At 35.4% G+C, this 58,127-nt stretch overlaps 1 protein-coding gene across 2 annotated transcripts; it reads right to left on the bottom strand.

Annotated features, from left to right (window-relative positions):
- Positions 1-11,863: 11,863 nt before the first annotated feature.
- LOC110025777 (malonyl CoA-acyl carrier protein transacylase) lies at positions 11,864-33,600 on the bottom strand. 2 transcript variants are annotated; one of them, XM_020726428.1, is made up of 10 exons: positions 33,164-33,598; positions 30,354-30,439; positions 30,180-30,246; positions 29,345-29,487; positions 29,068-29,116; positions 28,785-28,922; positions 28,618-28,698; positions 28,008-28,184; positions 27,812-27,898; positions 11,864-12,174 (listed from the first exon to the last, which is right to left on the bottom strand). In XM_020726428.1, the coding sequence occupies exons 1-10, from the start codon at positions 33,365-33,367 to the stop codon at positions 12,112-12,114; spliced, it is 1,095 nt and encodes a 364-aa protein (XP_020582087.1). In that variant the 5' UTR covers positions 33,368-33,598; the 3' UTR covers positions 11,864-12,111. The 2 variants fall into 2 exon arrangements, with proteins under 2 accessions (XP_020582087.1, XP_020582088.1); XM_020726429.1 differs by lacking the exon at positions 27,812-27,898 and having other exon boundaries at positions 33,164-33,600.
- Between the last annotated feature and the right edge of the window lie 24,527 nt (positions 33,601-58,127).

The raw sequence follows: 58,127 nt of genomic DNA, 5'->3' as shown, positions 1-58,127 counted from the left end.
ATCGACAAAATAAACAAAAGTTATCAAAGGTATAGTTTGAAAATTTTGGGTAAAATAACAAAATATCAATTCAAAAAATTTTAATTAGACATATTCTTCATGTAAATGAGTCTTAAAATTGAAAAGATCTTCGAAATTAGAAGAAATTTAGAGCTTTGTATGGCAATCAATACTAATAAACCCCACCCCCTCCCGCCTCCCCCCTTCCCATGGGTCAAACTTCCCCCCTATGGACCCCCTTGACACCTAAATTCACAATGAGGAGGGGTCTATTTGAATTGATCCCTAGTCTCACCTAAGGCCTCCCTAAACCCTAATAAACCCTAAAAACCACTTTGAAATTCCAACACATCCGTTTGACCTAAAACTTGATGACATCATGGGTGATCAAATCAAATTGGGCCCAACCCAATTTTTATTAATTCATGACCAACTGACCCCATTGTCATACAATTGGGCCTCACCCAAAGTGGTCAAGACATCAAACCACTTTGGGGGCAAAAAGTTAGCACCATGAGGTCAACCCTCATAATTCACCTAATCATTTAATTAGGTAAATTATGAGAAGCAATTAGGGCTTGAACCTTTGTACTAAACCCAAGCACATTAGGTGAGCCCAAAATTCCAAAACCTAAGCCTATGGCCCATCTTCCCCATAGCCCATCCTTCATGGGTTATCCATGACTCATCCATGACACACCAGGACATATGGATGACACAAAAGTCAAACTAAACCAATTCCAACCACTAAAGGACAAGGCATGTACAACTTATGATGGAAATATGCACATCACATTGATGTTAAATTCAAACCTTGGGGAGCCAAACCAGACCTTAGGGAGCCAATAACAAACCAAACCTGGTCATAGCTAACCACTAAAAGAGCTCCCAAATGAGCTCAAGCATTTCTCCATGCCACCCTCTTCAACATTGGCACTTTTATGACCAAGACATGAAAAAATGAAAAAGCTTCTCCCCAATGCCAAAAGCCCCAAATATCCCTCTGCAAATCCTTTGAGAAGCAGCCGAGCTTCCTCAAGCTGGCCAAGTGATACACCAAAAATATCTGCAAGAATGGCGAGACCATGAGAGTTTTGATGAGAGATGGCAAAGTAAGGGTTTTTGCAAGGGAGGGTGAGAACCCAATAACTTTTATAAGGTTGGGTTTTTCTGCAAAGGCAGGTGACTTCAAGAAAGCAAGTGCTTTTGTGAGCCAAGGCCCACGAGGAAGGGTGACATCGAGGAATCAAGCAAAACGCTGCGATCTCTTTCATGAGGCAATGGAGGGAGGGCTAAGCAAGGTTTTGAGAGGTACTGATAGGTGTGAGTTTTTGAGAAATGGTCGTGGGGGTAAATTATAAAATCCCATAAAAAGACAATTTTTGTTTTTTCGTAGGGGTGTGTGAAAAGGGAGGAGGTGAGGGAAAATGCCCTCTCTCATAGCAGCATGGGTCCATGATTGATCATCACTTAATCATCATTGCCCAATAGTTATCACCCGATTGCCATTAGTAACTGTCATCACCCAACTACCATCACATAATTGTCATTGTGTGATCACTGTAACCCAAAAATCATCTTGTAACCACCTCCATCAACTAAATAGATTAGCACCTACGAATTAATTTTTGTTTTTTGATTATTTTTTCACCAATTAGTGCTTTTGTATCATTATATATTATATTCATAAGAGGCTAAACTAGTGATACATACTTTATAATATCGTCTTCTTTGATTGGGAAGAAGAGTGGACTTCAATGGCCTTTATTTACATAAAGGATTGCTTCATAATTTTTTTTCTTGAGTATTTATATATAAAAAAATTTATATCCTGTATGAGCTTCTCTTATTTGTATGCGTAGATCTTTTTTAAATTCTAAAATAAGAAATTCACACTCTACAACCATAAATCTCTTAGACAGTAGTTTTCCATTGTATATAGAAAACATTCACATAATCATACAGACTTATCAATGCATGACAAAAGTAGATCCCATAATCACGAGCCTTCTTGATCTTATGCTCAATTTGAGAATCAAACCCTTAATAAAATAAGTCATAATATATAGTAGGTGAACATCCCCAATGCTTGGTCTTCAATAATCATATGTATTCGATTGACCACAATCAAGTTTAATTTAATTAACTCTTAGAAGATGTTGGCAGATAGAAAATGCCATCATAGTATGATGAAGTTTTCCTACCATAAAAAAAAAGCAATAGAAAAAAGATGAACATTTTTTAGGACACTCATGCGAGGCCCCTCATTCTTATGTTAATTTTTTTTCCTTACCATTACCTACACAAGATTTCCACTATTAAATTTGTTTCAACTCATTATTCATATGTTCTCTAATAATCTTATAATATACAATGGCCAAAGTGAAAAAGACTTAGCATTGCTTCATGGACTCTTGTGATGTCATATATGATGAGTTGTGATATTATATTCAGAAAGAGTTATCTTTGAGGGATTAAATTATCTTATTCTTTGTGACAATTTTATGGATTTTTTCCCCTCTAACATATACAATTCTTCAGCATTTGAGTATAATAAGATTTGTGATACTTGTTATTAATTTGTATGATGTGCCTACTAATTCTCATGAATGTTTTAATCATTATAAAATTATCATGCATATTTAATATTTTTTTGATGCACTCCATTTTGAAGTCTTTCCATCTAATCTTAAAGTTCAAGATCATAACTTGATTCACACCTTCTCTACTTAAAAAGACGATTTATAACTTCGCCTATCTTATCAAGATTTTGTTAAAAGTCTATTACAAAAAATATAGTTACTAATGACTTCCATTATTGCAAAGATTTTCTAAGGTAAGGGAGATAAAAGAAAAAATTACTTTCAAAAAATTCCATTCAAGGGTCATCAAATCCCAAGAGTAAACCATGAGCTATTGAAATGTATTTTTGACTCCTTATTACTCTTATATATTGATTTTATTCATAGATAAAAGGCATAGATTATAATTCATGAGGATATCAAAGTACATATAAAGTAATTAAAATAATTTCAAGCAAATGCATGAATGTTTAAGAAAGTGCTGCTACATATAATACTAAATAAGTCATGAATAGAAAAAAAATCATGGTGTTCCTCTTTGATCACGTAAACTACAATATGAATGAAGACAACATAAGAAGTACACACAATCAAAAATATATTGTGTGCATATTTTGATAGTTATCCAAGATGAGAAAATAGTTAAGTGACTTAATTCACTAAAAACACATACTAAAAATCAAAAGTAATAGTATTTTATTCAACAATGTTTGAAAAAAATTATAAAGACAAGTACATTGATAAAAGGAAAAAAATAATAAATTAATTTAACATAAGTATCTTTATTATTTTAATCAAAATTTGTTCATGAAGGGTTCAATCAAAATTTGTTCACTCATGATAAAATTGATCCTACTAAGGATAACATCAATAAAGGTTACAACACCATAAACAATAAATAGTTTGTGAAACTAAGATTGTTGTTGGAGATCCATTGATATCTGGTCAAGTTCTAATCACCACCCTTAAAGATATAAATATCATATTTATCCATTTATTACCTGTGATGATTTTAATTAGGAGAAAGCATAAAATTTACATGACGACTAGGGTTGTAAATGAACCAATGCATTCAATGAACAACTCGAACTCGGCTCGATTAAGACTTTATCATTTTCGTTCAAATTAGTAGATCAATAAACTTAAAAAATTTTTAAAAGCTCAAAGCTTAAATGAATTAAACATGAATATAGTCAAACTTGTTCATTTATGTTTATAAACACTCGTTTGTTATTGCTTAAATGAACTAAACATGAATATAGTCAAACTTGTTCATTTATGTTCATAAACAAACTCGTTTGTTGTTCAACAAGTAACTTGTTAAGTACTTAATATTAAGCGCGATGATAACTCGTATCATGTATTATATATATTTAAATAAAATTTAATTAACTAAAACATTAACTAGTTTATTGATAGCTCAATGATAGCTCATATCATATATGATATATAAATACTTAGATATTAAGTTTATGTACGTTTTAAAGTTGTCATTTTTAGTTGTTTGGTAGGATTTAGGTTAAAGCCTGCTTAAATGTTACACAAATCATTCTACTAAACAACCCATAAGTAAGGTATTTATGGCAAAATGGAGAAATGCAATTTAAGATACTATAGATTTAGAGTTCTTAATCAACAAATTAATAGTTGCGATCAAATTTGTAAAATTATTTATTAATTTTTTTATGAAAATCTTCATACTCGTTTAAATTTTTAGTTCATTTATTAGCTATTTTAAATATACATTCACTTCTCATAAACAAATCAAGTCAAATCAAGTTCAAACATTAAAAAATTTAAATAAGTCAAACTTGAACAATATATAAAAGCTCGACATAAGCTCAAGTCGAACATGAACAACTTATAATTATACCAAGCCAAGTTCGAACTATAATATACTTGACTCGACTCGACTCGATTACAACCTTAATGATGACTTATTAAGCATTCATTATCCATTTTGATAAAGAAATTTATTTTGATATTCTATGTTATTTCATACCCCATATACTAGGCCTAATCAAGGAAGTTCTCTAACCATATCTACAATCATTATATAGATTTGATAGTTAGCTAATAAGAGTAGAAGAAATTATCATTCATCTCATTCACATGGAGAAGTTTTATGTAGGTAAATCACTCAATTTACTTCATAGAAATCAAATAAAATGTTACCAATATTTATATAATCTTTGAGAGGTCTCTGTAATCAAAATTTAGTTCTAGTGCTTTCATAACATATTTATACATAAAGTTCACAACTTTAACTTGGGTTGATAAAGTATAAAAAAATTAATAGTTAGTATAATTATGTTATCTTAGATAAGCTCAACTATAATTTTCACTAACCCGAGGATGGAAAATTCAAACTGGAATTATCATTAACACTTTAAAAAGCCTTGCCTATGAAGAAATTTCTCTACATACCATGATTAGATGAATGTCCTTCAAGAATAGAGTAAGTTAATTATTTGCTTTCCCTTGAATAAAAGATGTAATATGTTGATATTCTATACCAGAGTCATGCATAAGCTTGTGGGCTTGTCAAACACCAAGTTAAACAGATTGTCATCAAGTTTGTAGGGCTCCACTTTTGTCGTGTTAATGAGATTGCTAACATTCTTGGAAATAACATGATATTTATGCCAAGGTCCTATGTTAAGCATCATCTAAATTATGTACAACAACAACAAGACTTTGTCCCGCGTAGTGCTTGGTTTATAATCCTATGTTGCACTTAAATGCCAAGAAAAGTATCATTCATGCCTTTCATATTTACAAGCCTTTCATATTTACATTTTTTATACTTATGTTTCATTCACACGCTTTTAAAAATTTTCATATATGAAAATGATAATTTTTTGAAATACTTTGTCATTAAAAAATATTATCAACATGTGAGTAGATCCTAATGAGAGTTATGTGAACATTAGATTGCCCAAAACTTGTATGCTTAGGAGGTAGGCTCATAAATCACATGTTCCTGAAAGGGAACATGTTCTTTTATGAGCCAAACCCATAAACATGTACAAGTCTTACCTAATCTAGTTATTAAAGAGAATTTACATGGTCACATAATTTTTGTGTGAGAATTTATTGTGTGAGAATTTATACAACTAATGAGCTCATGAGAGAATTTCTCTTTGAAAAAGTTGTACTTAAGGTTGAAAGGGTAGTTTAGACTCACTTCATCTAGACAAATGTTTGCTCAAGATTTAGTTTTGTTTAGGTCTTCTTTTTTAAGAAGTTTACTTTAGAGTTTGAAAAGAATTTACTTAGGTTCCACCTTAAAAGATTCAAATTTTGCACAAGTCTTGTTTTAAGTGTTTTAAGAAAGGTTTTATTTTGTTTTGCTAAAGTTTCCTTTGAAAATTTTACTTCTGTTGAATAAATATTCTAAGAAGTTTGACTTTTACATTGAAAAAGTTAAATTTGGGTTTAAAAAAAAAAAGGTTTTAGATTTTGTTTTAGAGAAAATTTTAACAAAAAAAAAAAAAAAAAAAAAAATTTTTAAGCTTTTCGCTAAGGCATATTTTAAAAGGCTTATGTTTGAAAAAAAAAATTAATCTATTGTTCAAAAAGTTACGTCTCGATAACATTTTACTTAAGTTATATTTTTGAGAAAAGATTTTATTTTGAAAAGTTAATATTCTAAAAATATTTTTGTTAAAAGATTTTGTTATGAAAATATTTTATCTAAATTATCTTTGAAATGGCTTTTGTTAACTTTTTGAAATGAATGTTTATATTTATTGAAGATTTTATTTTTAAAGACTTAACTTTAAAAAATTTATAAAAGTCATTAGAAATTAGAGCCTATATAAGCTTATTTTATTCCCTTATCCTTTAGAGCTCATTTTGAATTTTATTTAAAAAAATAATCAATTTGGAGCTCAGTAAAATTTATACAAGATGTTATAAAGGCCACCCATCTATAGCACCTTTCAATTTATATATATTTTTATAAAAATAGTTCATTTCAAGCACTTTTAAATGTATGTACATTTTATAAAAATAATTTATTTTGAGCACTTTAATTTATGTATATTTTAGAAAAATATTTCATTTGAAGATTTTGTTCCAATATATATAAACTAACTTCACTCAACAAAATAGACTTCTTAAATTGTTCCTGACATTATTTAACTTATGGAAACAATAATTTCCAAGCATATAAGTATGACTCATGTATATTTTGCTATGCTAAGCATTCTCTCTGTCAAATCCATAAAGTCGCAACTTGCATTGCTTTTTTGCATGAACATAAAGTCGCGAGCATGAGATGATTTTTCTAAACATAAAGCCACAAGCATGAACATCTAGCGCGAAAGATATGCTCACAGCATAGAAGCTTTCATGAGAGACTTATAGATAATTGGAATGAAAAACAGAAAGCCGCAAGCATAAATATTCGACATGAATATAGACTAATACATGAAGGTTTAGCATGAACCATAAACTACCACCATTTGACATAATGATTTAACATGCACATTAACTAACATATGAAAATTTTGCATGGTGTATAACATACAAGAACACAGGAATTTGCATGGAATGTAAACCACAATCTCTGTTTTCAAGCATGAGATATAAACCACCTAGCACGTAAGAATTTGTATGGAATATATACCTAGCACAAGGAAAATCTCCTATTATTATGATTATTATTACTATTATTATTACTATTTATGAGACTTATACACAATTATATAGAACACACATTTTCCCCCTTTTTTTATGGGGTTTATATTGTATAGGACATCTACCTAAGCACAAAGGAATAATTTTTTATTGCATGGAAACTAACTTAAGCTCATGGATTTTCTAACATAAACACAAACATAACACTTGGAAATTTGGCCTGCATATACACTACCACATGAACTTTGCATAAAATGCTATCACATAAAGTTTTTCATGAAATACATAGAATTACCGAAAGGATTTTGCATGGAAGAAAAACCTAAGCCACAAAAATAAATTTTCCATTGCATGGCACATAAGCATATGATTTTTTTTAGCATGAAGTACAAATCAAATAGTTCTCACATGCCATGGAAGGGCAATCCATTTTGATGTTTATATTGCATGAAATATATGCCTCTCACATTTATGCTTTTTTTTGATTTGTCATGGGTTTCGTGTAACGGAAGAGAGAGAGAGGAGATTTGGCAAGGTTTTCCAGGTAGGCTAGAGAGAGCGAGAGAGGGTGAGAATTAGAGTTAGGTTTTGGCTGGTCTAGCAAGGAAGAAAAGGTGAGGAAGGAGATTAGGATTTTAGGTAGGCTAGTGAGTGAGGAAGAATGTGAATTAGGGTGAGGTGTCGGCTAGGATTAGTGAGGGAACTAGGATCTGGTCTCGAGTAGGGTGAGTGAGTAATTAGGATGAGGGAGAATTAATGCCTGGGTTTGGCCAAGGCGGTAGGTAGTAGGAAGGGAAAATTGAGTGGGAAATGGTTGGTGGTTTTGAGAATGGAGTAAAGAGGGGAGAGAGAGTACGGTAATTAGGTTTTCGGGTATGGCGTAAAGAGAGTGAAAGAATGGGGTAATTAAGGTTTCAGGTATGGTATAATTGGAGGAAGAAATAAGTGGGTGGGGAAAGGTTGGTTGTTTTGGGTAAGAGGTAACGCAAGAGAGACAGTGAAGATAAAGGTTTCAGATAGAAGAAAAGAAGAGGAAGAAATGAGATGTGTTACATGGTTATTTGGGGGCCTCCATAAATATTTCTATATAAGTAATCGGATATGACATTTGAAGAATGATCGGAAAGAAAAAAAGAAGAGGAAGAAAGGAGATGTGTTACATGGTTGGTGGGTTTTTTTATTATTTGGGGGCCTCTATAAATATTTCTATATAAATAATCGGATATGAAATTCGAAGAATAACATACTATCCCAAAGAAATATATTACCTTAGAATGAATCGACTCATTCAGACGAGGAAAATATTTACAATTTAAGGATATATGGAACCAAAATCCTTTTCTTACCTTACGGATGAAAAATAAGGTTTATTTTATTTTGAGGTCTTGTATCTCTATGAGGGAGCTCCCTCTAGTTAAAGTCCATCTCAAGAATTACTCCTGAGAACACTCTCAATTAAAGTTATGTTGTACATCTCTCTATTTATCAATAAATGTCTGTGGAATGATAGAGTTTGAAAACATGGATAAAAGGGGTAGGCTTGGACAAAGGTTGACTTCACTGGAGCTTTTAAAAAATGTTTATCTCAGGGTTGAGCCCAACAGTTGACAATTAGAATGATGGCACAAAGGTTGAATCTGATTTGAGAAACAAATTTGGAGATGAATTGAATTTGATTGGGTTTGATTTAAATTGATTTATATTTGATTTTAATCAGTTTGGAACAAATTTTGATTGGACTTGAGTTTGATTGAAGTTGATTTGAAATTAAGTAGAGTCAGGTTGAAGGATTAAGTTATGTTGAGGTTGACTTTGATTTGAAAGTAATGAATTTAGAGACATTCTAGTCTAAGGGGGTAGGAAAGGGTAGATGATTTCTAGTGGAGGCGAAGCCCGAACCTAAACATCTCCAAACAAGAGGCTATAGGTGGACTAACCTAAATTTGGGAGTAACGCACCCGATCAAGATATCCATGACTTTCCATCGTCTCGGGTACATGATGTGTAGAAAATCATGCTTAATTTCTTTTATATTTTATACATTTTTATAGATGAAATTGCATTTTAAAGAAGAATATTTTATGTTTCTCTTGTAGGTACAACATGTAGTGGAAGTGGAACAAAGTGGAAAAGAAATTGAGCGAAGCGGAGGTGACATAGAGCAAAAAGGAACCTAAGGGACTGGCTCCTAAGCACCACTTTCGTGGGGGCCTAGGCGCCCATGCCCGAACCGGTCTGAAACTGCAGTTTTCAACAGTTACTCCTACACAATTTGAGGAGTTATGTAGATGATATAGGGGATTCTAAGGAGATGTTTTGAAAGGAGAACACTTCTGAAGCCCAAGGAGAAGTCTACGTAAAGTCTAGAGTTAGATTCTAAGTTAGATTTGCTTTTACATGGAGAGTTTGGTGAGATTAGTGAGTCGCATTGAAGAGAAGACATTCAGCACTATAGTGAGGATTGGGAGATCCTTTGGAGAGGAATTTCCAATATTTTGTAAAGGGAAAAAACTAAGTATTGTGTACACTTTTATATTATAATTTTTTTTAAGCACGGTTCTAGGGGATTTGCTTTTTCTCAAAGATGTGTTGTGGAGTTTTCTCCGTGCTTTATGAGTAACCTTTCTATCTTTTGTCCTGTGGTGAATAAACAGGTTGTGTAAGAATATTATAATGCTTTTAAAATTGATTTTCAATCTTTAATGTGATGAGTATTCTTCAAAACTTCATTTTATGGTCAAATGATTATTTAAAATGTGTTGTGATCCATAATGACTCGCGAGAGCAATGAAAGAACGATTAGAGTATTCACGTTGAACTATATGGTATGAGGCAAAAGTAAACTATAGAGAAATGCAAATAGATAGGGAAATAATATTTGATGGGTTCAAATTGGTGTTTAAGGAATTAAAACCAGTTTAATTAAATTTCTTTATGCACTCAGGAGAGGGTAAAGAAGAGAGCTACTACTATTTGTCACTGGCCATACTTACAATGTAAAATATTCATTTCCTACACATCACTTATATCTTTGCAAGGGAGGTAGCTTTATAATTTGATTATCACCTATCCAAATATATTTAGTTAGAATTTTTGTAGAGGAGTAAACCTTCAAGAGTAGTTTGTAATTCAGTAAAACTAATTAACACAACTTAAAACCAACTTCACTTCTAAGCTAAGACTGATTTTAGTAGGCTAGAACTTCTCTTAAGTTTAATTGTCTCACTCCATGTGGGATCAATATTCCGGGCTCAAAGTCTGATATTACTGATACGAAACGTACACTTGCATGAGGCCCTACACTTGGAATTAGATCCTGTTAAGATTTTGGCGTTGTTGTAGAGTGTATCGAGTATTTTGGCGCCATTATCAGGGAGTGATGGTGCAGTTAACTAAGGAAAATTTTAGTTGAACCAATTAGACTTAGACTTAGAAATTTGTATCGTTAGTCTTTGCATGTAATTATTTGTTTGTTTGAAAAAGATAAAAAATGTAAAAAATATTTTTGTTTGTTTGTGTAAATCATACATAAAAGAGTCTCCAGTTGTATATGCGTAGTTCAGCACCTACAAGACTTGTGCCCTACGACTTAGAACTAAAGAGAACTATTAGAAGAATTAGAAAACAAAGAAGACGAATCATACATAAAAGAGTCTCTAGTTGTATATGCGTAGTTCAGGACCTACAAGACTTGTGCCCTACGACTTAGAACTAGAGAGAACTATTAGAAGAATTAGAAAACAAAGAAGACTTCACGATCTTGTAAAAGAAATGACAAACAATTCACAAAACAATATAGAAACACATGAACCAAATTATAACGCACATAGACCATTAAGAGATTATGCTAATCCTATAGTAGATAAAATTCACTTAAATATTCAAACTCCTACCGTAGAAGCTAACACATTTGAACTTAAACTTGCAATTATCTAATAGACCCACACTCTAAGGGAAGGCAACCAACCTACAAACTAGTTAGCTTCTTTGGTTTGTTCCTTTCAAAGTTTTTATGTCTCAAATGTTATTCCTCAACTCTCTTTTATTGCATGGTGACACTTTAACCATGCCTTTTGTCATAAGGTGTAATCCTTCCTAATTCTATAATATATATATTTAGTTTTTTGTTTCATATATATATATATATATATATATATATATTGTATGTGAGCGGAGTGCGTCCAGTCAAGAAACAAGTTACAATACATCAATGATATCAGTTCGGAGCTCACAAGTTTTCTCATGTCAACTTAAGTCTATATCTAACGGACAAACAGCAAATTTTCCAAACCTTTGCCCATTCCTTCTCTTTTCTTCAGCACCTTAAATTACGTTTGAACTTATTATAAAAGTGGAAAGAAAGACAGTTGAATTAAACAAAACTTTCTAAACTAGAAAAAAATAATAATTAAAGGGCAATGTTATTGAACTAAAGCATTGGTACTACTTAACATTATATTTAGTTAAATTCAAGCTTGAATTCAGCTCAAGCTGGATTAAATTAAAATAAACAAGATCAAATTAGAATTTAAAGCAGAAGTCACGATTAAGTACAGGCAAAGCCTTTTTTCTATTTATATACTTCTACAGGGTAAAACTTGTTTGGAATCATTCTCTATTAATCAACCCCTCAAGCATATAATAGAGTGCATGATTTAATTTTATAGAATTCAACAAGAATGATAACACAAGATAATTATTCAATAGTTCTAACTGGCGGTTAGTAGTCTTATTCAGCTAGGCTACCAGGCACCCTCATCCTAACCAACCAAGGTCATAAAGAGGTCCCTTTACACTCGAAACAAAAAGAGGAAAGAAAAGCAATGACTTTTAAAGGAACTTTCTGCCCCAGACTCACCAGGCATTTGGTCTTCCTAAGCAGCTTTCAAGCACCTATATTCTCAATTTCAGCAGCCTTGTCCATCCTCTTCAGTATACCAGCAATGACCTGAATTGGCAAAATGGCAAGAAAAAGAATTAAACTTAACTACACACTAATTGTTGAAGAAGACAAAGAGGCGTGTAATGGAACACAGGTCATGAAACCTTTGGCAAGGGAAGACAGCACTAATTACAAATTAAATTGATAAATGACCATTTTAGCTAAAAGTTTATTTTAGCTATCAATGAAACTTTAAAAAAAAGGACAAGTTTGCAAAAGGGATACTTAATTTTAAAAAAATAACAATAAGATATTAAAAAAAAATATAAAGGAAGCTGGTCACCAAACATGAGCAATTTACCCCCAGCCCTATTAAACACATTAGCAACTTGTCCCCGGCCCCAAGTCCCCCATGGACTGGGCGACTAGGGCTTGGACAGCCTGCTCAACCTGTCGGGCTAATTTCTTTTTGTTTCCGGTTTTAAAACATTTAATACTATACCAACGACAACAAGCCTTCATCCCGCTACATGAATCCTTTTTTTCCATCCTGTCCTATTGAGTGTCATATTTTCATTTAAATCTAACTAAACACTTATGCTTTGGAATGCAAAAAATAGAAGTGTTTATTGTGTTTCAAACCTTTGTGACATATATTGAAACTCAGTTCTTCACTTGTATTAAAATCTTATGATCTAACAATGGTGGTGAATACATGTCTCATGAGTTTCAAGCATTTCTCTATAACAAGGGTCATGTTTGGCAACGTTCATGTCCTTATACACCTCAGCAAAATGGAGTTGTCAAACGAAAAAATCGACATCTGTTGGATATGGTGCGCACATTGTTGTTAAAATCTTCTATTTCAGCTAAGTTTTGGACTGAAGCTTTGTCTACCGCAATTTAGTTGATTAATCATTTAACATCTCAACAATTGAAGATAGATTCTCCCTATCAACGAATTTTTGGTAAACATCCTAATTATAATATGCTACATAATTTTGGATGTATTTGTTTCGTTCATTTACCTGCACATGAACGTCATAAGTTGGCACCCCATTCTATTCAATGTGCCTTCATGGTTTATAGTCCTAGTCATAAATGTTGTGTTATGATTCAATTAAAAATTAATGACGTATCTCACGAGTTGTGATTTTCTTTGAACAAAAATACGATTTTCAGCATCATCTTTCAACATCTAATAGTGTTGTACTTCCTCACTTTGATGATTCTTCATTTGATAAATAGTTCAAGCCTGACATTGTCTACACATAACGCCTTCCCTTCATCTCCATTCCTTCCCGACTCTGCTTCTGAAAATGCTCCAATGATTCTTCGACGATCAACTCGACACATTCGTCCTCCGGATATATATGGCTATTCTACAATTTTAACTAATACAACAGTTCCTATCACTTATTCTCAGGCTGCCAAACAGAATTATTGGATAAAATCCATGCAAGAGGAACTCCACACACTTCAAGACAATCACACTTGGGATATTGTTTCATATCCTAAAAGTGTTAAGCCCATTGGTTGTAAATGAGTTTATTCTCTCAAGCTCGGATCTGATGGTTTCCTTAATAAATATAAGACAAGATTGGTAGCTCTTGGCAATCAACAGGAATATAGGATTGTATATGAAGAGACCTTTGCACCTATGGCTAAGATGACAACTGCCCGACTTGTTCTATCTATTGCTGCATTTAAAGGCTAGTTCTTACGACAGATGGATGTTAAGAATGTATTTTTGCATGGGGACCTCAAGAAAGATATCCATATGACTCCCCCTGTAGGCTTGTTTTCTATACTGACGTGATGTTTGTAAGCTCAAACAATCTCTATACGGTTTGAAACAGACTCCACAAGCTTGGTTTGAAAAGTTTCGCAACATTCTTCTTAGCTTCTCTTTTATTCAAAGTCAGAATGATTCTTCATTATTATTTTGCAAACTGATGTTGGAATTGGTTTGTTATTAATTTATGTTGATGATATTGTCTTCACAGGATCTGATACTTAATTGATGTCGTAGTTACAAGAGCGTCTTCAGGGTTCTTTTCATATGAAGGATTTGGGATCTAACTTATCTTAGGTCTTGAGGTTCACTTTTCTCCCGCTGGTATTTTTCTTCATCAGCATAACTATACTAAGAAACTCATTGCTTTAACTTGTCTCCAAGAGGGTCGTCCTGTGATACTCCTTTGGAAGTGAATGTTAAATATCAACGAAATGATGGTGACTTTCTATCTGATACATTTATTTATCGACAACTTATTGAGAGACTCGATTATCTGACTATTACACGTCCTGATATTTCATTTGTTGTGCAACAAGTTAGTCAGTTTATGCAGACACCTAAACATCTTCATTTAGTTGCAGTTCAAAATATTGTTTGGTATTTAAAAGGTACTTCTCATCATGGTTTGTTTTTTTCTGCAGTCTCCTATTCGCTTAATAATCTATAGTGATGTTGATTGGGCTAGTTGTTCTGATACACGTCGGTCTATTACTGGTTGGTGTATATTTCTCAGCAACTCTTTAATTTCTTGAAAGAATAAGAAACAAGATCGAGTGTCTAAGACTTCTACTAAGTCTAAATATCGTGCTATGTCATCTGCTTGTTCTGAAATCATTTAGCTTCAGGGCTTGTTGGCTGAGCTTGATTTTCCTCAACTTGAGTCTACTTCTCTTTATACAGATAATACTAGTGTTATCCACATTACTGTTAATCTTGCCTTTCATGAGCGCACGAAACACATTGAAATGAACTGTCATTCTATTCGAGAAGCTTATGATGATGTTGTTATTTCTCTTTCTCATATATCTTCTGATCTTCAAAGGACTGATATATTTACTAACGCTCTTTCTCGGTAGTTTCATCAGTTTCTTGTTGACAAATTGATTCTTCTTGATCGGTCAAGATCAATTTGAGAGGGGATACCAAACAAGAATGACAGAAATCTGACAGCTAGAATTAGAAGTTGCCTTATTTAAATTAAGAGTTTCCTATAATTAGGAGTTTCCTAGTGAAATTACTTCCAATTTTCTCGCCTGATTTATCTCTCTTGTTAATTGTTCAAATTCTTTCCTTATAGCTGAATATATTCAGATTAGGAATATGTATTAGATTACCTAAAATAGATTGTACAAATTATTATTTATTGGAATGAAAGCAAAGGAAAAGGCATTCAACCAATTTTCTCAAAAGTTGTTACATATTAAGAATACCACTTTAACTAACTTTTAAAAAGTCAAATGCAATTTTTATGCAAAGATTTATAGCATCAAAGTGTAATAAGTAAAAGCATTTTAAGTGTTACATGTGTAAATTTATAAGAAATGTATGGTACCTATGTAAATTTCTCTAAAAATTCTACTCAACTTTATAATTATTTAGCAAAATCTTAATGATAACAAAAACATTATATTCATTAGAGACATTCACATATTAGTGATCATTTATATGATTATACAATAACGGTAATACAAAATATAAAGTAGCCATTGATGTCATTTGCGTCGAAGTGAAAAGACATGCAACCCTGATGTCCATCAATCTGACTCACTTCTTGGTCATTCCCGGAAACCATGACTTATTCCACTTTAATTATTATCATCTCTTATGTCTTCTTGCATTATTGAGTGTTGTTGACCAAAAATATTATCCAAATTTGAAGGAAAAAAATAAATAAATAAAGCGACCTTGTTGGTGATCATTCCTGAATTGGTGTGAACGATATTGTATGACCATATGGTAGAGATTCACTTTGTTTTTTTATAATTGCAGCATTTTGATGTAAATCCCATCCAAGATTTAAATATAGCAATTGTTCTTGAAACTGTAAGGAAAAAAATTATAGCAGCTCTAAAGTGCCACTCGATTCAAAAAGTCTTGTGGTAATGTAGGATAACTTGTAGCTATGTCATCACTGGTACACCTTTTTGTTGTCTAGTATCTTCAGAGTACCCTAAAGAACTAAGTTGTCAGAACTCTTTATTGGAAGTATCAACGGTGAGGCATCATTTCACTAGCATATCTCTCATCACCACAATAAAATGATTGGAATACATCTTCAATTCAATCAATTATCTTTTCCTATAATAAATAATAAATAATATTTAAATTATATGTTAAATTTAGATGAAAATGAAATGTAATTACATAATTTCATTCTAAATGTCATATGAAAATAAGTTACAATGAAGATAAAAAATTGTATCAATATAAGTAACAAGTTATTGCAAGATAATCATTATTTGGTGTGAAAATGAGATCTACAACATAAGCGTATGTATGATTTCATAACTCTATGGCTGATTGAAAGTAGTCAAACAAATCAATATTTGTCTTACATCTATCGTCCACAAGTTTAAAGTTTAAATTCATTAGCTCTACATCAAGCTATAGCTATCTTCCAAATTATCCTATGACATGATACTACAAGTTGATTCTACGCATTTTCAAAATATTAGTAGCACTTGTGTTCTCAAAACTCTAAAACCTAAAATGCACAATAATGTTAGAAAAAAACAAATCCTACGGCCATGGGGTCCAAGTTAAATTCAAAGTAAATAAATATTATCCCTCAAACCATCCAATTCATTGCAATAAAACTTTATATTATTTAGAGGTACTTATCTTATCTTATGCTCATTTTAGTTATATTTATTTTGAATATTTGAAGAAACAAATCATAATATAATAAATCGTGTATTTAATAAAATTATTATACCTAAATCCAAATGATATTTCTGAAATTTCATTAGGGTAAAGTACAGATAATATCAAAAGATTAATATATAAGACTCCTGAGCACAAATATGTAAGAGGTACAAACATCCAACTATACTTATTCCATTAGGCTTTGTAGCCACTTGGAACTTTCTATAAATGTGTGTTAGTACGGAGACACCGAACAAGTACTTAGAAAATGCTTCTAAATTTTCTAACAAAAATAGATATTATAAATATATTACAAAGCTGGATATATCTGAATTAAAAAGCATCCAATAACAAAAATAATATATACATTTATTTAGTTTTATATTTGTGAGGTTCATATATGAGCCCTTAAAAAAGTCCAACATAACTAACGTAGCCAAACACATGTCTATACACATGCTCGACTCATAAAAATAATGTAAATGTGATATTATGAATGATAAGAGAGTGATATAAACTTTTGTAGAGTGGATGTGCTCCAAGTAACTTATCACAACAATTGAGTCATGTTTGTTATTTTTAAGCCAAGTCCAACAATATTATGTCTATCTAAAGCATAACCATATGCATGTTCTCCTAAAATAAAATGTCCATCTCGTAATGATTATCATCTCTGTAAATGTTAGGTGGAATTGATCTCAGGTGACCATCGCTCCACTAAAGTAGCTAATATATTCTGATCAAAGCGAAAGAATTTTAGGTGCCAAAGGTTCGCGTCCCATATAAACAAGAATACCTCAATAAATTATGAAAATTCAATTGAGCATTGTCTAGCTTCCAATATTGTTCCCTTGTTAAAATAAATAAATTTCATAGGTTAAAAAATTCTAATATATTTAAGTGATTAAAAATTACAACCATATTTAAATGTGCAACCCTAGGTGCGCAGCGCAGATGAGAAAAATTCAAATTAAATTTTAAATGTAGTTGATTTAAAGTATTAGCTTCATTATTATTAACATGTATTTGAGATCTTCGTCTCCTAATACAACTGTTATTTGCTGATATTGTGGCTATCTTGAAAATAAAATGCGTAGTACTTTGAAATAGAACAATAATGAGTTATCTTATGAGATATTTATAAGTCAAGTTCTACTAAAGTTTAAAAATGATCAATAAGTGCACAAGAGATGAGCCAACCCAATAAATGCATATAAAGAGAAATCCATTTTCGATTATAAGGGTTAATCATAAATCAATATAGAATGATTTCATGATTAATCTAACATATTCTGATATAATCAACTAATACTAACAGATAATTTTGATTTTATTCATGTTAACAGGTACAACTATAGGGCCCTATCAATATACAACTAGTCATTATATGGTCATGTTGTCTACTAGTACCTGAAGTGATGGCTCAGCTAATTAAATGTACTTAGAGTAAATGCAATTCAGATTATTAAAAATAAGCATAGTTAATATAATATGATATCTTAATCTAGCATAATAAGACATTATTCACTAAATAATGAAAAAATCAATTGTCTCATCATAAAAAATAGATAGAGGGCTCCACCCACATATCACATGTTATTATGTGATTACTAGTGACTGAAATGGTGTGTCAAACTAATAAATGCACATTGACAGAAATCCACCACAAATTATTAGAGTTAATCATAATTAATTTTAGATGATGTCATTATTAATCTAACATAATCTAAAATATTCACAAATAATAACATATAATATCAATATTATATGATCATAGGGTACAAACATGGGGCTCCATCAATGTACCACCCATTATTCAGTGGTCACGTTGTCCACTAATGACTAAAGTGGCGGATCAAACAAGCACAGAGAAATTTAATGCTGATTATTTGAGTTAATTATAATTAATGTGAGATGATAATGTTATTGATCTAATATAATCTGACATTACTCACTACTGATGATAGATAATATCAATCTTGTCCCATTATAGGGTACTAATATAGGGACCACTGACTTATCATCTATTATTATGTGATCACATCGTCTGTTAGTGATTGAAGTGAAGGTTCAAACTAATAAATACACTTGGAAAAGAATCAAATGCTAATTATTAAAGTTAATCATAATTAATATAAGATGATATTGTGCTTAATCTAACACAATTTGATATTATATACTAACAATTATGGAAAACATCTATCTTATCCCATCACAATGTACAATCATGAGGTTCTTTCAATATACCAGGTGTCATTGTGTTGTCATATCATCCACTAATAACTGAAGTAATTGATTAGGCTAATAAATAAACTGGACGGGAAATCAAATGTTAATTATTAGAATTAATAATAATTAATATAAGATGACATCTTGATTAATCTAGCATAATCTAATACTATCCACTAAACATGATATATAAGTTTGATTTTATCTAATCATGAGAAACAAACATAGTGTCCCACCAATATACCACTTGTCATTATGATGCCACATCATTCACTTTAACTAAAGTGATGGGTCGGGCTAATAAATACATCTGAAGAAAAACTCAATTATTAATGTTAATTGTAATTCATCTAGAATGATGTGATTAATCTAACACAATCTGGTATTATGAACTAATCATGATTGATAATTTTAACCTTATCTTATCTCATGGTACAGATTTAAGGCCCCATCGATGTTCCACCTATCTTAGACAGGCCAATCAATGCACTAGAAAGGAATGTGATGCTCGTACTGCACTTTTATGTAAGGCTAGTTACACAGTTCCAGCTTTGTCATTGATAGTGCTTGTGAAAAATGAGATATAAAAAAAGACAAGACCGATGCTGCAGTATAATGGTGAGCTAAGAGTTAAAAAAGATTATATGCCAACATATGTTGATGAAAATAATAAAGTTATACAAGGTCAATAGAGACTAATTTAGAAAAGTTGAGAAAAATTCTTCAATATTTAAACTTTAATATTAGTAATTACAATGTTCAACTTTATTATTATTTTCTAATAAGTGATGAATTTATAATTATGCATGTCATTAGCGATGATTCATATGAAGTTATTTTATCAAAAGTATGCATACGTTCTTTAAGATTATACTTTAAAGTTCTATAAATTCAAACAAATATGTCTACTTATGTGAATGTCGGAAACCTTGCATCTATAGGCACATTCACACTTACAGACACATTTCTTTGAATTTGCTCAACTTCAATGTACAATATTAAAAAATATATGTATGTTTCTAATAAAAGAATTTCATAAGAATTAACATCAATGATATGTGTAATCATAAATCTATCACTTGATAGAAAATAATAAATAGATGAACACCATAATTACAAACATTAACAATTAAATCTTGAAAAAAATCTTTGTTTCAACTTATTTAGATTAATGTCTATTAAAATTTGTATAAACATATTCTTTCCATCAATATATAGATATAAAATATTCAATTACTCAGCTCATTATCATACTACAACAGCAATTTGGTCTTCTTTTCTCACTTAATCTTCACAAGCACAGTTACTGAAAAAGCGTAAAATAAAAGATAGACTAAAAAAATCTATTACATGGTATGTAATCAATCTTATTTAAAAGTGCAACACAAACATTAGATTCATTTTATGTGTATTGATTACCCTTTCCATAAAAGATAGTACATCGATGAGACTTTGTGTTTGTATTATATGATACGACCATATCAAAATTATTTATCATTATTAGTAGATAACGTCGAATTATTCTAAATTAATCATGACATCATCCTATATTACTTATGATTAAGTCTAATAGTATTGAATTCCTCTTCATGGTGCATTAATTGGCCAAGCCCCCCACTTTAATCATTAGTGAATGTTATGACCACACAATGACAAGTGATATATTAATGGGGCCCCATGTTTGTACCTTGTGATAGAATGATCAAAATTATGTCATTATTAATGGTTAATATTGAATTATAATAGAGGTATAATCATACATAATTATGATTAATTCTAATAATCAACATTGGATTTCTCTCTCTGTATTTATTAGCTTAACCCACCACTTCAATCGCTACTAAATGACGTGACCTCGTAATGACAAATTGTATAGTTGCAGAACCTCATGCCTATACCATATGACAGATTAATATTAATATCATTCATCATTATTAGCAAATGATGTCAGATGATGTGAAATTAATCACAATATTATCCTACATTTTTTATGATTAACTCCTAAAATTAAAATTAGATACTTTTCCAGATGTATTTATTAGTTTAGTCAGTCACTTCAGTCACTAATGAAAAATGTGATCATACAATGACAGACAGTACATTGGTTAGACACCACGTTTGTATTCTCTGATTGGACAAGATCAATATTTATCATTATTAATAGATAATATAAGATTATACAAGATTAATCATAATATAATAATACATTAATTATAATTATTTCTAATAATGAACATTAGATTCCATTTTAAGTGAATATATTGATCTGGTCACCACTTCGACTGCAAGTGCACGACGTGAATATACAATGATATGTGATACATTGATAGGGTCACATATTTATATTATGTGATGCTACAAGCTTGATATTATCCATCATTAATAATATATAATATCAAATTATGTGAGATTAATTATGATATCATCCAAAATTAATTATGATTAACTTCAATAATTAGAATTGATCTTCTCAAAGTGGTTACATAATTTATCTAGCAGTTATCTAGCCATTAAAATGTGACTAGCAGTTTATAATTTTATCTAGCCATTTTAGCAGTAATCTATGCTAGTCACATTTTAACGTCTATGATAACTGCTAGTCACATTTTAACGGCTATGATAACTGCTAGTCACATTATAAACTGCTAGCCACATTTTAGAGTGTCTTAATAAATCATAGAATTATAAGCATTAAAAACCTCCAACACCTAAGATTCATCTCCTGAATTACAATCTAATAATTGACTTAGTGAAGCAATTATTACCAGAAACAAACACCTTCCACCAACCAGTTGGGGAGATGACAATCACTCTATAGAATATAAGTAATTAATTATGCCATAATTGGGCATAATATTGTTGAACATGACCTAAGCTGGCCAACACGACATAATTATTATGCCGAGTTGCTTGTATTATATCGAATCCATAAAATTTTATATCATGATCTTACTAATCTTAATATCACATCTACATTTATCATGTGATAAACATGTGCACAGACTTGTGTTCTATTATATTGGCTGCATTGAATTTATTATAATGACTCTTATATAAACCACATAGATGTAAAATTAAACCAATGAGTTTGTATGTATCATATATTTTATTATTCGATGCTTTCTGATATTGAATGCATCTGCCTCTAAAATACATTCACAATATCTACAATTGTTTTTAGAAGTATTTTTTACATACCCATCAAGTATAACCGTGCTAACACATCTATATAGAGAACTAAAAGATATTACAAAGTCTGACAAAATAAATGACTGGATGTTTGCACCTATTGTAGGTTTATGCTTGAGATCATCTACATATTAGTTTTCCAATCTTGCATCTACCCTACCCTAATGCTTATTTGAGAAATTACTTCATTTTATGTATAATTATTTTATTAAAGATAGATTTAATATATTATAATTTATTTTTTTAATTTAAATGCATGTGGAATATGCATAGGATGAGATAAGTACATGTGAATAATATTAAATAACATCATAATGAATTAAATGGTTTGAGAGATAATTAAACAAAATATTTACATCCAATTATTATATATTCAAATAATTATCCAATATATATTTTTATTAAATATCTATTTATTTTAAAGGTAGTTTGAATCCTTAAAAGATTTATTTTTTTAACACCAATGTGTATCTCAGGTTTCAGAATGTGGAGAACCACTAATATCTTGGAAACATGTAGAGTGACACATTCAATATCGTGCCATAAGACAATTGAAGAGCAACCAACCAATCACAGATTGATTTCGAGCTAATAAATCCAAACTTCAAATGTGAGGATGGCACAGACAAGACAAATATTGATCAACTTAAATACGGTCAATTGAGCATACAATTGGAATTAGAGATTAACTTATATTATAGATCCTATAATCACATATAAAATATATCAACATGCAATAACTCATTATTTTTATTGATAAAAATTTAGGCTCTCATTGTATTCATTTAAACCTGAGTCACAATCTCCAACAACTTATTATAACAAGACAATCACATAATGAAATTATGTAGGTGATACCAAAGTTAAACCCAAAAACCAGAACTGAAAGATGAAAGATGATTTTGTTACTAAAATTCCAAGGGATGCAAAACAACCAGCTAAAAATAGGAAAGCAACGACAAAAATACAAAACCCCCTAGGGCGAGGATCAGCGGTGGTGTGCTGTGTTGAGATAGTGGAAACATAGAACTATAAGTGATAGGGAGGGAGCTTTAGCAGTCACGAGAGGAAGGTGGGTTGGCGGCTAGACAACAAACAAAAGATTGTGGAGCGTGTGACAACAAGCAGGGGAAGTGGTGCAGTGGCTGGATAGTAAACAGTGGGCTATGGCAAAGTGTGGTAGCCGACAGCAGAACTGTGGAAGGGTGCGACCGCAAATAGAGGGTGCTGGGCAGTAAGTTGGAGACGATGGAGGGTGTGCCAGCAAGTCGGGATTGGATTGGGATGGCTAGACAGCAAGTGGGGGATTATTGGAGGGTGCGGCAACAAGCAACGACGACTAGAAGGTGCAATAGCACACAAGGGAAAGCGGAAACGGGAAGAACATGAGGAGATAATCACCACCTTAGAGCATGATATATCCGGAGCATCACCTGACCTCAGATACAACCCTAGCAAAGGAGAAAGACGCCGACAACAAAAATTTGAAATCAAAACTGGCATAGAACACATAAAATAACATATAAGTTACGGTAAAAAGTGGGCTCCACTCCAAATTGGAGGAAACCGTGTGCTAAGGAGGTCCGTTCGATCATGATTCTGCCTTAATCAAGTAGAACCCGTGCAACAATTTTCAAGCCTACACGAGTATCAAATCCCCATGTTGGGCTTACGCGCCCCCATGCCGACATGTAGAGGCGCCCCCGTGTTTTGAGTCAATCTCCTAGGATTGGGGGAGCTTCAACCTCATTTGTCGAAGTCAAAACTTTTGTCTGTTTGTTATCGACGATGGAATTGGTCTGACCTTCTGTAGCCAAAGGCTCTTTGGCTGCAATCCTAGAATCTCTAGGATCCCACTAACAGTTTCACTGTCTCCTAAAACAATTGAAGGGCTTCATATTTGCGAGCAACTACCCATATAGATTTAATCTTCTTGGAGTTCACTACTGAACTACACTGGGTTTGCATGGCTCACATTGCTTATCAACTAAAGTTTTCCTAATATAGAAATAACTATTAACGCATTCCCCCAGCAATGGTGTTAAAAAATTGACTCGTCAAAACCTACCACGAAGTAAGATGGTCGCACAATGCAAGTATATGTGTCAAGTAACATGCGGTCTAAGATTTTGTGTATCGATCTCACGAAGTAAGATGGTCGCACAATGCAAGTATATGTGAGTAACATGCGGTCTAAGATTTTGTGTATCGATCTCATGATGAAAGGTTTAACAATAATTCCTGCAGAAAAATCTCTGGTTTACTAATTTTGTAAACCAAGCTGAGTTTGATAGCAAAAGAGGTTTAAGTCCTAAAATTCTAATAAAATCATATCAAGTCGCATACAACAAAAAACCGAAAAGCAGGAAAAATCTCAGAAGTTTCTTCAAGAATGACGAGGCTCGTGCCTCTGTGATTCGGGTATCATAGTGGTTCATGGTATTCTTGAATATTTTCCTATGTGATTGTCGTCAATCAGGGACAAGTTTCCTTTTATGTTTATGTCTAGGTCAAAAGAGAAATTAGAAACCCATAGGGTTGAGTTTTGCTTAACCTTATCACATTTCCCAAGGTGTTTTTGATTCCCTAAAAGGGTTACAAAATCCTACTGGAATATGTCTATCCTCTCGAGAACCCTTCCATTTCTACTACGCAACGGTTAAAGGTCATAGCTTCACGAAAGATTTTAACACTCTAGTTGGTCAGACTATGAGTTTATAAAATTCGGATGTTAACCAACAACATATGTCATGAACGCATGAAAAATGCTACAGGAAAAACATCTCAGAAAATCAAGATAAAAACCATTATCCCTACATCACAAAGAGAAAAAAGAGTTTAGTAATGCATTATTGAGAAAGCCATAAACAAGAAATCCATGCGATTGTTTTTTGCAAGATACAAAAAAAAACTTACAATAAAGGCTTGTCCTCTCCACAAGAGCAACACCTCTCTCTCTCATACAAAAACTCTCAAAACTCGCAATAACTCAAAGTGGAAAACCTAACCCTTAAAGGTTTCAACCTAAGGAGAGGAAGGGAACCTAAGGGAAGCACTCAAAATCTCTGTCTCCAGTCGTCCCAGATATCTTTCCTCTCAAAGAAGCCTAAAAAACATTTTTAAATCATAACCATGAATTTGGCAAGAAAAACTCTTTCCAAAATCATTTCAAGCTCCGTTGGCATGGTTACGCTGGGCTTCTTAATCGGGCGGTGTGATCACACTAGATCCCGGCATGGTCACACCACAGGTCTGAATTTCTGGCATGATCACGCCGCTGCTATCGATTACTTATCGTGGCCACCCTTCTCCTAGGCATGGTCAAGACGCTTTAAGCAGCTTTTACGTTGGCTTTTCTAATTCAAAATGCTCATATTCAACACCTATAACATACAAAACATAAAAAAAAAGTCTTTTTCGAGTGTAAATCTGTGATAATTAAGTAAAAAATTAACAGGTAAAATGCAAGGTAAAACACATGTGGAATCACGTAAAATTAATGTATGTCAGACAGCTGAAAGATGGTGAGGTAGCAAGCAACAGCGACTAGGTGCAACAACATGCAAGGGAAAGTAGGAAAGGGAAGAATATGAGAAAATAATCACCACCATGGAGCATGATACAGCCCCAACAAAGGAGAAAGATGCCGACGACAGAAAATTGAAATCAAATCTGCCCTAGAACACAAAATATCATATAAAGTCTTAGGCTAAAGAGTAGGCCCCACTCCAAAGAGAAGAGAATCGAACGCTAAGGAGGTCCGCTTGATGTTGATTCTGCTTGTATTGAGTTGAACCCATGCGGCAATTGTTGCGCCCACAACGGTATCAGCGTCCTAGAGTCAATGAGTAGAGACGCGCCCGCGCCCCGCGTCAGTAGATACTTCCAACTAAATTTAATATGTAATTTTTCAAATATTATTTATTATTTAGTTATAGCAAAAAACAAATAATAGAATGATTATGTTTCACTCATTCTATTATCGTGATGAGCGAGATGATAGTGAAATAATGGTTGTCATTAATACTTTTAGTAGAGACCCAATAATTTCATTTTTTAGTGCATTCTAAAAGCACTAGACAACAACATGATATCGGTGATGATATAGATGCGGGCTAACATCAAAAACTTGCTAAATGGAGAGCAATCAAGAGCGAGGCTAATTTTTTTCCTATGTAATATCATAAACAATCATCTTTTAATCATAAATGGGATTCACATAAAAGCTATATGACCATGGAACAGCAAAGTGAATATGTACTTTATGATTACACAACAATATTCACGCTTGTTCAAAAATCACCAATAGAGATGCCTTTTTATTTTATTTTTTTTCTTTTGAATTATAATAATATTTTGGGTTAATAAAACTCAACATAGCAGAAAGACACAGAGGAAGATGATAATTAACAAGAATTAGTTAGTTATGAGTTTCAAAAACAATTATGAAAAGGGTCAGATCAATACATGGTGATTGCATGCCATCCTACCTCGACAGAGAAGATTTCAGAAGCTATTTTACTTTATTTTGTATTATCGCTGCTATATAATTATATAAATAATGACCAATCTATAAATATGTTGCTACGAAAAGTAATATTTTCATTATCTCTAAAATTTTACAAGATGACTATAAAATTGAGTATTAATTTTATTATCATTTTTTTGGAAATATAAAACTTTAATAATATTAAAAATTTGTTCTCTCAAAATATATGTTATATTTAATAAACTTAAAGTTATAAATATTAAAATATTACTCTCAAATAAACTTTCTTATACATTTAAATTATTTATTATAATTTTATTAAAAAAGTTATAAATATTAAAAAATTATCACTCAAATCTCTTACAAAATTCCACAAAACATTTTTACTGGTCTAAGTTAAATAATAAATTATAGATAACAAAAATATTAAGCACAAAGAAAAACTCATTAAATATTTATAAAATTTATTTACTAACTTTTTGTCAATCAATTTTTTTTTCAAATTTATTCATAATTTTTACATAAATCTCAAACAAGATTTTGTTAATCAAAATTGCTCAAATTATTTTTGGAAATTTATTAATAATCATTATATTTAAAAAAAACCATTAAATAATTAAAAGACTTTAAATATGAAAAAAAAAAAAAATTGGTGGTCGATGGGCCAGCCAAGCAAGCATTCGTCGCCCAGTCAATGATCGATCTAGGGATGGATGCTAGTCACCCAAATGTTGGGCAACTAGCTCTCAATTAATTTTTTTTATATACTATTGTTAATTTCTTTTAAAACAATTAGCCTTTTCAAAATTTCTCCATAAACAATTGTAGCATTTACATACATACCACATAATTTTTATGTATTTACATATCTAAAAAGTAATTTTTTATATTTACATGTAATACTCAAATCATTAATATCACATAAAAAATCACTATTACATACTTTTTTAAAAAAGTGAAACACACCTCATGCATAGGTTTGTGACACTAAGATGTTATAAATATAAATATAAATTTTAGGTACTAGAAATGTAAATACATAGGAATTGTGGTATGTATGTAAATTTCTCAAAAAAGAAAAAAAAAACCATGGACAGTTATGGATGAAGAGAAGCATTGTTGAAAATCTATACCTTCCCAGGTCCTATTTCATAGCTTTTCTTTAATCCTTTACCCAAAAGAGTCTTGACTGTTAACTCCCATTGAACTGGAGAGGTTACCTTGGTTTAAAGTGATCACAGTTGCTATTAGTATTTCACTCTTATTATATTTACAAAGAGCCACATTTATATATATGATACTTGGAAGACAAAATGTATAGCTACTTACCTGGCGTGCCAAGATACTTCTGATCTTATCAGGGTCTGAGTGAGGCTGGGCATCGACATTGGATATAACTGGTATCCTTGGCGTTCTAATCTGCGTGGATGCCAATGCAGTTTCCAATCTCGAGACAGCAGGCTCCATAAAACTTGTATGAAATGCACCAGCAACGGCTAGACGTACCTGATGAATGGTGAGATATTCATTGTATTGTAATGAAGGGATGAACTAATGATCGTAAGGTAGACTTACGAGAAGCTTCAAAATATAAAGAAAAGCTAGCTTGTATTGCGCTACTTCCATACAAATAAAAATCTGGCTTAATTCTGGCATGCCAGTGTGTGAGTGAAAGCAAGTGCATGCTCTTTCTAACATGAAAGAATAACCTATCTTCCAGAACTAGAATGAAACAAAATACATTAAATACCAGGATCAGAAAAAGTAAGAAATCATTGAAACGCAAAGATGCATATTTTCTGGCAGTCAAGAGTTTGGAAAGCAATTAAATTATGTGTTTACCAAGCCTCAGAAGCTATCTTGCAGTTCAATCTCAAATGAGATCACATTTTTTGAGCCTAGAAGAGAATGATAAATTAAGTAAAAAAAAAAGCGTCACCGTCATGCGAGCTTTAAAAGATTTAGCCTTGGCTTCAACCGCCTCTACTCCTCTCACGCCACCAGAAACAGCATAATTACCCTGCAATCAATAAATCATTTAGCGTTAGAGCAATGTGCAATTAATCTGATCAGAATTAAAAACAAAAAAAGGAAAAGACATCATACTGGACATAGAAAATTTGCAATCTGAACTTTGTTTTTCTCATCTACTTCCTCATTGGCAGCATCACATAACAATTGCACCTTTTCTGAATCTAATCCAATGACACTAACCATAGCACTTTTAGCAGCATCTGAGGCATCCTGATAAAGGTAAAGAAAAAATCATTATAACAAATTCATTACACGATGATATATATAGATAGATAGATATAAGATATTAACTTATACGCATATAGCCATATAGAAAGAACAGTGATATACTCAAACCTCACTTTCACCTGCTAACCTGCATTGCTTCTCCTCTTAGCTTGACAAGCTTGAGCCCATCTTCGAAGCTTGTAATTAACATTATAGCAATTAGAATGATATTAAGTAAATACACAACAAAAAATAAATGGAGTAATAAATAGTTGAATCTATCCTATTAATTTAGCCATAGAATAAAGGATTTTCTACATGATATCTCTGTCTATTTCTGAGAAAGCCATACAAAAAAAAAAGTTCCAAGAAAAATGATAATCAATGAGGTACTATGAAATAGCAATTTGATGAAGGTGGAGTACCTGAAAGCTCCAGAAAATGCAAGAGCTGTGTACTCTCCCAAGCTTAGGCCACAAGTGACATCTACTGAATCAATGATGTCAGGTCCTCCATCGCGTGCACGCAGAACCTCGACAGCAGCAAGGCTTGTCACATAGATTGCAGGCTGTGGAATACTAATATCAAACAAAAAAAGAAAAAAAACTCATCTGGGCAAACAAACCTATAAGAAAATAAAATGCATTAAGTATGGAAAGAGTAGCAACATTCAATCGTAATGCGTATTATGACAACAAGATAAAACCAATGTACTTTTGCTAAGGAACTATTGGTATATGCTAATAATAATGGTATGCTAACATCATTTGAAATGAAGGAAAGAAACTCTAAATGAAATAGAGTTTCCAATAAAACCACGGGCATTTTCTGCACAACTTTTGTTGTTTGATATATTAGAAGCAATACTCGGCTGTCAAAATGCAACGAATTATTTGACGGGTATGTAGGACCTATTATTTGGACCACAATGTAGGAAACCTGAGAGGAGATGCTCTGTGCATATTCCATCATTCAAACAGACATGTAGTGCAGATATACAGCTTCATTCAACGAGTAAAACCATCTGAAATAGCCTGATTAAAACACTTTGATATCAAATGGTACGCCAGTGCATCATTTAACCTTTGTTGGATGGACCAACACTGTAAATAAAGGCCATGACCACCAGAGGGCAAAATTAAGCCAAAAATTAATTTAGTAATTGGTTTCATTCCTAAGACCAGTATGAACTAATAGATATGGAAAGCATGAGAAAGAAATGCATCCGCTTGACGATTGATAAGTAAAACACCGCTTCACCTGGCTTATTACTGTTGAATCAAGCTTTTCTTTGGGCCCACTGGTGCAAGCATCCAAAAGATCAAAACTAACAAAAAATAAAAAGAGAATTGAATTGAAGTGTTATGCACCAAGAGAAAGGTTTAATTAGATAAGAAATTAGATATCTAGGAGAGGAAAGTAAGTTTCACATACCCGAGTATGTCATTTGCTTTACGAAATAATTCAGCTGCAGCAGGCACACTCTGAGCCTCGAGCCCCATTCCTAAATTTTGTGCGCCCTTACATAGGAGTTTTGACAGTTAAAATAAACAGCAGTTAGAGTTTAAACCGAAAAGTACTAAATAAAATATCTGCAAAGCAAGATTGCATAATTAACAGTAGAGCTTCAGAATCACTGTTGAAGCTAAATATCATGACATTCTCATTGATAGCTGTGGCTAAAGCATGAATATCTATGCAAGGCTGTATCATTATATGAAATCAATGTTATGCCAAATACTAAAAAAATAAACTATCTGTAAAACAATGCTTACATCATGAAACATAGCAGGAAATATTAACTAAAGGTACTAGTTTATATGTTTGGAGGTTATAAGTCATGCATCAGGTGGATAAATCTAATTATAGCTTCATTAGTCTGTTAATATTTATTATTTGGATTAACACTAATTTCCTAATAGGTTCTACCATCATTGATTCTATGATAGATAATGATATTTCATAACGTTTCATGTATTAATGAGACCATAAATGATTGATTCCCAAAAATATAAACGGCTTCTCACTGAAAATTGACTTTGTAAGGATAGTGTGAGAAGACTTCGTGCCACTTGGATTTGAAGTTGTAATAAAAGACCATTCATAATAATGAGGCCTTTGTTTGCTTTTTTTTTTCAAATCAAGAAATAATAACCAGGGTGTTTTCCTCTCTTAACTGTCCTCTCTTACCTCTTATGCTCATTTTAATACCGATGGATTAAGTAACATAAAACAGCAAGCTTATCAAAATCAACTGAATAGTTCTGCTTACTTTGATATAAAATGTATAAACTCCTAATATGCTAACAAAAAATAAGTTGAATTTCACAAACTTCTGCTAAAAACGCACAATAATTATTTGTAGTTTGAGGTTTTCTCGGGTCCGATCTGAGAGCACATTATCACAAAAAAGTATTTTTATTATCATATGATCTCGAAAAGCGTGAATAACCCAAGTCATAGAATGGGATAATTTTCAACTAGGCATCAGAACATTCCAGTTTCTGATTATAAGCTTCACGGAGATGACTGATTACCTCTTATTCATAAAATAACAAAAATTTTAAATGATGTAAAGGTAGATTTTTCTATATTCTAGGGAATAGTTAATGCAGAGCACCAATTCTAAAAGAACAAATAATAATAATGATAATAATAATAATAATAAATACTCACAAAGAAGATGATTGGCATCACGTTATTTTATGTTTAGATTGGTTTACTGTGAAGATTGCTGCAAATATGTTTTAAACAGCTATTTCTATGGCAATATCAACCAAACACTAAAATATGATTCAGGGATATTTAAAGTTATCTTTCAATTTTAGATGAAGAGGAAATATCTCCAGCCAATCTACTTAGTGTATACCTCGTAGGCATGCAACCGTCAAACTACTTGTCTTGCCTTTTGTATCTTTATGATATGCAAACTTGTGGTTATTTAATTGCAGCAAAAACCTTCTGAACTGCTTTTTTTGTGAATTTAAATAAATATAACTTACATAATGCTCCTCTTCCTTTTAGGAGAGGTGAGGAGCAATAGGAGATACCGAGGCGGTAGTTATCCCCAATTTTAAATAAATATAATTGATATTATGCTCATCTTCCTTCTAGGACAGGTGGGAAGGTGGGATGGGGTCGGATGGGGTGGGATGGGGTGAGATGGAGGTACTATTTTTGGTTTTCTAATGGTAAAAAGAGGGTTGGTACCCCCAATTAGTTATCATAAAAGATCAAATCCTAATTTTCAGGCCAGGAACACCATGCTAACTAGCAGCTTTAAAATTATTGTATTTTGTCATTTAGGTAGTATATATGCTAATAGCCTTACATTTTAAGAACATGTGGCATCATAAAAGGAGGTACTTCTGAGAGGAAGCTAAACAATTACTCTGCTTGTTCAAACTATGAAAGAGAAATACTCTTCTTTCCACAACTTCTATCAAAATATTTTAACATTTTAATAAATGAGAAATAATAATAAATAGTTACTAATAAATCAAGACTGCGATAACTAGGTGTGACCCTCCCTCCGCTCTCTACAACAAAAGTTGATAATTTTTTAGAATATTGAATGGAAGCCCACATTAAGGAAATTATGATGGCAATCGGACATATTTGGTAATTTATCAGTATACTGAATGAATAATGAGGAAAAATATAGCTAAATCACAGGCATTACATCGTCAATGGGTGTCTTATTTTCCAACTCTTATCAAGAAAAAACCTGTGGATGGCTGAATAGGGAAGAGTTGTTCTATATTCAGGACAAGTGTATTCTTTATTGAGCAAAGGGATAGTAAAAAAACACAAATGGCAGGGCAGATTGCTCATGTGAAATCCTCAACTCCAAAGCTAGTGTCCAAAAATTTAGTTTCAACTACTGGGTTCTCAGATAGAAACGATAAACTAAGAATAATTTTGAAGTTCATTATCAGCAAGCAAAATTTTCTGGCTTTATTTTCTCTGATATCCGCTTTTAGGAAAAATCTAAAGCGGGAAAAAACTTGCCCCTAAAAATAAAACAAACTTTTTTTCCAGAGTACCCATTGAAAAAAGATCATGTAGTATTACTCTACTAAACTTCCCCTCGGCCAAAAGAAAAACTCAGCCTTGCATCTAAGCAAACCCAAGTTCAACAAAATGCAAAGCAATGAAAAAAATCACCAACAAAAACTACATGAAGATGTCATTTTTTCACAAAAAGAAACAGGAAATGACAGGGAAAACAGAGCTGGAATTACCTGCCCGGGAAACAAAAACGCGCATCTGGGCATGTAATCTGCAAACAGAGCGTCCTCCGTTGCGTTCTCCCGAGATCCGACCGAGATGCTCATGGAAATCCTAGATCCCCAAGGACCTTTCGGATGCGAAAATCCGAATGATCCATAGCGGGAAATCTTACGAAGATGAGCCGAAGGGACGATGGTGCAAATGGCCGAAGTCATACCCACCGTATCGCGACGGCAGGCTGCAAAATTGATCGCAGATCAAGGTCGGAGAACGCTGCGGAGAAAAATTAAGACAGCGATCAAAGGGGAGGGTGAGAGAGCTCTGCGGCGGAGAGCACGAAGAATGGCGACAGAGGTCACGAGCGGTCCAACGCGCTTGTCGAGAAGGAGACACTTTTCTGAAAATAGTCATGAAAAGAAAACCGAACCAACCGACCCTTGGTTCTCCCTGAGTGTGCATTGACTCTGCTAACTCCATACAATCCGACTCATTTCATGAACTTATGAATGTTATGTTGCTGTAAAATTTACAGCCAAAATTTTCAGTCTGGTCTTCAAATGTAAGTGTAACAATGGGAGTAATGAATATATCTCACTTATAATGGCGGGTCTCACATTTTAAGTAATTTAAAAAAAAGAAAAATTAAAGTCTGATCCACCCGTTCAATTAATCCGACTTTTGGAGTATCCCGCCTATTGAAATACGGTTGTCGAGAACCTTTTTGGCTTCCACGAGACCGATTTAAAGAGATCTCATCTTCAATCTGTTGGGTTTTCGCTGGCGTTCTAACGTTGGAAGGTTAGTGTCGAAGGAGTAAGAAAATGGAGTTGGAGTACGTCAAGAATATGCAGCTAGAAGAAGAGGCGGAGAAAATGAAGTTCGGTGATTCGAAGAATATGCAGTTGGAAGAGCTCATAAGGCCGGAGTTGGAGGAGGCCAACAAAGGTGATCAGGAACAGCCGAAAAAGAAGTTGAAGAAAGAAAGAAAGAAGAAGGATGCAGAGAGGTCGAATACAGAGGCGGTTGAAGTGGAGAAGTTGTCCTGATATATATCATTTTATTCTAGTTAAATTTAGAATTTAGTCTAGTTTAACAGGTAGTTTATGTTCATAGTTCGGTTATTGTTGGCGTATTTTTAGGTTTTTCACGGGTTATTCATGGTTTATGCTTGGGGGTTCATTGCTAGCTTGGGGGTTCATTGCATGGTTTATGCTTGGGGGTTCATTGCTAGTTTATATTTTGGTTATATTTAGGTTATTTTTGGCAACTATTATTGGTTAATTGTTGAGTTATTTATGGGTTATTCTTGGGTTACTTATGAGTTAACATAACTGTGGGTTTTGTTCAGTTTATGAATTAATTGGATTGGTTTATGCTTGGGGGGTTGCTATGTTATTCTCTGGTTATATTTAGATTATTTAGTTTATGAATTAATTGGATTGGTTTATGCTTGGGTGTTCATTGCTATGTTATTCTCTGGTTATATTTAGATTATTTTTTGCGGTTATTAATGGTTAATTTTTGGGTTATTGATGGGTTAATGTAGCCATAATTTTTTGTTATGTTTATGTGTTAATCTGGATTAATCTTGGTTCTTTGTTCTGGTACATAGTTGGGTTATTATTGGTTTATGTTTAGGGGTTCATTGCTAGGTTATCTTTGGTTATATGTAGGTTATTTTTGGCAGCTATTATTGGTTAATTGTTGGGTTATTTATAGGTTAATTATGGGTTATTCATGGGTTACTTATGAGTTAATGTAGCGGTGGTTTTTTGTTCTTTTTACGAGTTAATCTGGATTATTCTTGAGTTATTTGTGGGTTATTATTGGGTTATTATTTGGTTATTTATGAGTTAATGTTGCATTAGGGGCTGATTTTGTGGGAGTTATTCTTGGGATAATATTTGGTTAGTCAGAGTTTATTGAGGAGTTTATTATTAGGTTATTCTTGGATTATTGTGGGGTTATTTTTTTGTTTTTTTTTGGTTAAGGGGTTTCATGGAAGTTATTCTCCAGGTAGTGTTGGGTTAATTGAAGGGTTACGATTGTATATATTTTTAGGTTGTTCTTAGGTTATTGTAGTATTATTGGTGGGGTTTTTACTGGGTTATTGTAGTTTTATTATTGGTTTATTTCTGCGTTACTTTTGGTTTGGTCTGCGATTTAATCTGCAGTTATTTCAGGGTTATATTAGAGTTATTTAACAATTATTGAGGAAAATTATCTGAATGAGTGTTTTGAAAATTTTTATGCGGTTATTGTTAATAAATTCTTTCTTACTCATGTAGGTTGATGAACAAGAAGGGAATGAATTGCAGCTGTCGTCCTTCAACAGTTAGAGATGTGCTAGAGAAGGATCGGCCCACTGTTTCCAAAGAGACCTGAGAGAAGGCTGAGAGAATTGAATGTGCATCAATTTTTTGAACTCCCCTCATATCCTCAAGATCATATCCTAACTATGCACATTTTGAATTGTTGGGATATTGATCGTGTGCTATTCAGATTAGGTGGGAAGGAGGTGAGTTTTGCTGCAGATCAAGGTTCTTTACTGATTGGCATGCCCAACAAAGGACCAATAGCAAGCTGGAAAAAACAACCTCTCAGTGGTATGGATGTCAGGAAGACAAAGAGTGAACTAGTTAAGGTGTCACTCGGAGAGACTTCTGGTGTAGTCGATGAACTATTTATTAAGTTTTTGTTGTCAAATTTATTTTTTCCTTCAAGCAATTTTGGTGTGGCCGAAGGTCTTTATTCATTTGCTTAGAATTTGGATTCTTTCACTTCATTTAATTGGCCTACAACTATATGTGAATACCTCATTGAGCAAGTCAATCTTTGCGCAATTAAAATAAAGATGGGTCAACCATTGGGTTACCAAAATGGATTTGTTTTCCTCCTAACGGTTAGTATATTATTCATCTTTGCAGAAAGTTTATTCATTTTAGTGTCATCATATTGTAAGATTGATTTATTTGTGTTTGCTCAGCTGTGATTTTAAGAGCGCACAACTTTGATAATCCTTGCTATTCCTGAGGCCAGACCTCGTATGCTGAGGTGGTCAATAAATATTGGCCGGAACCCTGCAAATATACATCTGGCCTTTCAGAGGCTCAACGCTTCACAGGTTAGTAATTTAACATTTTGTTTAGAGTTACGTTATGTGCTACTTTATTTTGTTGTACTTGCAATTGGGTAGTTTTACCTGAGTGGTACTTAAGTTTGAATCTATTTGTAGATTTTGGATTTTTTTGCTGTCTTAAATATGAGGAGCAAGGTTTACTTGCGGGTCCTACTGATTTAATTTCTTTTCCTATCACACAACCTGAAGCTCAAGCCAAACCACCATTGCCTGATTCTCCTACCACTCATCATCTGATCCTCAGTCAAGTCATCCCTCCACCAACCCAGCCACAAACATATACAGACAACGATGTGGGCATAGAAAATCTCTTGCAAATGCTGCAGGAACAATAAAAATTTCTTTTTGAATTTAGAGAGTCTGTAAATAGTCGCTTTAATAAAATTGAGATCGCGATGGTAGAGATCCAGTCTGAAATCAGACAAATAAGGGTGAAGGGGAATCTACAAAGTCCATAGACATGAGAAAAAAGAGGAAAGTAGACTTCCCATTCACCGTTTCTGGCAGGAAGAAGGGAAGATCGATAAAGAAATTGAAGAAATTTGAAAATGTAAATAAGATTAGTTAGTAGAACATACACACAATTCTTTAGAGACTTATGTCGAACGAATAAAAGGTGATTCCAATGTTGAACATACCAAAATAATAGAAGTTTCAGACACCGCTAACATTCTTTATTTGGAACCACTGATTCTTACGGAGGAAGTTGGGGAACATGCTGTGGAGATCACAATTATGGATTTGAATGAAGATGTTCTTGAGGAGGAAGACTTGCAAAAAGCAATTATTCTATGTGAATGTGACCTCCCTGCTCATGTAGTTCCAACATCGTCAGCTGAAGGTCCTCCCACCATTGAGTTCTCTATCTTTGATCTCATCCCAACACACATGGAAGAAATGATTGATGCAAGTTTCAATGATTACATCGCTCGATAATTATCTCTGATTTAATAACTACATGCATCAATATGTTACATACATGTTTTGATATTTTTTTCTCGTTTGCCCGCAGTGATGATATGTTAGTTTTACGGGGTTTTATTCATATTAGTTGAAATTTTGTCGAAGCACTATGGAATAATGAAGAATTAGGACCTAAACATGTAGATATGTCTGCATTAATAATGGAAAGAAAATGTGCCCAATCACCCAATTCGTATAGGCCCCACCTTTACGTATCTCTCGTACATTGGGTACACTTCCAACTTTCCATAATTTCATATAAACCATAATACAACTTATATAGTCATACTGCTTTTGCTATACAAGCATACAAAGACCACCCAATGAGGGAGCTTGTAAGAAATCTCACCATTGATACGGTTGACAGAGCCGAATTTATTTTGATTCCAATAATTTATAATAGACACTAGACTTCACTTGTGGGGAATATGAATACCCGCAAAGGGAGATTCTATGATTCGTTACCCAATAAACTTCATGTGGCCGTCAGCCGCAATGTTGTAAGCAAATAGAGTTTCAATTCTTGGATTCTTTAAGCAATTCTTTCATTGTGTATCCGGTCACATATTGTAATTAACATAGTTATTTCCATATTCAAAATCTAGTGAAGGACACTGGAAAAGTCTTCCCCTTTGATCCACTAAAATGGTCAGTTTCAATAACGAGAGGCGTTCCTACACAGAGTAATAGCATTGATTGTGCTCTATTTATATGTAAATATATGAAAACAATTGTACAGGTCGAGAAGTTGGATTGGAAGAATAAATTAAATTGGTAGGAAGATAAGCCGCAATTTAGTGCAGAGCTGGCATACGAAAATTATAGATTTACACTGACTGAACAATAAATTAATGTATGTGAATGTAAAGTCGTGTAATAGTGTATGAATTTGTGTTATTTGACGTTGAATTTGTTTAATCTACAACCACTTGTAAGTATGAATACTTTACTGATTGAATTTTTGTAAGCATGAGTAGAAACAAAAACTTCCCTTTAATAACCATCGTTGTATATTATAATAACATAGAGATGAGCCAAAAATAACTTAGAGATAACTCATAAAAAGACCGTGTTTGGAAAGATGGAGAATAATTTAGAAATAAGCTAAAAATAACTCATTAGTAATCTGGAGTATGGGTGGTATAGCGGGTTTATCTCCAAGGTAGTATGGAGAGCAATGTAAAATAATAATAAAAATGGAATGAGAAACTTTGAAGTAAATTAAAATAAGATAGACATAACCAGGTAATAACCCAGAAATAACGCATAAAAAGGCCACATTTATGCACGAGTACTGCGGGAATATCGAGATTACTGCCGAGGGCTACTGCGAGAGTTTATGCGGGTGCTACTGCGGGTGTATTGCAGAATTTTATCAGGAGTATTGCAGAGTAGGTGGGATTAATTTTGAGTACTGTGAGAAATATTAGAAGAGTAATTTCAGAGTACTTCAGGGGTTTTGCGGGAGTTTATTACATGGGTAATTCAACGGCTACTTCATGAGTAATGCGAGCGGTATTGCATGAGTTTTTTACAGGGGTACTCCAAGCGCTACTGTGGGAATACTATGGGAGTTTATATGGAGTACGGTTTTTGAAATGCTGGATAAATTCTAAGTATTGCGGAAAATATTTCGAGAGTACATTCATGGTAATACGAGAGTAATGGTAGTTTATTATGGGTGTACTGCTTGGGCTACTGCGAGAATACTGTGGGAGTTTGTCTGGAGTACTATGGGAGTTTATGTGGGTGCTACTGCGAGAGTACTATGGGAGTTTATCGAGAGTACTGCCAGAGTACTGCGGAATTAATTATGCGTACTCTGAGAAATAATAATAACATACATTCAAAATACTGCAGGGCTTCTACGGGAATTTATTAAGGGGGCACTCTGAGCGCTACTGCGGGAATACTCTGGGAGTTTATCTGGAGTATGGTTTTAGAAATGCAGGATAAATTCTGAGTACTGCGGAAAATATTTCGAGGGCTACTGCGAGAGTAGTGGGGGAGTATTGCGAGGGTTACTGTGGGAGTATTGTGGGAGTTTATCTAGAGTACAATCAGAGTAGTGATGCAGAATAAATTTTGAATATGGCGGGAAATATTATGAGAGTACTTACAAAGTACCACAGACGTTCTGTGGGAGTTTGATTTGGGGATACTACAAGAAGTTCAGCGGGAGTTTTTTACAAGGGTAGTGTGGGGTTTTTGCAGGAATTTATTCGATTTAATTATCATACAACGTGAACGGCGCTGTCTTGATTGTCAAACTATTTTTGAATGAAACAATAAGGATTGGGTGAAAGCTTTCGAATTTACTACTGAGCCAGGGTTTTCATCCATGTCTGCGCTACTGCGGGAATACTCTAGGAGTTTATCTGGAGTATGGTTTTAGAAATGCAGGATAAATTCTGAGTACTGCGGAAAATATTTCGAGGGCTACTGCGAGAGTAGTGGGGGAGTATTGCGAGGGTTACTGTGGGAGTATTGCGAGAGTTTATCTAGAGTACAATCGAAGTAGTGATGCCGAATAAATTCTGAGTAGGGCGGAAAATATTATGAGAGTACTTACAGGGTACCACAGGTGTTCTGCGGGAGTTTGATTTGGGGATACTACCAGAAGTTCAGCGGGAGTTTTTTACGAGGCTACTGTGGGGTTTTTACAGGAATTTATTCAGTTTAATTATCATACAACGTGAACGGCGCTATCTCGATTGTCAAAATATTATTGAATGAAACAGTAAGGAATGGGCGAAAGCTTTTGAATTTACTACTGAGCCAGGGTTTTCATCCATGTCCTTTAATTTATCTTAGAGATTCGGATTGTCTCTTTGAAGCCGAAGAAGATGATGTTGGAAAAGCTAGAACACATTGTGAAGAAAGACCGGTCGAAAGAGAATGCCACTGATAAGGGTCAGCTGAGTGTTTCAAGGTAACTTTGTTTGTTGTATTCTATCCACCAATAAAACCAATGCAGTGGGATACATTAGCTTAAATGATGACAAAAAAAAACCCCCTATATACTTTCAAAATAACTGAAACAGTATTAGCTTATTGACGGGGTGTTGGGTTACATTAAGCATTGATTATGTCAATATTGGAACCATTAAGCTTCTATTATGCCAACATTCACACAGATTTTTGAACCCAAAGGCCTTGAATTGTAGATGTCGTCCATCATCAGTTAGGGAAGTTCTTGATAAGCTCCGTCCAATGATTTCCGCTGAAACACGGAGTAAACTGAGAGCAATGAACATAGACCAATTTTTTGAACTCCCTCCATACCGTCAGGATCATATCGTGACTATGCACATATTGAGATTATGGGATATTGATTTAATGGTTTTCAACATTGGTGGGAAAGTCCTAAGATTTGTTCCAGACCAAGTTGCCATGATCATAGACATGCCCAACATAGGATCACCGACTAAATGGAATAAGCTACCCACCTGTGTCATGGATGCTAGACAAATAAAAAGTGACCTATTAAAGGTTGCACTAGGGGAGACTGCTACTCCATTTGATAATCAATTTCTTAAGTTTATGTTGTCAAATTTATTTTTTTTTATAAGAAATTTATGCGTGGCAAATGTTCTTTACTCAATCTGCGAGAATGTACCTGAATTTCCTAATTTTAATTGGCCTGCTACACTATGTGAATTTCTCATTGAGCAAATCAATTTCTGTTGCATTAAAATTAAAAGGAACCAATCGCTAGGATACATGAATGATTTTTTTCCTCATAATGGTAGGTGTTCTGCACGTACACATAATTTCCCGCGTGTATCTTTAACATGTCATGTAGTGAAATATTTGTCTTTAATTACAGCTATGGTTTTATGCGTGAACAACATTGGTCGTCCCCATTGCTCTTGAGACCAAACCTTGAATGCTGAGGAGGCCAACACGCTTAGGCTGGAGCCCTTCACATGTTCATACAGCCTTCACGAGGCTAAACTCTGCACAGGTAAGTGATTTATATCGCACAGGTAAGTGATTTATATCACTGACAATGTCATCTTGGTTTTATGTTGACATCGCTTATCCGATATGCTTTGCAGGTTTTTGGCTTTTTCCAGGATATAAAAGATGATGAGCACCATTTACTGGCCCTTCCAGTTGAAGGACCACCCATTTATACGAACGGACTCCCACAGCGGGAAGCACACTCCATTGCACAGTCACTTAGTCATTTTGATGATAAACCTTTCGTTCCATATCACAACATCCCACAATGAAGACACTCCCAAATGGACATAAATATTGAATTTGATGAAATATACCATTTACTATTAGATCAACAATAGTTTCTTTTAGATTTTCAATCCTTTGTGAATAGCCGTTTAAATAGCTTAGAGAACAGACTGATAAAGTTACAATATCAAGCGAACACAACAGTATGCGGGGGGGGGGCTGCGGAATTAATTATGCGGGGGGTGGTGACGGTGGGGTGCTTTTAGGAGTAACCTGCTGAAATTGCCAATATCTATGATGAAAGGAATAACGGCCCAAATAAATAGCGTTGATTGTGGTGTGTTCGTAAGCAAATACATCGAAACAATTGTACAAATGCACACAACCGATTGGAAGGATCATCTCGGATGGCAGGATCAGATGCCATCTTTCAGAGCTGAAATTGCATATGAAATGTGTAAAATTGCGTTGAAAAAACTACAAATGTAATCATAATATTATTTTGTGATATTGTCATTAATTTAAAGAGTTTGTGGGCCTCTAGGATAACGCAATTTTTTCTGGGTTATTGCGAGGTTATAATAGAGTTATTTCATAAAAATCAATAGATAGTGTTGATTTCGTAATCCACCAAAACGACTTAAATAACCCACAAATAACTCAACCGTTTCGCAACAATAATGACACACTTGCGGGGTATCTCGGGGTTACGACAGAGTTATTGTGGACTTATTGCGGGCTTATTGCTAACTTATTGCTAACTTATTTGTGCGATTTTAATGGGCTTATTTGCGGGAATATTGCGGAATTATTGTGAGCTTATTGTTGGATTATAGAGGGCTTATTGTGAGAATATTGTAGGACTATTTCGGGCTTATTATGGGATTATTGTGGGCTTATTGAGGGCTTATTGTGGCTTTATTGCTGAATTATTTCTAGATTAATATGGGATTATTGCAGGCTTATTGTAGCCTTATTGCACCTTTTTGTGGCCTTCTTGATGGATTTTTGTGGGATTACTTCGGGCTTATTGCGGCCTTATAGTGGAATTTTTTCGGAATTAGTTTGGGCTTTTTGCTGGCTTATTGCGGCCTTATTGTGGGATTAGTTCGAGCTTATTGCTGGCATATTGTGGGATGTTTGTGGGATTAGTTCTGACTTATTGTTGCCTTATTACGAGCTTATTGTGGGATTTTTGCGGGATTAGTTTGGGCTTATTGTTGTTTTATTGCGGGCGTATTGCAGGCATATTGTAAGATTATTGCGGGCTTATTAATAGATACTCCATATCAAATATGTTTATCAAAAAAATTTTAAGAGAACCAGAACAAATATAACACAGCATTTAGTAATCTTATCGGAAAAACATTACATATTTTAAACATACCTTTACATTCATCAGCTCATAAAAAACAATGCATATATTACATAAAAATTCGCGAGTCCACTATGAAATGCCTTAAATTTTGTGATTTTGGCATTAAGGGTGTTCAGTGTCTGATATATACAAAAATAATTCATTTCCAATAAAAATCTCAACAAATACAAAGATACTCGTAAATCGTTGATACATGCTTTACAAGAAGGAGAATGTGGATGCAAATTTGAGCTATTATGAAAACGTGGTTCAGTAATTAGCGAAAACAGTGTTCTTCGTAGTGAGCTTTTGGGCCTCATACAAATCTCATGAGGTAGTTGTTAACCCGACATTAGAAAAATTTATGGGATATTGCGAAAGATAAACTTAAGAAGGTTAAATGCAACTCAAGTGACTCAGAACCTGAGTCTTACACTCCAGAACTAACACAGACAATTGATGCAAAAATCCAACATGGTCTTTCTCAAATGGTAAATTCCAGTTCCAATAATGAAATCTCAAATACTACATTAATACGGGTAAACCCTTAAATACATGCTTTGAAAAGAGAAAAATCACATCTCCATCTTACAAAGCATGTATCAAACGGTTTACCTGTATTGATGTAGTGTTTGAGATTTCATTATGGGAAATAAAATTTACTATTTGAGAAAGACCATATTGGATTTCTTCATCAATTGTTTGCGTTAGTTTTGGAGTGTAAGACTCGGGTTCTGGGTCACTTGGGTTGCATTTAACCTTCTTGAGTTCATCTTTCATAATATCCACAAATTTTTCCAATGTCGAGTTAACGCTTGCCTCATGAGATTTTTATGAGGCACACACATTCACGATGAAGAACACTCTTTTCGCTATTTACTGGACTATGTATCCATAATAGCTAAAAATTGCATCCTCATTCTCCGTCTTGCAAAGCATGTATCAACATTTTATCTCTCAGTTGTCGTATATCTCAGTAATGAAATGCATCAACAGATCGGTGTGACATGTTCCTGTTGCAAAAAGCAAGTGAACGTTAGCTAACATAGTTTAAGTTAAAGATAGAGCCACGGTTTGAATTTTGGTTGAACCTGAAGTAGATAATCTGATATTGCTGACATATTCGCCTCTAACTACAAATTTGCTTCTTGGCTCATGGCCACGATCCTTACATATATGCATTGGTGATTATTAGACAAACGTGTTGTTACAGTTGACCTCACTTTTGGTTGAGGTCTAGTTTCCTCCTTAGTAGCCTAAGGTCTAGCCATAGGACTTTCCTGTTGACTATTCCTAGAGGACTAGAAAAAGAACCCTTACCATTAGAAATTCTAAACTTTTCTTTGCTCAACTTGAAGTTCTACATGTTGGTCCTAACCTCTAGCACATAGTAGGTGGAGTCATTATGAGAGAGCTCAAAAGGAGTTTCCCATAGGATGCTCAGGCCTTAGGACTAACTCTGGGTGGTCTGGTCTTGGTTAGGCTAGCTTGCACACACTACACTTTCTCACACCCCCCAAACCTTAAGAACACTTGCACCTAATTTGGTCTCCTGACTCCTTTTGAAAAGCTCATATGGGTGGACTCAAACCCCTAGCCCTTGTCTAAGAAGGTTAGGACCAGTATATTGAACATCAAAAATGAATCCTCATATGAATCCTATTAGTTTGACATGACTTCATGGCTTCCTTGCCCATCCTAGCCCAAACTCCCATCCAAATTACCAAAATACCCCTACAATCCTAATTTTTGCCAAAATTCCCAAAATTGCCCAAAACACTCAAATTTGTCCAAAAGTCAATTCAAACCATTCCCCACTACTCAAATTGACCAAAATCATCAAATTTCCAAAATACTACAAAATTAGCAAAAATTACCAAAATGCCCCTCATGTTTCAAAAATTTCAAAAATTCAAAAAATTCCCAAAAATTTCAAAGTCATCCCAAATATTCCCAATTTCAATTTTGAGCCATCACATTGACCCATTTTGACCAAAAGCCCCAACTTGCTCTTAAAGGCCCAATTTCCCCAAATTAGCCTCAATGTCAAGCCAATTGATCTCAATCTTCCCCAATTTCAATTTCAAACCAAAATTTCAATTTCAAACCAAAATTCAACATCCCTTATACCAAATTGAAACCAAATACAAACTCAATTTGACCCAATTGCAAGCTCAATTTCACCCAAACCCAAGTCTAACCCAAAATCCCCAAATTGACTATATGTCCTAATTTTCCAAAATCCCCAAATTGACTATATGTCCTAATTCCACCAAATTAGCTTTCCAATTCAATTCAAAGTCACTTAAAATCCTTTCAAAACTCTTCATAACATCTCCCTACACCAAATTAAACATTTAATTAACCAAAATTTTAGCTCAAATTCACCCCCAATTTTAAAAGCCCATGCCCACCACATTTAATTTCAAAAGCCCACAGTTCAATTAGAAGCCCCCATGACAATTTTTCTCCTCATGATCCATTAAATCAAACTCATTCTCTAAGTTTTCAATTCATGCCAAAATTATTCCAAATGAAGCCTCATGACAAAATCCACAAAAATACCCCATAAATTAAAAAACCCCTTCTCATGCAAATTGACCAATCTAAGGACAAACCATGGCCATACCCAAGCCATAGGTGAGCCATATGAGCCTTTGCCACCTCACCAAGCTATTCATGGAAAAAGGAGGAGCCACTTTTAAGCTCCATTAAAAAGTTTTTAACCCTCTTAATGATACACTCTAACCCATGCTTAGACAAATCCTTTGGATAGGGACCTCTCCTCACTAATTAAGCTAAGCCAAATGTAAGCCAAATAGCTAAGCCAAATGATCTCCTCTTCAGCCAAAACCAGCCTTGATGGGTGGACCTAACCCAAATCCATGATTTGACCCAAATTGACCCAAAAATAGGTTCACCCCCATTCCCCTTTAATCCAAGACCTTTACACATGGACAACCCCAATTTACTTCACCAAAACCAAGCCCTGATCTCCTTAACCAAATGGTGACCTGCTCTGGCCGGCCAGCCACCTTGGCTATCGGAAAACACCATGACCAAGGAAGAACAAGGAGTTAAACTCAAAATTACACCCAACCAAGCTGACTCACTCCAATTGGATTTTTTCCCCTTTCTTCCCTCCACCTAAGCAACCAGAACCACCCACTGGTTAGCCCAATTGCAGCCTCCAAGCTCGTCTATTTAAACTAACCCTCCACGGCCAAGGGAGGAGTTGTTGAAATTCCTTAGGGAGACCCTGAAAATTTATTCCCAGAGCTTCTTCAAGACCTCTTGTGTTCAAGCCCTCCATATTTCAGCCCTCAAACCCACTTCCTAAGCTCAATTTTGGAGCTCAAAAATCAGCCTGAACCATGACGTAATCCCCCATAGCTCCACAATGCACCAAAATCAAATTAATTGCACCCACACCATCCCCTGAGTGAAAGAAGAAGATCCCCCATAAAAGCACCATCACCAGACCACCCTAACATAGAATTTGATCAACACTCAAAATCGGCCTTGATCGAATTTGGGTCTAGGCAATTCACCACTGCCCAAGGCTTCATCTAGGAGCTCTCTGGACTCAACTCAAACTTTTGGAAGCACGCAATTGAGGTCGCACATCTTGGGCAAAGGTGCATCCTGTTTGTGTGTGGTAGCAAAATAAAAAGAATATCCAAATGTGACACACAATCACCATGATCAATTCACTTCCACACAGCAAAAGGATTTCAAAAAACCAAATTATCAAATCATGTCATATGGTAGATAATGACAAAATCTATTGCATCCACAAAAGCACAATTCAAGCATCCAACGAAAGTAATTAATAAATAAAGAAATAAATAAATAAATAAGTAAATCAATGTATCGTGAAAGACATCAATTTTGTTTGAAGCTTGCAGGAAGACCATCAATCAATCACCACATCTTAGATAATAAAAAGTCCAAAGAGGGAGAGAAGCAAATTTTAGCCAACTAGAGAGAAAGAATTATAGGGAAAATTAGGAAATGAGACCTTTTAAAGATAATGATAGAGTGATCCTTGAAGAAGGTCTGTGAGCTAGGTATTACAAATCCGACCTAACAAATACCATAATGCATAGATAGAAAATGAATCATAACAAAAAGAAGCTAAATTTAGTTTATCACAAATAAATTCAATCTCAAATCTAGCATCAATATCACTACTTCACGTGCATGATAATCCATTTAATCGCCTTTAAAGAAAATCCACCATAGGAATAAAGTCATAAAGAAAGTGGAGAAATAATTGTAAATCAATAGCAAACATTAGATCATCTCCAAAGTGGGAAATGAAAATGATGCAAACTATTCTTTTACACCCAAATCCACCAATGTGAATGATCATGAATGAGGAATCGTTGTTACTTCATAGTCCGGTCGATGAACATATCAATCTTTATTTCAAAGCGAATTATTTTATTTTGTTGATCGCGGGATGAAAGGCAAAATCAAGTGGGAGTTTTGTGTGGGAAAAAGTAAAATTGGCTTTGATCTACACAATTTTACAAAATATTTGGCGAGGGGGTTTGGAGGGCACGTGTCCCCTCGATAATCCCCTCTCCCGACCCCACCCCCACCCCTAAAATCTACCTATGGATGAGCTAATATGTATGGGCTATCAAACTGATGAGCTCCCGTGCTCATTATTCCTGACCAAATTAACCAATGGGCTAACAACATCTTATGTGAATACTATTCTAGGTTGAGTTCATCAATAGTTAGGCTATACATATTTAAATTTTCTTATTCTCTTCTCTCACTATAAGTTTATTATAAAAAGAATAAGATAATTAAATATATCAAATATTTAATTAATGCCCATTTAAAATACGCAGTAAGTGATGGATGCATTTGGTCTTTTTTTGCATCATGACTCTTTAAATAAGAGCGAAGGGATAAAAAGGAATCACTTTATTCTTGAATTTTGTACTTCAAGCTTCTATTACAATAAAATTATGGAAGTTCTTAAAAATATGAGCAGTATTTGTTGACCTCACTTTTTGTTGAGGTCTAGTCTTTATTCCTGAGGAGCCTAGGATCTAGCCATATAACTTTCCTATTGACTATTCCTAGAAGACTAGTGATGGTATTATCACTAATAGAAATTCAAATCTCTTTTTTGCTCATCTCAAAGTTCCACATATTGCTTCTAACCTCTAGCACATAGTGGGTGAGATCAATATTGGGGAGCTCAAGCGGAGTCCCCATATGACTATTTGCCTTTAAGGTTAACCCTGGGCGGTGTGGTCTTGGTCAGTCCTGCACACACACACTTGCACTTGCACGCACTCACAACCTAAATCCTTCACTCACAACCTAAATCCTTAGCCAAACATGCCTAGCTTGCTCCCTTACTCTATTGGAAACTCATGCGGATGGTCCCCTAAACCATTAGTCATGGGCTAAGGTTTCGTTAAGACCAACACATGGAGGATCCATAATGTGAATTCCTTTGTTCCTATGGCTCAAATAGGGTGACCTCATGATTAAAATTCTCAATTGAACCAAATTTTACTAAAATTTTAATTTTAACCCTTTTCACCCCAAACTTTACCAAATTACCAAATCACCCCTAAACTCTAGATTTTCCAAAAATTCCAAAAATTACCAAAATTCTCAAAATATATTCAAAAATCATTTCAAATCATTCTAAATCACTCAAATTAACCAAAGTACCTTAAATAATCAAAATTCCTGAATGCCCCAAACATCCCCAAAATTACCAAAATACCATTCATATTCCAATAAATCCAAAAACCACTAAAATCTCCTAAATCACTTCAAATGTCCCCAAAATCAGTTTGAACCACTCCAGTGGGCCTATCTTTATCAAATTGACTCATTTTGACCAAAATCCCCAAGTTGTCCTTAAAGTCCCAAATCCCCAAATTCATCCTCAATTTCCACCAAATTGACTTCAGTCTCCCCAAATTTCAATTACAAACTCAAATTCATCATCCCCAATCCCAGTTGAAACCAAAACCAAGCCCAATTGAAACCACCAATTTCAAGTCTAATTTCAATCTCAATAAAAAATCCACAATTTAGCCATACCTTTAAATTCCTCAAATTGAACCCAATGATAAGAAAAAATTTCCCCAAATTTGAATTCCAAATTCATCATAACACTTCCCTAAGTCAGTTTGAACAATCAATTGACTCAAATTTGAACTCAAAGCTTACCCAAATCCAACTTAAGCCAAAACCCTCATTTTTTGACCAAAAGCCCAAATCTTCCAAATTGAACCTCATAACTCCAAAATTTCCACCCAATTGATATCCAAAATTCTTCGTCCCAATCTTTTAGATCAAATTGAACCATCAATTGAACAATATCCAAACTCTAGCAGAATCTAAACCCAAGTCTAACCCAAATGCCCAAAATTGACATATAGCCAAATTCCACCAAATTGCCCTTCCAAATCAATTCAAATCACTCAACTCCTTTTCCAAACTTCTCATGACCATTATTTAAGACAATTTGATCAATCAATTGAGCCAAATTCAAAATCTAGCCAAACCCAAAATCAAATTCAAGCTCAAGACATGATTTTGAACCCAAGTCATTGTTGGCATCATTTTTTTTATGTCACTTGTGTGGGATGTTCACCTAAGCATATCGAGGTAACACTTCGTGCAAATAAGTCACCTATAGCTCAACACATCCATTCAAGACCCACTGGCACGTGTTTATGTGCACTTAGCCGGGGTCGTTTTACTAAACTTTGGTTTTCGCTTAGATGAAGGTTGATCAACATTTGGCACATCATACGAATTTGATTGGATCGAAAAATATTTGTTATCATGTTGTGCCTGAATTTGATTTGAATTGGCCCAATCATCAGTGAAGTTGTCCAGATGAGTCCAGATGATGAAACAGATCGCTTGAGTGAGTCTTGAACGTCGATTCCACTTAGGGAAGATGCTCGTTGCACCATGGTTTCACGTGCGGGTTTAAAATATGTTAATTATCATTATTTGGCCCAATAGTCAAAAAAGTGATCCAAAACAATCCCGAATGACAAAACGGACTATGTGGTCACGTCCGAAACTTTTATTTTACCTACTTGAGACCCTCATTTCGCCGCAAGGACATATCTGGGCAAAATATCTGCGGAGGATAATAATAATAATAATACAATAATAATATTATTATTATTATATAAAAATATAAAAATATGTCTTCCCTTCCTTATCTACTGCTCATGCGTGACCCACACGTAGATCCCTCTCTCTCCCTTTTATCACCTGCACGCCTGCTCGGATGGCGATCTTATCTTCTGCAGCCTCTTCCTCGAGTCAAGCCTTTCCTTGCAAACAAGAGCTCGAAGCTCGAGCTCCCTCGTCGGAGCCTCGCAGCTGACCTAGCTGGCGGCTCTCCTTCCTCACCAACCATCACCGGAGCCACCCTTTGGCTCTCTCAAACCACGCCACTTGTAACTCCCCTCTCCCTTCGACGCTTCCTACTTCGTCGGACCTCCCACGTCGCCGGCAAAGACCGGAGAGCCTTGCCACAAACCGGATCTTCTCCCTAGCATCTATGGCTCCCTCTCCCTGGCATGGAAATGCCAAAGCTTGAGCAACCCTCTTTATCTCCTTGTCGTCGCTGGAACTTTGTTGGCCACCTCCTCCAACTCCGACGCTAAGATCTTGTTAGTCTGAGTGCTCTTTTGCTGTCCTCCTTCTCTGGTCAAGCCTTCTCTTTGGCTCCACTTCCATCTCGTCGGTCGGCATGTTTGCATGTGCTAGGCTCGATCGCCTCCTTCCCTTGCCATCGACGACCTCGCCGACTTTGTTCTCCTTATGACAGCGACCCGAGAAGCGCGGCGATCTCACTGCGTTTCCCTTGTCGTCGAGGAGGTGATGATGTCACGTCATATAAAGGTTCGTTCAACCTCTTAACGTGAAGGGTATATTTTTTGTTATATTTTTATATGCCAAAATTATCATTTTTAGTACTTTCCTCTCTCACTGATTCTTGCCTCTCTTGCCCTTACTACCTCCTATATTTCTCGTTGCATGGCTCATTGCAAGGCACATTGGCACACGAATCAGACACCGGACGCCGACAGCTTGGAGTAAGCAAAGAGAACGCATCTGCAACTGTCACGGTGGTGAGATTTTCTAACTCCTAGCTGGCCCTACGTTTTAGCGGTGTCTAGGCATGTGGGTTCGATCAGCCACACGAGGTGCGTGCGCCGGTGTGAGCCGATGCGATGACGTACCTATGTAATTGATCATCGATTTTTCAGAGGAAGCCGTAGGCTATAAATCTCATGCGTTGGCCACTCTTATACAAAGCCGAATGATTCACATTTTTTGAGCCTTAGATCTTTATCCTATATGGTTGGAATCCCAATTTTCCACAGTTTTGGCACTCCTAATCTCCCTTGAAGGGATTATTTGAGTTCTATCTTAGAGGACAGGAAAAGATTTGTATCTAGTTCGTCCTATATGATTCCCGGTGTTCGTAGAGAGAAAGAAGCTTTCTAGCTAGTCTGCCCTACGAACGGTGGAGAGTTTCCCCTATGAGAAATCGGAGGGGAAAACCCTCTACATTGCCACGCCAAAGCTGGAGGCGGTGATGCCACAGATCTAAGTGCGTCAACCCTAGGTACATATGTGAGGTCGTTAGGATGAGTTCGACGTGTTGTTGAGTGGTTGGGTTTCATTGCATGTGCATGAGCCATTTGATGCATTTTGGCGTGTTGATCATATTGTATGTCATATGCAGGATCACTTGATCACTTTGGTTCAACCAACCACTCCGGCCCAGTCGATCGTTCACTTGTGCATGATCGTATTGCATGTTTGTGTGTATGTGTCTGTTTGTTCATCTGCATAAGCACCATCACTTATTTGCATTGCACTTTTATTGAGGTTACTGTCGTCATGATATGCCCATCTCCAGGTCACTGCCCCCTCGGCATACCATTTGTTCGGGCCACTATCATCACGATATGCCCATCCTTTGGGTCACTGCCTCCTTGACATACTCATTTGTTTAGGTCGCTGTCGTCACGAAATGCCTATCTCAGAGTCACTGCCTTCTCAGCATACTCATCTTTTGGGCCGCTGCAGCTACGACATGTCTGCTTCTTTTGAGTCACTGTCGTCACATTATACTCACCTTCATCACTTTAGTGCACTTATCATATATTTGTTGCATGTCCTTCTTGTTTGCATGTGTTCTTGGTGAGTGTCTCTCGGGTAAGGTGTAATTTCTCTTTATAGGTATCCTTTTACTCAATGCAAACTCACTTGTAGCTGGTGCCTGTTTGTTGCATGGCTCCCCGGGTCCCCGAGCATGTGTAATTCCTCTTTACAAGTAACATATTTTACTGGTACATCTCGTTTGTGTGTGGCATGTTTCATGTAGCATCCTTGCATTTATTTGTATGGTGTTTGTTCACCCTTTTGGGTGTCTATTGTGATTACCCTGTACTTCGGTAGAGTAATCACAATGTAAGCTTTTTGCATGAATTTTTGTTTTCATATTTCTCGATGGCTTATTCTACTCATTAGGAGAGTGACCCCGTGTTGGTTGTGATGCTTTAACGAGCATTGCTTGCTAGTTTGATCCCGACAAGTAATGAGAGTTAAGTCATCGGGATTGACAAGAATATGATTGTGCTAAAGATCTAATAGATCTAACCCGTGTCACTGCTCTTCGTGACACCCTTTAGATCCTTCGGATCTTTAAGATGGGGCCGATATGGAAACCTGCCAAAGTCATACTATACCCAGACTTACCCCGCACTTAGATACTTGGTTGACGTACCTTTTGGTAGATGGTGTGCTAGGCTGGCCAAACAAACATTCATATAGGTGGCTGCATGGTGCGCTTAGTCTGTTAGAAGGCTCCTAGACCCAAACGGGGTATAAGTCCTTTTATTTGTGATATTTCTAGCTTTGTAGCTGAACCTCCACTTCTCCTTCTTTTTTGAGGCATCCTTGCCACCTCGACAGGTATAAGTCTCACCTCTTGGAGCTCCAACCTTTAGTTATAAGATAGAGTTCCCTTCCTTTGACCTTAGAGCTACTCAGGTTCCCGTGGACAACGTAATTCACAGATTACTGGTCGGGAACCTCAGGACATGTTGGGTCGACTACCTTCACGACTAGGTAGACTTAGGGTCCTAGTCGCTGTGTATGACGGGTTTGTGGTAACCCGACCTAGTTACCTCTACCTTTTAGAATCACTCTACCTTCCTTTTATTGATCCCCTTTGAGCTCTGTCACTCTTTTGAGTCATTTGAGCTCCTTTGTTTCCTTAGAGCACTTTTTTTTGGATTACCTTACATGATCCTACACCTTCTGCGGTGTTGGCTCTACACCCTCCCCTTAAAAGGGGAGACGTGCATATTGAGTTATTTCTACGCCCTCTTAGGTGTTTTGCTCTATACCCTCCCCCTTAAATGGGAAGATGTGCATATTGAGCTATTCCTAAGCCCTCTGAGGCATTTGTTATGTGCTCTCCCCATTTAATAGGGGAGTCATACATATCGAGTTGTTTTTACTGCAGTGGCTCGCGCCGTGCCCGCTTCTTTTGCAAAGAGAGGCCGACACTAGATAACGATTCTCCACAGCACTTGACAGTCTTTTCAGACTTGTCCCTTCGTGTTCTCATGGATCTCCCTGCCATATGCAAGTGAGTCTTCTTTCAACAGTAGGTTTGTTCCTGCTGTCGCCGTTGTGACTTCTGTCTCGACTCTCTTTCTGTTCTAGTTCCCATAAGTTCCACCTGTCTCTCAATTAAGCAGCAAGGCCAGGTGGATTAGGAATAGATTGCTGCAAATTTAGCAGCATGTTCTTAAGGCCAGGTGGATTAGGAATAGATTACTGCAAATTTAGCAGCATGTTCTACTTCAGGTTTCTATACCTGTCCCAATTCTAGTTTAGGAGGTGCCTTTAGCCCCCAAATTTTGAGTCATTTTGCTACTGTTCCCAGTTGTGTGGACCACGTCCCTATTGAACATTTGTTTCATGTCTTCCTTTGAAAAGGAGGAGTTGTGCATGTAACACTCCTTTCATTGTAACAACTCGTATCAGTGTTACTTTTCCCTTGAGGAAGAGGCTGGTACCAGATGGCGATGTGCTACAATGCTCTTTCTCATTTCATAGCCTCTTTTTTGGCACTTTTGTGTTTTGAGGATTTCCATCCCGTAGATGTTGCACTATCTAAGAGAGCTAGAGCTATATTTTACGGTACTGTCCTCTAGTGGTGTAGTATGTCCCCTCCATGACTCTCTTTGGTTCCAGTCCAGGATCATGCTTGTATTCTGTCGGTTGAGAATCACCTCTTTTGTACTTTGGTAGTGTGGACCATGCCCCCACCATAGTTATTTGGTTCAGGTTCGGGATGATGCGCAAATCCCGTTAGTTGAGAATCATTTATTCCCCTCTATCTGGCAATTTGAACTATGTTCCAACCAGGATTGTTTGGAGGTTCTTACTCCTCGAGATATAGGTCATTCTCACCTTGCAGTCTATGTTGTTGTTGCTACCACGAGTTCACTGACCAAGAAGATTGTAGGAGCAGCTTCCTCTTTAAGAGGAAATGTTTTTGCTGGTTTGATGACCGTCCCAACCACAATTGTTCTAGGTTTCTTTGAGGTCTCACCTGTCCCTAAATTGAGCAACGGCGTCCAGAGGAACATGGATAGATTCTGCAACTGTAGCAGCAAACTCAGCCACAAATCTCTATACTTGTTGGGATTCTAATTTCCCCTCTACGAGGATTGGGTCCTCTTCCATGAAAGAAGTTCTTTATCTAGATCCTTTAGATGTCATAGAAAACTTCTTTATTCTTCTTATCCTATAGGCCCTCGTAGTAGGAGATCGGGGTTCGCCTGTCAGTCTGTTACGAGGCCGGGATATTTGCTTTCTTTCATACATTCTACAAGACCCGCCAAGGTGTTGCATGAGACTCTTGGTGTGGTACTCAGTGTCAATGTACCAGATGTTGTGTCAGGTTTCATTGATGATCCTGTTTGAGTGGTTTTTGCCCACATTTGATGTGCCCACTCTTTTCATGAGCTATATGAAAAATGTTGAGGCTTCCTCTTCATCGTTAGATGAATTCATCCTATGTTGATAAAGGGAGATCCGGGGTGCACTCCCGTTGATTCTCACCTTATTAGAGGAGAGACGTTGATCGCCCTATTTCAGCGAATACCTACATGGCATGGTTGAGGTTCTTTTTGTCTTCTCGTGGGATGTCACCTCGACTACCAGGGAGAGACTTTCTTTTTGAGGATGTTGCCAACAAGTACGATGTGCCTCAGTGACATATCACACTTGTTGGGGGTCCTTGTTGGCATCATTTTTTTTATGTCACATGTGTGGGATGTCCACCTAAGAGTATTGGGGTAACACATCGTGCAAATAAGTCACCCATAGCTTGAGACATCCATTCTAGACCCACCGGTGCATGTTGAGGGGCACGTAGCTGGTGCTGTTTTATTAGACTTTGGCTTTTGCTTAGACAAAGTTTGGTCGACATTTGGCACATCGGATGACTTCGATTGGATCGACGAATATTAGTTATTGCGTCGTGCGTGAATTTGGCTTGAATTGGCCGGATTGTTAGCAAAGTTGTCCAGATGAACCCGGACAACAAAACATACCACGCGAGTGAGTCTGTAACGTTAATTCCACTTAGGGAGGATGCTCGTTGCACCACAATTTTGCGTGCATGCTTAAAATATGTTAATTATAATTTTTTTAGCCCATTAGTCAAAAAGTGGTCTGAGACAATCTCAAATCACAAAACAGACTGTGCGGTCGTGTCGGGAACGTCGATTTTACCTATGAGAAACTCTCATTTTGTAGCGAGGACATATCTAGGCAAAAAATACATGGAAGATAATAATAATAATATTATTATTATATAAAAAATAAAAAAGTAAGTTTTCCTTCCCTTATCTACTGCTCACACATGACCCACGCCAAATCCCCCTCTCTCTCCGTTATCGCCTACATGCCTGCTCGGATGGCGATCTTATCTCCTGCAGCCTCTTCCTCGAGCCAGACCCCGCCTCAAGAACAGGAGCTTAAAACTTGAGCTCCCTCATCTCAGGCCTAGCTTGCTGCCCTCCTTCCTCGCTGGCCGACCGGAGCCGCCCTTTTTTCTCTCGTCAACCATGCCGCCTGAAGCTCCCCTCTCCCTTCATCACTGCCTACATTGTCGAACCTCCCTCGTCGCTGGCGAAGACCAAAGAGCCTCGCCACAGACCTTATCGTCTCCCTAGCATCCATGGCTCTCTCTCCATAGCGTAGAAAAGCCAAAGCTTAAAGAGCCCTCTTTATCTCCTTATCGCCGCCGAACTTTATTGGCCACATCCTCCAACTTCAATGTTGAGATCCTATCAGTCTGATCCCTTTTTTGCTAGCCTCCTTCTCTGGTCGAGCATTCTCTTTGGCTCTGTTTCACTCTCGTCGGTCAGCATGTTTGCATGTACTAGGCTCGATCGCGTCCTTCCCTTACCGTTAGTGACCGACTTTATTTTCCTTGTGGAAAGCTACCTGAGGAGTGCGACGATCTTGTTGCCTTTCCCTCGTCATATAAAGGTTCGTTCAACCTCTTATCACGAAAGGTATATTTTGTTCAAATTTTTATATGCCAAAATTATTATTTTTGAGTAGTTTGCTCTCTCACGGATTCTTGTCTCTCTTGCCCTCACTGCCTCCTATATTTCTCATTGCATGGCTCATTGCAAGGCACACTGGAGCACGGATCGGACACTGGACATCAATAGCTTGGAGCAAGCAATGAGAACGCATCTGCAACTATCATTGTGGTGAGATTTTCTAACTTCTAGATGACCCTAAGCTTTAGCTGTGTCTAGGTGTGTGGGTTCTATCTCCCACACGGGGTCCGTGCGCCGACGCGAGCCGACGCGATGACGTACCTATGTGACTGATCATTGATTTTCTAGAGAGAGCCTTAGATATTTATCCCATCAGATTAGAATCTCAATTTCCCACAGTTTTGGTGCTTCTAATTTCACTTGGAGGGATTAGTTGAGTTCGATCTTAGAGGAAAGGAAAAACCTTGTATCTAGTCCATCCTATAAGATTGCCGGTGTTTGTAGAGTGAAAAAAGCTTTATAGGTAGTCCACCCTATAAGCGGTAGAGAGTTTCCCCTATGAGAAATCAGAGGGGGGAAAACCTCCACATTGTCAAGCCAAAGCTGGAGGCGGCGATGCCGCAGATCCAAGTGCGTCAACCCTAGATACATATGCGATGTCGTTATGATGAGTTCTGACTTGTCATCGAGTGGTTGGGTTTCATTGCATGTGCATGAACCATTTGATGCATTTTGGTCGACCTACCACATTGGCTCGACCGGCCACCACGGCCCAATCGACCGATCACTCACATCATATTGAATGTTAATGCATGTTGTGCATGATCATATTACATGTTTGTGTATATTTGTCTGCTTGTTCGTCTGCATGAGCGCCATCATTTGTTTGCATTGCACTTTCATTGAGGCCACTGCCGTCTTGGTATGCCCATCTCTGGGTCACTGCCCCATCGACATACCATTTGTTCGGGCTACTGCCATCACGATATGCTCATCCTTCGGGTTACTACCTCCTTAACATACCCATTTGTTCGGGCCACTGTCGTCACTGCATGCCCATCTCCGAGTCACTGCCTCCTCAACATACTCATCTTTTGGGTAACTGCCGTTACGACATGCCTGCTTCTTTTGAGTCACTGTCGTCACGACATACTTGCGTTCATCACTTTGGTGCACTTATCATATGTCTTTTGCATGTCCTACATGTTTGCATGTGTGCTCGGTGAGTGCCTCTCGGGAAGGTGTAATTTCTCTTTATTGGTATCCTTTTACTCGATGAAAATTCACTTGTAGTTGGTGTCTATTTGTTGCATGGCACCCAGGGTCCCTGAGCAGGTGTAATTCCTCTTTATAGGTAACCTGTTTTACTGGTACATCCCGTTTGTGTGTGGCATGTTTCATGTAGCATCCTTGCATTTATTTGTATGGTGTGTTTTCATGTCGGCACTATTTTTGGTGTAGGGTTTGCCTGTAAGAAACTGTCGGTCATCGAAATTGAAATCCCGTCGCCCGCTTCGGAAGGATGTTTTTTTTAAAAATTTTAGTTTCGAAAAGGATGAAGTTAAACTGACCCCATAATTTTCATAGTTTAGATGAAAGAGCACTTTACCTCAAATCCTGTATCTATCCCGAAGGATGAACACAAGAATTGAGGGTGAGGCTCGATCAAATAAACTAGAGAAAGTTATGACATCCGTTTG

The sequence above is a fragment of the Phalaenopsis equestris genome, unplaced genomic scaffold (assembly GCF_001263595.1).
Source record: "Phalaenopsis equestris unplaced genomic scaffold, ASM126359v1 Scaffold000330, whole genome shotgun sequence".
Lineage (NCBI taxonomy): Eukaryota > Viridiplantae > Streptophyta > Magnoliopsida > Asparagales > Orchidaceae > Phalaenopsis > Phalaenopsis equestris.
This window is presented reverse-complemented; position numbering and strand designations above follow the sequence as displayed.

Bases quoted from the DNA above. Each gene is read 5' to 3' on its own strand.
- LOC110025777 (XM_020726428.1), bottom strand. From the start codon at position 33,367: ATGACTTCGGCCATTTGCACCATCGTCCCTTCGGCTCATCTTCGTAAG. The intron at 30,247-30,353 runs GTATGTGAAACT...ATTTTTTGTTAG, and splicing joins AAAGCAAATGACATACTCGG to TTTTGATCTTTTGGATGCTT. The intron at 28,699-28,784 runs GTATGATGTCTT...TATTGATTGCAG, and splicing joins TTGCAAATTTTCTATGTCCA to GGTAATTATGCTGTTTCTGG.